The 72089-nt window shown below is 44.8% G+C and overlaps 1 protein-coding gene across 3 annotated transcripts; it reads left to right on the forward strand.

The window, feature by feature from the left end:
* The first annotated feature begins 8398 nt into the window (after positions 1 to 8398).
* Positions 8399 to 39659, forward strand: LOC136631580 (embryonic protein UVS.2-like). Of its 3 annotated transcripts, none has more exons than XM_066605861.1 (14): positions 8399 to 8492; positions 12701 to 12728; positions 14227 to 14271; positions 20606 to 20665; positions 23387 to 23521; positions 23611 to 23728; positions 24847 to 25025; positions 25490 to 25571; positions 25717 to 25844; positions 25986 to 26101; positions 32360 to 32585; positions 33954 to 34072; positions 35170 to 35377; positions 39483 to 39659. In XM_066605861.1, the coding sequence occupies exons 1-14, from the start codon at positions 8415 to 8417 to the stop codon at positions 39485 to 39487; spliced, it is 1527 nt and encodes a 508-aa protein (XP_066461958.1). In that variant the 5' UTR covers positions 8399 to 8414; the 3' UTR covers positions 39488 to 39659. The 3 variants fall into 3 exon arrangements, with proteins under 3 accessions (XP_066461958.1, XP_066461959.1, XP_066461957.1); XM_066605860.1 differs by lacking the exon at positions 8399 to 8492 and adding an exon at positions 9965 to 10049; XM_066605862.1 differs by lacking the exon at positions 14227 to 14271.
* The last annotated feature ends 32430 nt before the right edge of the window (positions 39660 to 72089 follow it).

Raw genomic sequence — 72089 nt, forward strand, 5'->3', positions numbered from 1 at the left:
AATTGGAAAGGAGGGACTACCATGAAGAGATTCAACCTCTTTTCTTTTATGACAAATTATAGGGCAGCATTTGCAGTTCTGTTTACCGCATTTATAAGTGCCTGAAGGTATTAAAGGGTGAATTTGTTTCATTGTCCTAGTTGGATTAAATTGTTTCGGACGGGAAGGAGCTAAGATGTTACCTAAAGTGCGGCTCCTTCTAAATAATATTTGAGGTTGAGAAGATAACTCTGATGATAATAGGGGGTCTAATTTTAAAATGTGCCAGTGTTGTTTGATGATATCCCTCAATTCTTTATGAAAAGAATTGTAACGAGTTATGAAATTGCAATCATATTTATGTAATGGAGTAATGTCCTTGGAACTATGTATTTTAGAATGGGATGGACTGATGCCCCTATCTCCTTGTTGGGCCTTATTTCTAGAATCTAAGATTAAAGGGGTTGTCCCGCGGCAGCAAGTGGGTCTATACACTTCTGTATGGCCATATTAATGCACTTTGTAATGTACATTGTGCATTAATTATGAGCCATACAGAAGTTATAAGAAGTTTTTCACTTACCTGCTCCGTTGCTAGCGTCCTCGTTTCCATGGAGCCGACTAATTTTCGCCGTCTAATGGCCAAATTAGCCACGCTTGCGCAGTCCGGGTCTTCTTCTTTCCTCAATGGGGCTCCGTGTAGCTCCGTGTAGCTCCGCCCCGTCACGTGCCGATTCCAGCCAATCAGGAGGCTGGAATCGGCAATGGACCGCACAGAAGCCCTGCGGTCCACCGAGGGTGAAGATCCCGGCGGCCATCTTCAGCAGGTAAGTAAGAAGTCACCGGAGCACGGGGATTCAGGTAAGCACTCTCCGGTGTTCTTTTTTAACCCCTGCATCGGGGTTGTCTCGCGCCGAACGGGGGGGGGGGGGGTTGAAAAAAAAAAAAAACCCGTTTCGGCGCGGGACAACCCCTTTAATGTCTCTGGGTAATGTTTATCCCTAAAACGTTGTGATAAGATGTCCGATTGTTTATTGTATAGTTCGATAGTGGAACAGTTCCGTCTGATCCGTTTGAATTGACCAAACGGAACGTTTAATTTCCACTGTTTCGCATGGTTGCTGTGGAAATCAAGAAAACTGTTAGCATCGACTGTTTTGAAATGGGTTTTTTTTTGGATAGTATCTGTCTCAATATATATATCGAGATCCAGCAAGGTAATTTGTGTTTGGCTATAAGAGCCTGTAAATTCAAGGTTCCAAGAATTTCAGTTTAATTGAGAAATGAAATTAATGACTTCTTCGATGGTCCCATCCCATATAAGGATGACGTCATCGATATATCTTTTATAGAAGTGAATATGGGGATCCGACAGTTGTTCTTCAAATGCCCCCATGTACAAGTTAGCGTAACATGGGGCACACTTCGTCCCCATAGCGGTCCCTCTTGTTTGTATGTAGAATTGGCTATTAAACTTGAAGTAGTTATTATGAAGAATAAAGTGGATACTGTCTAGAATGAATTCTTTTTGTCGTGTGGGAATTAAATCTTTGTCTAAAAAATGTTTAACCGCCTGCAAACCTTGAATATGGAGGATATTGGAGTATAGGGCACTAACATCTAAAGTGACCCAGATGTATGAATTTTTCCATGTTATATTCTCTAATAGTTGCAAAATATGTGTTGTATCCTTAAAGGGGTTGTCCCGAGGCAGCAAGTGGGTCTATACACTTCTGTATGGCCATAATAATGCACTTTGTAATGTACATTGTGCATTAATTATGAGCCATACAGAAGTTATAAAAAGTTTTATACTTACCTGCTCCGTTGCTAGCGTCCTCGTCTCCATGGTGCCGACTAATTTTCGCCCTCCGATGGCCAAATTAGCCGCGCTTGCGCAGTCCGGGTCTTCTGCTTTCTTCTATGGAGCCGCTCGTGCCAGAGAGCGGCTCCGTGTAGCTCCGCCCCGTCACGTGCCGATTCCAGCCAATCAGGAGGCTGGAATCGGCAGTGGACCGCACAGAAGAGCTGCGGTCCACGAAGGTAGAAGATCCCGGCGGCCATCTTCAGCGGTAAGTATTGAAGTCACCGGACCGCCGGGATTCAGGTAAGCGCTGTGCGGGTGGTTTTTTTAACCCCTGCATCGGGGTTGTCTCGCGCCGAACGGGGGGGGGGGTTTAAAAAAAAAAAAACCCGTTTCGGCGCGGGACATCTCCTTTAAGGTAGGCTGGCAGTTGTACTACCAGCCTTTGCAATTGTTTGACAAGTTGCTGGTAAGAGAATTGATCCCAGCTATAATTGGTCTGCCTGGTGGTTGGGTTATGGATTTATGTATTTTTGGCAAGAAATAAAAATAAGCTGTTTCTGGATGTTTGGGAAATAGGTACGCTTTTTCATTTTTAGAAATACATTTATCCTCATAGGCTTTATTGATTAATAGGGACAATTTATTTTGTAGATCGACAGAGGGATCATTCTGTAGGGGTTTATAATTCTCATTATTATTGGGAATCCGGGTGGCCTCTTCAAGATAATAGGATTTGTCCATGAGGACCACCCCCACCCCCCCCTCTTGTCGGCTTGTTTTATAACTACCTCTTTTTCATTTGTCAATTTCTTAATCAATTTGAGTTGGATGGTTGTCAAGTTACTCTTTTTCTTATTCTTAGCGGGGATAGTGCCTGAATTGTCAATCAGCTGTTTGAAACCTGTTAATACCTCATTGTAAAACATTGTAATGTTGGGTCCTTTTGATTCAATGGGATAAAATTTACTGGCTGGTTTTAAATCAGTATATAAAGGTTGGATCTCTATCAGATTGTCTTGGTTGGTCATTTGATGACTGGGGTTATCTTTATTTAGAAAAAAATGTCTTTTTAACGTGAGTTTTCATACGAACGAATTCAAGTCTACAAAAAGTTCAAATAAAGCAGGGCGATTAGATGGACTATATGACAAACCTCTAGAGAGGACATCCAGTTCACCCTGTGTGAGCGTGTGTTTAGAAAGGTTAAATACACCCATTTTTAATGCTTGGTCGTTGGAGACTGTAGTTTGTGCATCATTTTTATTGTTGCTTGTTTTGATAATTTTCCTATTTTTACGGCCGCCCCGTTTACCCCTTCTTCTGGTTCTATGGGGTTTGGGGGAGGTCTGTTTGGAGATTGATAAAACTTGGTAATCTTTTGGGCATTCGACCCATTGGTCATGGGAGTTTTGGATGGTAGCATTCTCCCTTTGGTGTTGGTTACAACGGAGCTCCGAGTGACCCTTATGTTTGAGGTGAGTCTCTCGGCTAAGGGAGACCGAGAGGTGTTCTCCTCTAAAAAAGGCTTAGATGTTGTATCAGATGACAATTTTTGAAGTGTGGGAATAGTCCCTTCAGTTGTTTTTTTTGGATTCTCTATTATGTCAGTTTCTTGAATTTTTAAATATCTGATCAGGTCTGTAGGGCTCCCTGAAATGTTAACTAGAGCAGGAGGGGTATTTAAAGAGGTATGGTAAGGGGTATTATGTATTTGAGAGACAGTAGATACATCTGAGCTGGTAATAATCGGATTGGGTTGAGTATCTAGAGGTGGAGAATCTTCACTCCGTACATTAGTAATTACGCCTATGGGTACACAGTCCTCTCTTTGTGCATTACCAGTCATATCCACAGTTGTAGCTGTTTGTGGAAGGGATTTACTGTTTATCTTATGTTTAGAATTAGTCGTATTTTTTCTAACTGTCATCTGTTTATGATGAGAGGTTTTATACAGGGATCGATTGTTAGGTCGGTCTCTGTAATTAGAAATATTATAAGTGCTGTACCTTCTATAGGGATTAGGATATTGTCTATATGGTGGGTAATCACAAGGGGGTAAATGTCTCCAATCTAATGACAGTAGTGGAGGTGGTGGATCATAGTGTCTAAAGGGAGGGTATGTACCATAACCGTTTCTTTGGGGATTTGGAAAATTAAAACTATTTTCCCAAGCGGTACCTTGATGATGTAGATTGTATTGGTACCTATTGGGATAAAAATTTGGTTTACGTTGAACAGAAAGTTTAGATGGTCTATGTTTGTCCCTCCTACTAGGGAATGGTGAATGTTGATCTTACAGCAGTGATACCGGATAGAACTGGTGTCCCTCCCCAGAAGGAAATTCGTTATCATGTGAGGCTCAGGGCAACAGTTACACTTACTAAGGCAAAGTGTTCGGGACCTGCAACAGCTAAACCCAATATCCCCCGTACCGCGAAACGAGGAAACCCAGGGCCATTATTCCAGGCTTTTCCTAGTAAGAAAACCCTGCGGGAAACAGCGGATGATAGTGAATCTGAAACCTCTGAACACCTGCGTCAAGTACAAATTCAAAATGAAGTCCATCTCCTCAACGATAAAGCTGATTCCCAAAGGGGCCTTCATGGCATCCATCGATCTGAAGGACGCTTATTTCCACGTACCGATCCACGAGGGGTCCCAAAAATACCTAAGGTTCGCAGTGGATATGGGCAAAGGAATAGAGCACCACCAATTCAGATGCCTGCCTTTCGGGATCTCCTCAGCACCCAGAATTTTTACCAAAATTATGGCAGAGGTAGCCGCCTACCTGAGGAAAAAGTTGGTCCTAATAATACCCTACCTGGACGATATTTTGATAATAGCAGAGTCCAGAAAACTACTAACAAAACACCTAGAGATAGTGCTAGAACTCCTCCAGTCTCTAGGATGGATCATAAACTGGGAAAAATCCAGCTTAGACCCCGACAGGAAGAAGACGTTTTTGGGCATAACGCTCAACTCAGAATTACAATGCTCCTGCCTGCCCGAGGAAAAAATACAAAAAATCTGAAGGCTGGTCAAATCCTTCCTACAGAGACGATCATACACAATTCGGGAAGCCATGTCTCTTCTGGGAAGCTTGACGTCATGCATTCCCAGAGTAGCATGGGCCCAGGCTCACACCAGAGCTCTGCAGGCCTCCGTCCTATCCACGTTGGACAAAAAGCAGTCCTCGCTAGGGACAAAAATGTATATCCCAAACACAGTGAAAACATCCCTGCGTTGGTGGACATCCCCAGCGAACCTGCAGAGAGGGGTTCATTGGCTACAAAACCCAGCCACGCACATCACAATGGACGCAAGCGCCTGGGGATGGGGAGCCCAGTTCTTTCAGGGCCCGTGGTCTCAAAGGATAAAAGAACAATCCTCCAACTACAGAGAGCTACAGGCCGTATGGCGGGTCCTACAGCAGTTAGGAAACTCGCTACGGAACCAGCATATAAAGATACTGTCGGACAATACCACCACGGTCGCCCATATTCGGCACCAGGGGGGCACAAGGTCTCCTGCCCTGCAAAACATTTTGCAGAAAATTTTCCACTGGGCAGAGGGCCAGATCCTTTCGATCACGGCAACACACTTAAAGGGGACGCTAAACCAAAAAGCGGACTTTCTCAGCAGGAGGCAAATAGACCCAGGAGAATGGTCTCTCTCCCTGGAAGCATTCAGAACCCTGACCAACCAGTGGGGGATCCCACAATTGGACCTGTTTGCAACCAGGGAGAACGCCAAAGTAAGCAATTTCTTCTCCCTCCGGCCAGGAGATCGTCCTACAGCAATAGACGCCCTAGGCCAGGACTGGGGAGAGGGGCTGGCGTATGTTTTTCCTCCGATACCGCTGATCCCCAGAGTCCTACAACATTTCAGAACCCAGTTATGCACACTGATCCTCGTGACCCCCTTCTGGCCCAAAAGAATTTGGTTCGGTCTTCTGACAATGTTGAGCGTCCAGGACCCAGTCACCTTTCCTACCCGGACACATCTGCTATCACAGGGGCCACTGAACCACCCGGGCTTAGACAAACTCCACTTAACAGCATGGCTCTTGAGGAATCCTCACTAAGGGGGAAGGGATTCTCAGAGAGAGTGGTAGAAACGTTAATGTCCAGCAGAAAAAAAGACGACCCACCTTATCTACCAGAAGGTTTGGAGAAGGTTTTCCTCATGGAGACAGGAAAGGGATTCTGGGGATTCTATCCCGGACATCCCTTTGATCTTAGAGTTCTTGCAGGAGGGCCTACAGATGGGCCTCTCTCCAAATACCCTGAAGGTCCAGGTCGCAGCCCTTAGCGCCATATGCGACACAAAGTTCGCGGACAATAGATGGGTCAACAGGTTCCTGACAGCAGCAGCTAGATTACGACCTAGACCCATAAACCTTGTTCCAGACTGGAACCTTAATTGGGCCCTAAGGGCCATGACAGCGGGACCATTCGAGCCGATCGAAGCACTACCGACAAAAATGCTTACGATCAAGACCGTTTTCCTAGTAGCCATCACGTCCGCAAGGCGGGTTAGCGAACTTCAGGCCTTGTCCATTCGCCACCCATTCCTAAAAATCTCGGACACCAAATTAGTATTTAAAATGGACCCTGCCTTCATGCCAAAAGTGGTATATCACATTTTCATAGGTCCCAAGACATAATAATTCCCTCATTCTTTAGTAAACCTAAAAACGAAGAAGAAAAAACCCTAAGCTGCCTGGACGTTAGGAGAGCAGTCCTAGGCTACATAGATGCGACAAGCCACTGGAGACGGGACGACAACCTGTTCGTCCAGTTCAGAGGCTCAAATAAAGGAAACAAAGTGGCAAAAAACTCCATAGCCAGTGGATCCGCCTGCCATTATAGAGTCCTATAAGGCCCTCGGGAAGGAAATCCTGTTAGCTCGTAAAGCCCATTCTACAAGGGCAGTAGCATCCTCACGGGCCGAACATAGCTCAGCTTCGGTCAAGCAGATATGCAAGGCCGCAGTCTGGAAAAAACCCCACACGTTCATTAAACACTATAGGGTAAAAGTGCAGCAGGACGAGGACATGGCCTTCGGCCGCAAAGTCCTCTTGGCAGCAATCCCACCCTAATAAACTTTAGTTGGTACATCTCAATTGGTGCTGTCGTGGAGACGACTGGGGAAAAAATAGATTATACCTACCCGATAATCGGGTTTCCAGGAGTCTCCACGACAGCACCCGTACCTCCCCCTCCCTAAGAACATAGAAAAGAAATTATAGAATATAATTCCCCCCCCCCCCCCCCCCCCCAAAAAAAAAAAAATCCCAGTTAGGGAAAGAATTTGATTTAAGCTCCTACCCTGGCAATTCGTTAGAATCCACTGAGGAAAGTGGGGAAGGGGGGGAGCTTTTAACCTCTCAGTATGTTCCTGTCCTATCAGGAGGAGGCAATCTCAATTGGTGCTGTCGTGGAGACTCCTGGAAACCCGATTATCGGGTAGGTATAATCTATTTTTTTGTGAAGCCATGATTCTTTTTCATCCCCCCCTTCCCTAGGTAATTGCCAATACCAATTGGAGACAAATCTCTATAGGCTAAGCTTATGGGCTGAAAGTAGTTGATGCGCTGAGTCTGAGGATGCAATTTTTTAAATTCATCTTCCCCTGCACCTCCTTGGTGTGACCGCTGAAAGTCTCTGCTGAATCTATTTAGTGGGGCTGCTAAGTAGTCTGCCCATTATAAAATTAGCATGGGTGGACTACTTAGCGCGTCGCTTATTGCATTGAGCGATGGTTTCTAGCGCTCACACTGGGGAAGGTGAGTATAAAACTTACATCTCTGAACTCAGTGGGTCAGCTACTGTCAGCCCATGAACTTAGCTTATGGGGCTCAAAATAGCTGACAGATTCTCTTCAAGTGAACAACTTAATTCAATACTGAAGCATTGCACTGTATTGTGAATGCGATCAGATTGTCAATTTCTCTACTGGTAATGATAAAAAAGGAAACATAAGATTACTAAAGTTTTTTTTTATTAATACATAAAAAAATATTAAAAGTAAAACAATATTTCTCCAGTCATTGCATTAGAAAATGGTATTGTTGTATCCGTAAATGTCTAATTTATTAAATTCTAAATCCTACATGGTGAACACTGTCTAAAAAAAATACCAGAATTGTGTTGTTTTGGTCACCGTAACTCAAAGAAAAGAAAGAAAAAAAAAAGTGGTCAAAAAGTCATATATTCTCCAACATGGAACAAATAGAAACTGCAGCCCCCCCCCCCCCCTCCCCCCCAAAGAAAAGACCAGGTCTAAAAATGTTTTTCTGCTATTTTTTTTTTTCAGGTTTGACACATATACACAAAATTTTCAATATGACACACCATAAAAACTGACCGTGGAACTTGCTGAACGAATTAGAGAACATCTCCGTGGCAGTCACCAGGCTGTTATATCTAAAGATAATTATACACCTTTAACAGGCATAAACCTGCTCTAGGCTCTTGTTTTCACCATTGTAAATATCATTAGTTTTGCTTCGTGATTGGCTAGATTTCTATCATTTGTGAGTATATAAGGCAGTCCTGACATGAAGGTTAACATTAATCTAGGTAAGGGACAAATCCTTCCGATTCAGTAGATATACCTCAACAACATGGGTGAGAAGATTTACCTCCTTCTGCTATTTGTAGCAGAACTTGTGACAAGTGTACCTCTATCTCCAGCATTGCAAGTAAGTTATCCTCTTGTGTCCATATTAGAAAATTATCTCATATGTTCTTCAACTTTTATTAAATTCCCATTTTCTTCTTTGTTCGTTTATTAAACAACATTGTAAATAGAATAGAATAATGTAAATTTTTTTGCCTATAACTCACAGATACACAGGCAGCAAGAAGAGTTTGCCCTTTATTGGCAATGACGAGACATTCAGGATACATGAAACAATATTAAAGCAAATTTTAACATTCTAATTAGAGATGAGCGAACCTACTAATTTCGAGTAATTACTCGATCGAGCACCGCGATTTTCGAGTACTTCCGTACTTGGGTGAAAACATTCGGGGGGCGCCGGGGGGCGGGGGGAGGCGTGGTGGAGCGGGGGGTAGCAGCAGGGAACAGGGGGGAGCCCTCTCTCTCTCCTTCTCCCCCCCACTCCCCGCTGCAACTCCCCACTCACCCACGGCGCCCCCCCCGAATATTTTCCCCCGAGTACGGAAGTACTCGAAAATCGCGGTGCTCGGGCGAAAAAGGGGCGTGGCCGAGTAGGTTCGCTCATCTCTAATTCTAATAACATAATTTTGATGCCGTTGAGATGTGTATATTTGAGTTGTGTTTTATTTCAGATTTAAAAAGGATCTCTAATTCTTTCCTTCACTTTAAGTGAGCAGAATTCCTGGGCTTCATAGCTTCTTTTATCATTGGAAAATCCCAACCATTAAATAACAAGAAAATAGTTTTTACAGTTTAGAGACACTTTTAGTGCTCACAGCCTTTTTGTGAGACAGATTAAAGCTAACTATAAACTTCAGAGAGCTGTCAGCCAGACTGTAGTTTTAATATTTGTAACATTTTATTTAACCATGCCATTGCATAGGTGTGCAAAGATGGCAGACACGGGGAACGTCGTTTCCATGACTTCCTGATGTTTTCAGGTGTTTCACACAACCTCGCCTCAGCGGAGCATTGGTCAGCTTGAAAAATGCTTGAGTCCTCCATTGACTTCAATGGAGTTCGTTACTCGAAACGAGCTCTCGAGCATTACGACAAGTTCGACTTAAGTAACGAGCACCCAAGCATTTAGGTACACGCTCATCTCTAGTAAAAATTAAAAAAAAGACTACAGTGGGAAAGATCATGTCTAAAAAATTTTTTTTGTTCATTTCTTTTTCAGATTTGACATACGTACACAAAATTATCAATATGACATAACATAAAAACTGACCATGGAAATAACTTGCTGAACAAATTGTAGAACATCTTTGTGGCAGTCACCAGGCTGTTATAGATAAAGATAATTATACACCTTTAACAAGCATACACCTGTTCCAGGCTCTTGTTTTCAGGGTTACATTTTATCATTAATTCTGCTATGCGATTGGCTAGATTTCTATCATTTGCGAGTATATAAGGCAGTCCTGACATGAAGGTTAGCATTAATCTAGGTAAGGGACAAATCCTTCCGATACAGCAGATGTACCCCAACAACATGGGTCAGATGATTTACCTCCTTCTCCTGCTATTTGTAGCAGAACTTGTGACAAGTGTACCTCTATCTCCAACATTGCAAGTAAATTAAAGGGGTTGTCTCGCGAAAGCAAGTGGGGTTCAGCACTTCTGTATGGCCATATTAATGCACTTTGTAATGTACATCGTGCATTAAATATGAGCCATACAGAAGTTATTCACTTACCTTCCCTGCGCTGGCGTCCCCGTCTCCATGGCTCCGTCTAACTTCAGCGTCTAATCGCCCGCTTGCGCAGAAGGGTCTTCTGCCTTTGGCTCGCTCTGGCATGAGTGGCGTTCTGGCTCCGCCCCCTTGCACGCGTCATCACATAGCTCCGCCCCATGTCATGTGCCGATTCCAGCCTCCTGATTGGCTGGAATCGGCACACGTGACGGGGCGGAGCTACGCGATGACGCGTGGAAGGGGGCGGAGCCAGAACGCCGCTCGTGCCAGAGCGAGCCGAAGGCAGAAGACCTTTCTGCGCAAGCGCGTCTAATCGGGCAATTAGACGCTGAAGTTAGACGGAGCCATGGAGACGGGGACGCCAGCGCAGGGAAGGTAAGTGAATAACTTCTGTATGGCTCATATTTAATGCACGATGTATATTACAAAGTGCATTAATATGGCCATACAGAAGTGCTTAACCCCACTTGCTTTCGCGAGACAACCCCTTTAACCTCTTGTGTCCATAATAGAAAATGATCTCATATGTTCGTCATGTTTGTAATAAATTTCCATTTCTTCAATAATGACTTATTTGTTGAATAAACAACATTGTAAAAACAATAGAATCATGTGAATTTGTTTGCCTACTATTGACAGATACATGGGCAGCATCTAGAGTTTGCCCTCAGTTGCCAATGTTGAGACATTCAGGATACTTGAAACAGGATGAAAGGAAATTTTAACATTCTTATAACGTAATTTTTCATGCAGTTAAGATGTGTATATTTGAGTTATGTGTTTTATTTGAGTTTTAGAAACTATCTCTAATTCTTTTCTTCGCCTCCAGGGAGCAGAATTCCTGGGTGTCACAGCTTCTTTGTATCTTTAAAAAATCCCAACCATTAAATAAAAAGAGAATAGAATTTACAGTTTAGAAACACTTTTAGTGCTCACACCCTGTATGGTGAGGCAGACTACAGTTGACTTTAATCTTCAGTTAGCTGTCAGCCAGAGTGCATTTTTAATACTTTTAACATTTTATTTATCCATGCCATTGCTTGATTACTAATATAATAACATCTATCATGATGTAATAAAAGTACCAAAAGGGTCGACACAGAGAACTTCATTAGGCCCTTGGCTGTCATGGAAACCTACCAGCACCCCACAATCCTATCCACCCTCTGTGTAATGCCTGAAATGCTGCATTTAATGTTAACAATGGCATTGGAGGGTTAGATGGCCAATATCTACATAGTGGTAGTGCTGTAAATGTATTGAAAATGGCACCAGGGGGTACTCTTATGGATGGCAGGGTGCCATAATGCTGCAGGGTACAAGCAGACAGTCATTCACTCAGACATGCTGCATAATAGAGAATTCTTTAAATTATCTGCGACCATAGTAGAGCATTACAGGATATACTGCATTAATTAGACCGAATGTTCAGCAATGAGTAGTAACTAAAGGCCCATTTACACGAGCAGATAATTGCTCAAAGATCGCTCAAGCAACAGCTTGAAAGACAGCTTTGAGCGATTATTTTGCTTACAAAATAATTGGCATTTAAGTAGTTTCTCAGCTACTTAAATGCCAATTATGTATGCTAATTAAGCCTTCACTGAGTGCATGCTAATTAGCTGTGCTCAGATCCTTTGTTCTTTATGGGGGAAACAATGCTATCAGAACCCCCCCCCCCCTTCCCCACCCCTGGAGAACGACTGATAAAACTGATTGCTAAAATCAAGCTCACTTGATTTTGATGAAGAGCGAAAAGAGCCCCGCACCCATTTACACGCACCGATTATCGCTAAAATGATCGCCGATGAGCGAAGTTTTAGCGGTAATCGTCCAGTGTAAATGGGCCTTAAGACTTGTCACCTGTGTACTCCTTTTCTCTCATGATAACAATATCAGCTATTGTCTACATTGCTCAAAAGAATATCTTCACTGTGAGTTCTGTTTTAAAACTTAAACTATGATCAGAGCTACAAGTCAGTTTAAAAAAGGTGAGCAACACTTCCCTTTATACTGCCTATCTATGTGTAGGCTCAGGCTCCGATTAGTGGAGCAGCAAAAACAGAAAGAAGTCTACTGAATATTGCTAAACTAATCAGCGCTGGCACTGCCGAGGACAAAGAGGGCATTGATCTTCTTCTCCATTTTTAGTCCATCCTTCAGCCTCATGCCCATGTCTTTGTGCTTTCAAACTGAGCTCTCTGTTCCCCTCCCCACACACAAAAAGGGGGCGGTAGGCGGTTTCGCATTAATATGCATCAGAAGGCAGTGGAAGGGGTTTGAAAAAACAGCACTTTTTTTTTTTCCTTGTCTGCTGTTGCAACCCCCTACAAGTTGCTTCCCCAAGCATTGAACATTTGGTACTTCCTGGCAAATATAAGGATTGCAATTCATCAAAATCCACTATTTAATTAGTATCAAAGAAATGTTGGTAGCTAAATTATTTTCCTACATGAACAATTTCTGCATAGATTTGTTTCTATGACACATTTATTCAATGTTGCTGATGATTATATTTATTTCTTCTACAGCTTTCTGTATCTGGCTTAAATGAATATGGTAAGATATCTCTGACTGTTATCTAGGCTATTCCTCCGTGTTCATACTTCTCTTTAGTCTCCCAATATCAGCCTCTGGTATACTGGATTTATAAACGCTTTAAAATAAAAACTTATAAGAGAAAAATATATTCTAAATGATTCATCATAATTAGAGATGAGCGAGCACACTCGAATAAGGCAGTTACTCGAGCGAGCGTCGCTCTTCTTAAGTAACTGCATTCTTGTCCGAGCAGCGAGCAGTCTCGGGGGGCAACGGGGGGTAGCGAGATCTCTCTCACTCTCCCACCCACCACCCACCGCTGACCCCCGCGCCCCCTCCCCCCGCAAGCCTCGGACAAGAATGCAGTTACTCGAAAAGAGCGACGCTTGCTCGAGTAACTGCCTTATCCGAGTGTGCTCACTCATCTCTAACCATAATCTTCTTTAACTTTTATTGATAAATGAGCAGTTTATCTGTAGTGATTTATTATTATGAAATTTTAAAAAAATAGCCAAAAGTAAGTTTAGATCGGAAAATAGGACATTTTCTTTCAAAATATAAGCAAATCTGTTGAATATGCCTTATTAAAATGTGAAGTAGATACATTTCCTTCTTACCTGTCTATTTAATAAGAGTTATTTATTAAAACCGGAGTACCATTTGAGATGTTTGTTAGTCTGCCAGCTAGTGGATTGAAGGCTGAGTTATTTAAGACCTCGCTACTAAATAAGCCAGGTGTCTTCTGGTGTTGTTCAATGACAATTGTCTAAGAAAAAAAAAGTTAAAAAAATTTAGTAAACCAACAACATTCATACTGAATGCTATTTCTATAATATTACTAATTAATGTAATTAGAGTAACATTAAGCCACATTCAAATAACAGATGTTATAGGACCACACTGAGTGTAGAAAGGAAAAAAGCTGTATAAAGATACAGATATGACTAAGCGATAGTGTTACTGTAGTGTTAAATTTCCATTAAATGTTTGTGGCCTTTGGAACACATTCAAGTAATTTGCTCACATAATTGCTGGTGCACAACAGTATCTACAGCTGTCAAAAGCTGAAAAACCACATGCTCCCATGGCACTCCCATGCATGGATCATGGAGCATGGCTCTAGTCAAAATTATCAAAATGAAGTTAATATAACCTTCATGATCTTAGTAAAGTTAATTGACATGAAGAGTTTTCAGGTCCATTAAATTAACACTGTGGCATCTAGCAGCAGAAATATTGCATCCAAAGTTTTTTTTTTATTGTGGAACATGGTTGGATTCTGTGAAAGTGCTAATTACAGCTGCCACATCGCTAATACTGTATTTATAGGACAGAGTAAATATTTCACCTACCGGTACCTCAAAATCCTATCACATCATACCATATTTCACATTCCCCAAAACGTTTTGCCACTAAACCTATGGATTTCAGAATTTATGTTCTTTCACAGAAGAAACATTAGGAAATCTGCAGTTATAGTTTTAATCATCAATATACTTTTTATTTACTTAAACAGAAAAGTCATTCGATGGGATCAAGAAAATTGCAAGGCCTGACTCAGGTAATATTAAATCACATTTAATGCAGGGGAACATATCAAATATACCTTTCAAAAATGCATTTTCTAACTTTTTTTTTTTGCTCTAAGTTAAAAAAGTAGGACTTGTTCATTTACATTGTTATGCAGTAGTAAAATTGCACAACCTTGTACTTTGCATAAAGTATAAGAGATTTTAAGGGTGGGCACTAAAGATGAGCGAACACCAAAATGTTCGGGTTCGCGTTATTCGAAACGAACTTCCCGCGATGTTCGGGTGTTCGTTTCGAATAACGAACCCCATTGAAGTCAATGGGCGACCGGAACATTTTTGTATTTCGCCGATGCTCGCTAAGGTTTTCATGTGTGAAAATCTTGGCAATTCAAGAAAATGATGGGAACGACACAGCAAGTTCTCCTCTGCCACAGCTGTAACAGCTGTGGCAGAGAAGAACGATGTTAGCCCATTGAATTCAATGGAGCCGTCAATACAGCCGACTCCACTGAATGCAATGGGCTGCCGGCGATCGCGGGATGAATTGTCGGAAAGGGGTTAACTATATAAGCCCTTTCCTGCAATTCATCCAGAAATGTGTAAAAATAAAAAATATATATATACTCACCTGGTGCCGACAGACGGAGTTCAGCGCGGCAGGCTGCAGTTCTCCTGAACTGCTCTGAACAGCTGTTAGTAGTATTCAGCAGCCGGGGATTTAAAATCCCCGCCTGCTGAATAAGATGTCTCTGAATGGTCACAGCCTGACCAATCAGAGGCCAGCCCTCACTCACACCCATTCATGAATTCATGAATGGGTGTGAGTGAGGGCTGGCCTCTGATTGGTCAGGCTGTGACCATTCAGAGGCATCTTATTCAGCAGGCGGGGATTTTAAATCCCCGGCTGCTGAATACTACTCACAGCTGTTCAGAGCAGTTCAGGAGAACTGCAGCCTGCCGCGCTGAACTCCGTCTGTCGGCACCAGGTGAGTATATATATATTTTTTATTTTTACACATTTCTGGATGAATTGCAGGAAAGGGCTTATATATTTAACCCCTTTCCGACAATTCATCCCGCGATCGCCGGCAGCCCATTGCATTCAGTGGAGTCGGCTGTATTGCCGGTTCCATTGAATTCAATGGGCAAACATCGTTCTTCTCTGTCACAGCTGTTACAGCTGTGGAAGAGAAGAAGGATTTGTCTTCTATATGTTCTCAATGGGGTTGGCGCTGCTGCCGCCGGCCCCATTGAGCGCATATAGACGAACATCCGAACATCGTGTGGTGTTCGTTACGAATAACGAACATCCCGAACACCCTAATATTCGCCCGAGCATCAAGCTCGGACGAGTACGTTCGCTCATCTCTAGTGGGCACCCTTAAAGTGTAACAACTTAGAAAATTATATTAATGGTTAACAACAGCTGAAAATAAGAAATAAGAGATAGAAAAGAGAAAGAGAGACTAGCAAAGCAAAAGCCTTGCAGTCGACAATTATGGGTCAACTGAGTTATTCATGGGTCCCAGATGTTAAGGCAATAAGCAGGCAGTACTGTGCACTATGGAAACTGGAGAATTTATGATGTACCAAGGCTCCCACAGGTCTCCAATTAAATGAGTTTGGAATATGGTGTATGTCAGGCTGTATGCACAGTACCAAAATTGTATAACACATTTTTGTAAATGACCTGGAGGAGGGAATTGAGGGGAGACTCATCAAATTTGCAGATGACACAAAGCTAGGAGGGATAGCTAATACAAGAGAAAAAAGAGAGAGGATTTAAAAAGATCTCAACAAGCTTGAACAGTGGACAGCGACTAACAGAATGATATTGAAATGCAAGGTCCTTCACTGGGTAAGAAAAATGAAAGAAAAAACACACTTGCAGAATGAAGGAATTGAGGTAAGCAACAGCACAGACTGAACATGAGTCAACAGTGTGATGCAGCAGCAAAAAAGGCAAACATAATTCTTGGATATATTAAGAGAAGCATAGAGTCTAGATCAAATGAAGTAACTATTCCCCTCTAGTCTTCTTTAGTCAGACCTCAACTGGAATACTGGGTCCAGTTCTAGAAACCACAATTTAAAAATGACATCAACAAACTGGAACAAGTTCAGAGAAGAGTTACCAAGATGGTGAATGGTCTGCAAATCATCTCCTATGAGGAACGGTTAAAGGATCTGGGAATGTTTAGCTTGCAAAAAGGAAGGCGGAGAGGAGACTTAATAGCTGTTTACAGATATCTGAAGGGTTTTCTGAGACACAGATTAGATATTAGAAAAAAGCTTTTTGCTAGTGAGAGTGATCAATGAGTGGAACAGATTGCCACAGAAAGTGGTAAGTTGTCCTTCAATTGAAGTTTTCAAACAGAGGCTTGACAGACACCTGTCTGGGATTATTTAGTGAATCCTGCATTGAACAGCGATTTGGACCCAATGACCCTGGAGGTCACTTACAACTGTACCATTCTATGATTGACATTGTAGGTCTAACAAATTGTCACACAACAGGTGTGGACCCAGTGTGCAACTGATCATTTTGACTGGGGACTTCTCCTGAGCCAGCACCTAAGGGTACCCTTTTTTTTCTATTTAACCCATTAATGTTGGATATAGTCTTTGCTACAAGGATACCTTGGCCATTACCACATGACTAGGCTCAGTGCCATGGCAAATGACTCAAACAGGTCAGAGACACCTTAGGGTGGTATCAGAGAGACAGGCATATACATAGTCAAGAGCACTGTATGAGGTTAGAGCAGGTGGGGTTCATGCATAAATGGAGAGACAGGAAGGGAAGTTCAGTTAGTAATCAGGCAAAATAAGGCCAAATAACTAGCTAATATCAGGACAAGAGAAAACTGGAAAGCCAATTGAACAGGACAAGTCAAAAACAGGAATCAAGCAGGCATCAATTACACACGGGATCAAGCAGAACCTATTGTTCAGTCACCCTCCAGTGGGGAGGGTGCCTTAAATACACCTAGGACTATTTGGATTGGTTGTGGATGAAAAAGTTGGGTGCGCACGCTGGCCCTTGAAGAGGTGGGTCGTACATGTGAAGGCAACCTATGGACAGGCCTGACAGCAGAAGCTAGAGTGCAGCATCTTTCACATAGTGGGGACAACAGATACTGTTGGCCACAGCCAGCAGATGAGGAGAGTGAAAAGAAACACCTCTGGCCGCAGCTGGTAGCCATCACAGTACCCCCCTCCCATAGTTCACTCTGCTCTTTGGTGTGAAAGTAAGAAGATGTTTCTTTATGAAAGATGGAGCATTTGATGGCTCACAGGACCTTTCTTCAAGACTGAAGCCCCTCTTATGCAGCAGGAACACCTGGAACAGGTTGTGGTAATGAAAAACAGCTGGTTTTTGGTGAGTGGACTTGTCCTTGGCACAGATCTACCATTTTGTGACAAACACATGAACATATTTCTTACCAATAATAATGTTAAATAATCCACTGGATCTTTTGTACCCCTGAATAATCAACTTCAGGCCAGAATCCATTTTTGCTCTCCATAGAAGTAAAAATCTCACCGGAAAGAATATCCCTAACTTTCATGGGATCACAGGAACAATACCCGTCAGAAGAATTAAAGGATTTGCAGAGAATATCCGCTATGACGTTCTAATTTGCAGGACGGAACTGCAGGAGGAAGTTGAAGGAGATGAAGAAGAGGGACCATTTTGCTTATCGAGGGTTCAGGTGCTGAGCAAATTGAAGATATACCAGACTCTTCTGATCAGTGTAAATGGTGCCTGTATATTTGACTCCCTTGCTAGATACCTCTATTCCTCAAGGGCATTTTTGGGGGTTGAGAAGTTCCAGATTTTCCAACTGAGTGATATCTCTCTGCAACTGAAAAAGGCTTAGAGAAGAAACACAGATCTAACCTCTACCTTGAGGCCCCTTTTGAAAAAAGATAACTTTTACTCCCATGGAAGTGGCATCAACTATGAGATAAAAAGGTTTGGTAACACCTGGAAGATATAGTACTGACACTGACAAAAAAAGGCCTGCTACAATTCCAGGAAAGCTGATTTGTCTAACGGAGACCAATTATTGTCATTCTTGGCTAAGGCGGAAATGGGTGCTGTGAGAGTCGAGAAATGCAAAATAAATTGTCCATAGTAGTTGGAAAGACCCAAAAAATACAGAATCACTCTCAGCTTGGAAATGAGATCAGTTGAGTACTGTGAGCAATTTATCTGGATCCATCTGAAAACCATGCTCAGAAATAATGTACTCTAGAAATGGTAGGCTGCATTTCTCAAATAGACATTTCTCCACCTCGGCATAAAGTCCATTTACTCTCAATTGTTGCATGACTATATGCATTTGTCTCCCATAAACAGTCAGATATTGAGAGAAATTCAGGATGTTGTCTAGATGTATAGTGCCATACAGACATACAACAAATCCTGAAAGATATTATGCTGGCATGTTACAGAGACTATAGTGCATGGTGAGATACGCGTAGGGGCCATCTCAAGTATTAAAGGCCTTAGGATAAGGGAGGAAATATTGTAATAATGGACAAACTTGATTATCAAATCATGACAGCGAGACTACTCGAAAATAAAGAAAACTACCGTATTTTGAGATATGATCCCACGGTTGATTATGTGAAAAAACACTATCACAATTGTGACATTTTATGCTTTAACTAAACTGCACAAAAGAGTGACCTTCAATCCCAGTTCGCCAATTGTTTCTGGCAATGATTATTTGACTTCCCATGCCAGCGTGTATGTTGATTCCATTCTTCACCCCTTTGTGGCAGCTCTTCCCTCCTATCTACACGGTACTAGGGATACGATCAGAAGGTTCCAAGACATTGTTATGAAAGAAGAAATGATTTTGATTACCATAAATCTGGAAAGTATTTACAGCAATATCAATCATGAATTGAGCCCAAGAGTTGTAGATTATTTTCTTTCAACTAGAGGTGTTCACTTTAGTGCACATAGTGAGTTTGTTTTGGAGTTAATTTAGTTCATTCTACATCACAATTATTTTCTTTTTGATAATGCTATCTTTCTTCACTTGGTTGGGAATAAAATGGGCACGGCTTGGGCACCTACATATGCAAATCTTTTTTATCAGGGTGGAGCAAATGTACTGTGGTCTTTATGGATGAATAGGAGGGCCCTTCTGATCATATTTAATCTTGGGGAGCTACATTGATTGTATTTTGGTCTTTTGGCAGGGGACAGGGCCTCTTTTGAAAGTATTGTTATTTAAAGGATGCAACAAAGCTATCAGTATGAAATTTACATATCAATATCATGAGTCGCATATTCAATTTCTTGATATCAATATCAGATTGGTTAGTGAAGGTAGAATCCAGATGGACATTTTCCATAAGGACACTGCTACTAACAGTCTTTTACACTGGCAAAGCTGGCATCTGCCAACATCAAGAAAAAGCATACCAACTGCTTAGTATTTGAGCGCGAGGAGAAATTGTTCAGACTTGTCCTCTTTCAAATCAGAGTGTGATACTCGTTATCAAAAACCTTGGGACTCAACTAGGTTTTGCCTTTGGGGCATTTATTTAAATGTCTATTTTTGGCATTCAATACTATTGAGTATTAAAACGCTGAGATGTGCTTTCTCTTTAGTTAGAGGAATGGGGATATATATATATATAATTTGCATAATTGATATCTCTAAATTGTTTTCACATAATCATATATCTGGCTGTTGGCCTTTATGCTGCTATGACTGTGAACCAGTAAGTAATAGAGAGGGGTATAATTAATTTAGTCACATTAAAAATGAGTGTGAATGCTCTGTGATATCACACTAGCTACTATTAACTCCTTAAGGACACAGCCCTTTTTTCAAATTTTAGCTTCTCCTCTCCATTGTCAAGATAGGCCACAACTAAATAGGCAGAAATATGGTAGCCCTGGGGGTTTTCATAAGGCTCCCAGCTGTCGTTACAACCAAATGACACCTTGCAATCTCATCATGGCTCTTGGAAGGCAGGGAAGAAAATTGAAAATAGAAAAAAAAAATCTCTGGTCTCGAGCAAGTTAAAGTGACCCTCCAATATGCTGCTCATTAATTAGAAGAAAAAAAACATGTACAATACTTACTGTGTGTCATAGAGGTGCCTTGGCAACCGCAATACCCATTATATATTTGCGCTTCTCCACACTGGGTCTGAAGATTGGGCATGTAAGTAACATTTTTGGGACACTTTAACCATAACAATTGATATTACCATTAGTAAATATACTTTAGTTGAGTGATACCATTATAACTGTGACATTATGAATTGTGGCACTGAAGATATTACCAGAAAAAGTTATGCACTATGTTATATACATCATCTTATTTATAGACATAAAGGAAGCAGAAGAACCCGAAGGAATCTTTAGCAAGATAATCAAGGCAAACAAAGGTAACAGCTTATTCATAGAGTTTACATTATGAACCTACTGTAGTTCTCAATTTACTTATTTAGGTGGTTGTCTGCTCACAGAAAAAAGAAGTTTCATTATTTCTATTGTCAAAACTGTAGCCACACACCCATAAGAGTTAATTTTACATTTGTGTTTGAACATCTCTCTGCCATTCGAGAGGTTATATCTGGTGCTTATTGTAAAAACATTACATTCTGTCTTCCATTCACACTTTCTGTGTAGTTGTGATCCTTCAGAACTAATGAGTTCAGATTATGGGCGAGGAACACAACTGGACATGGTGACCCTGTACTTGAAGAAATGGCTGTCCAGAGTGTTCCTCTAAGAGAGCAGGGCTAAGTGGAGAGTAACCCATGTGATCGGCAGATGGAACAACATGCTGTTGCAAGTAATTGCAAAGGCTTCCCTCGTGGTGCTTTTCCATGCATACAATGGATTCCATAGACCTTTTGCTGTTACCTTTGTGTTCTTTCTCATATCTTTCCTAATTGCTCCTTGTACTCTTGGAGTGATATTAACAGGATGACAACTCAGAGGTAAAGTTCAGAATTTTCTCTACTTGTAGAAAATTTGACAAACCATTGAATAATATGTGTCCGGGTATTTTGTGATGTTTTTGTGACTGTTTGCAATTTCATGTTTATCTATGACATATTGCTTTTAATGGATTTCTCAGTAACCAAGCTTCATATTCCTTTACTTTATGGGCAAAATACCTGTAATACCCAAACTTCCGATTTCTTCTCTTTAAGTGAAATACCTTTTGCCAATTAGCTTTTGGAGAAGGCATTAACACAAACGTTTGCTTACTTTTCCTACATCCACTGCTATTTAATGAGCTCAATTACACATATGAAGAGTACAACCATTTGTGTTAATAGTTTAGTTAGCTTGTTTGTGTGTTATTGGGGCTTAGATAACACTCAGACTACAAAGTTTAAATAATTAATGCAGAAATACAAAGTAATTCTAAAATGTTAATTTACTTTTTTATTTCAACTTCACAGTTGTGTAACTTTGACTCTCTTTGTAAATACATTGCTTTTTGCATTATTCATCTACTAATCCTTTGCTGTAGCCTGCATTATTGCCCATAGTAAGAACAATTTTGCTCATTAAGTTAAGAATATTGCCAGACGCACATTTTACAGGGTCAATGGGTTCCTATAATGCAGAGGAATTAATTTGTCCCCATATTATGTATATGTACCAATTACTGTACACTTCCTACTGTACACCAATGTCCACACCTCACAGACTTCAAATCTCTAAAGAAATTATGCTAACGATCAGCTTTGAATCCTGCAGATTTAAACAGCTATGAAGCATATTAAAGAGTGACTGTACTTTTAAGAAACTTTAGATATGTTATAGTGACAAGTCTAAAGTTTTGATTACTGGGGTATAGGTGCTAAGACCCCCACCAATAAAAGAAATAGTGTCAGAAGGGCTCCCCAGAGTGCCACATCCCTTCAGCTGAGATCGTTATTTGTCGGCTTTATATAGGCAAAAGAAGATAGTTGCATAAAAGTCTATGCATCTGTCTTCAGCTGTTGAGAAGAGCTTAAAAGGAATAGTTACAGATAAAGGGGCACAGCCACATCCTTTCAGCTATCTGTTGGAGTCTTGGCACTGATCCAAACTTTTAACATATAGCTATGATGCATCAAAAGTTTTTTCTAAAAGTGCAGTTACTCTACAAAGGCTGGCCTTCCAATGTGTACAGAGTCAAGGTAGAAAAAAAGAAATCCGCTATCTCCACATGCCACCAGGGAAGACGTCTTCATATAATCAATATTTTGTTCTAAAATGCTGTACAACGCGTCATGACGCCAGTAGTCTCATCAAAACATAACCGGTTAGATACGCCTATCACGTGACCAATACGTCAAGACGCTCCCGGAAATGAAGCGGACATGGAACGCTGCTGCTACTACATGTAAGTGTATCACTATAAAAAAGAGATCGATTTTATTGTAATATGTACTTGATAAAGTCGCCGTTCTTAGCGACGAAACGCTTTGTACAGCATTTTAGAATAAAATATTGATTATATGAAGACTTCTTCCCTGGTGACATGTGCAGATAGCGCGGGCGGATTTCTTTTTTCTACCTTGACTATTTATTGTGTGGCTCCAACTTGAAGGTTGGACACAGAAGCCGACAGTCTACTCTACACACCTAAGGACGCACCAGAATTTCTGTGAGATGGTATTGTGATCTTATAAGCCCACTTGGATTTGGAGGTATTAGTGGGGCCCCTATTAAGGGGTTTTCACTAAACAGCGGGTGAGTTCCATTTTCATTAATCCAGTTTCATTTTCATTTATTTGCTAATATTCCATATGCCTATAGAAGCGCCTCCCTGATGTATTATATTCCAATGTGTACAGGCATTTTTAATCACCATCATATTTTACATTCACTCTAAAAATATGGAAAAACATTACTCTAAAACACATAATGGAATAGGATGTAAAGCAGCACTTTATAAGTTGGTTGCTCCATTATAAAGTCTATATAATTGTTCATAAGTTGAAGTTAAAGTTCAACCATTGTCTCATATTTCTGTGTTGCCCATAACTGTGAAAGACTTCATAACATCACACTGTAGATTAGACATCTGCTTGACATGAATGTCTGTCATATAAGATCCATACAGATATAGCATTTATAATGGCTTAATCTTTTTACTGTAGGAAACACCATGCCTGTACGTGATGGCGACATCATGATAACACCTGGACGCAGTGCTATCAACTGTACAAAATGCTTGTGGCCCAAATCTGCAGATGGGACGGTCAATGTGCCCTACAATCTTTCATCTGATTACAGTGAGGTTTTCTTAAACATTTAATACCTCAGTTGGCCATGCTAATTGTCCAACAATGCATTCATCATATACATATTCTTTTACCTCCAGATGATTGGCAACACTATTTGTTCAAAATAGCTATGGCTGAATATGAATCACTTACCTGTATAAGGTTTGTGAATTGGACAGACCAAAAGGACTATATCAACATTGTCTCTGGACGAGGGTAGGTTCTATTATTCAGCCTTGATCAAGTTTGGTTGACAAAAGCTTATACTAGTTTATGCATTATGTTATAATCTTATTTAAAACCCTCTCACTTGACAAAGAGACACTGCACATATAAATACTGACCTAGATTTTGTCATTAGAAGAAAAAAACAATCAATACTTACTTATTCCTCCTCAAACAGCCTTATCACATCTGCTTCTGGCTCCTCCAGTTTCCTGGGTCACATCACCTCCATCCGGCCAGAGCCTCTTCTTCCTGTTTTGGAGATTCCATTACCTGCAGTTCACTTCCTGCAGGGCAGTGAATGCCGAAACATCGTCAGCCTGCGTTAGCGCGCATGTGCGATATCTCACCGCTAGTGTTTCATATAGTGTATGAAACACTAGCAGCAAGACATTGTGCAGGCACAGTCATGCTAAAGCAAGCTTCTGAGGATTCAGCATTCCCTGCTAGGCAGTGAATGCTACGTCACTAGTGACGTAGCATACATTGCCCAGCAGGAAGCAGAATGACGGCAATGTACATTTCGTCACAGGAAAAAGGGAATCCAGTTGGTTTGCGGTGACATGACCTTGGGGACTTGAAGAACCAGGAGAAGATCAGTGAGGTAAAGATCTGGTAAAAAGACTGCCTGGGGATGAATAGGTAAGTGTATAATTTTTTTTTGCTTATGACAGAACCCCTTTAATTATAATAAAATATGTGTGTCTTTTTAATCAAAAGGACCTCCTGTCCCAGAACAAAATTTTATTCTGGGACCAGAGGGGGCAGTTATTTTAATGTAATTTTTTTTGTACTGATGCTCCTCCGATCTGCTGGTTCAGGGCCCTGTTATCAGCCATCCAAGATGGTCCATGCAATCTTAATACTACCTAATCCCCATAGTGCATTAGTAATGTTAGACTACCAATGCACTAGACCTGCTCTTTGTTTGGGCAGCGCTGCTCATTTGATCACTTCAGCTAATTAGACAGGCGTGCACAGTGTGCATTAGATAGTTAAAAAATTATTATGACCATCTTGCACAGCTGAAAACATAACCTGGAACCAGCAGACTGGAGGAACCTTGACAGAAGTACCATTATAAAGCCTTATTTTGTTTATATATTCAGGTGTGCAGGATATGTGGGACGCGTTGGTGGAGGTCAGTCAGTTTCAGTAAGTACAGCTGGTTGCATAAATTTTGGAATTATACAACATGAGCTAAACCATGCCCTGGGGTTCTACCATGAACATATGAGGAGTGACCGTGATGACTATGTCAACATCATGTACCAGTATATATCACCAGGTAATGTATAATATATATATTTGAAGTTGTTGTCATTACAATAATCGGTCTAAGGTCTCTTTTACATGAGTACTGTGGGTGCACATGAGAGGTATGCACAGATTGCACTTCTATAGGAATCAATGGGTTCCTATAGAAGTGATCACATGAATGATTGTTAGTCACACTAACTGTGCACACCCAACAAAGATAGGCATGCAATTGCAGGTCGCATGTAAGCTCTGTGGTGAACGCAAAGATACGACCTGTCCTATCTTTGGTGCATGCTTTCCATAGACTCCTATGGGAGCTGGAAAGCATGCACGCTGCAACTCGGATCGTGTGAACGGGCAAGGTCAAGTAGCTTAAATTAACCCATTCACGCGATCTTTAGAGCAGTATAGCCACAATCTTTTTGCGCGGCTATACTGCGCGCAGACAGTGCTCGTGTGAAAGAAGCCTAATAAAGATGCCTTATCTTATAGGTGACACACCAAATTTTGATAAAATAGACACCAATAACCTAGGTCTGGAGTATGACTACGGATCAGTAATGCATTATGACAAGTAAGTTCATTGATTATTGACAACCATACTAATATGGTTACTAAAAACCCCAAACAATTATATAAATCTGTAATATTCTGTCCTATTTTTCTATCATAATCTCATGTTTCTACCTTGTTTTTGCCTTCTGTACTGTATCTGACAGGTGGTCATTCAGTAACACTTCAGGACAACCCACTATTGTACCCAAACCTGACCCAAATGTCGAAATTGGACAAAGATATGGAATGAGTGTTCTAGATGTTTCCAAGATCAACAAATTGTATCAATGTGGTAAGTTTTTGCAGGTGTATACTGAAGTATTCAAAAAGTTGTAGCTAAAAATTATCACATCTCTACAGCAGCCATAATGGACCAATAAGGATATTTTCCTTACATACACACATTCAATGTATACATTATTTTATCTTTTAGATGTCTGTTCTAATTTACTTTACAATAACAATGGAACTCTGACTTCAGCCAATTACCCATCAGCCTACTCCAATAATGCCAACTGTGTTTGGCTGATCAGAACACAATCAAATCAGGTAAAGTAATGAAGACGCAGAACTACTGATATAGAAACAAAGTGCTTTCTTTTTAACATTGAACCATTTTCTCTATCAAAATTCAATGTCTATTACACAGTGCTACAAAAAAGTATTTTTCCCTCACTCAATTTCTTCTATTTCAGCAAATTTGTCGAATGTAAATGCCTCAGATCATCCATCCAACTAATTTTAGTATATGATTAAGGCAACAAGAATAAACACAAAAAGCAGCTTTTAAATAATCATGCTATCCATTCAAGATAAAGATGTATGCAGAACCTATATCAGCCATATGAAAAAATATTTGCCCCTCAAGACCTAATTACTGGTTGTGCCACTCTTGGTAGTAACAGTTGCCATTAATTGTTTGTAATAACTTCTGATGAGTCTTTTGAACTGCTGTTGAGGAATTTTGGCCCACTTTTTTTGCACAATTTTTTGAATTTTGATACAAAATGGAAATTCTGGAAATACTGAAATCTAGGTGGAAAGTAGCCAATAGTAGCTTACCCACACAAGACACTATCCTGAAATCTCAGTTGCATTGTTCAGCCACCAATAGATCCAAATCCAAAACACAAGATTTCCTCCAGCACTCATATAAAGTTAAAAACAAAACTTTTAGTTTAGCCTCTTTAAAAATATCCTTGTATAAGCAGATGTAAAATAAGGATAATGCTTTTTACATGTTGCAAGCCTTACAGAGGAAGAGTCCATTTTGTTTTTAATTTCATATGAGTGCTGGAAGAAAGATAGTGTTTTGGAACAGCTAAGTAATGGCAGCCAGTACATTTTATTTGCCACTCTGGACCCTCTTCTTTATCATGTTCAGCCATCAGTCTGCTGCTGTATTTACATGCATCCCTTCCGCAGTAAACACAGCAGCAGACTGTTACCTACAATTTCCATCATTCAAAAAGTTGTTCTCCAGAACAGCTCTGTAGCTCCACCCAGAGCTCATAGGTCCTACAAGTGACTAGCATCAGCCTCCCACCCACTGAGAATGCCAGAGGAAGCCTACTTAAGCAGGCAGACAGGATCTTCCAGCACACTAAACTGCACATGAGCAATGTAGCACAATACTATTCCTTTCCTCCCATCCTGCACTGGTCATAGCAGTAAGTTGGAGGCTATAGACAGGGAGAAAGTAGCAAATGCAGACATGATATCAGAGAAAGTGGAGATATTTTTCTGGCGGACGGTCACATGACATGGATAGAAGATGAAGAAAATAGCTAGACCAAGTACAGTCGACTACACTGCAATTATTACAAAATGACTTTAGATGAGTGAGCACGCTCGGTTAAGGCAGTTACTCGAGCAAGCATTGCTCTTCGTCCGAGCAGGCTCGGGGGGAGGGGGAGGAGCGGAGGGGACTGGTGGGGAGAGTGAGAGAGATGTCTCTCTCTCTCCCCCCACTACTCCCGCCGCCCACCCGAGCCTGCTCAGACAAGAATGCAATTATTCATGAAGAGTGATGCTCACTCTAGTAACTGCCTTATCGAAGCATGCTCGCTCATCTCTAAAAATGACTTATTCTGCTAATATACATTAGATTTTAAAATGCTAGTTTGTGCCTGGAATACACCTTTAACCCCTTGAGTGGCGGGTTTCTTACTACCCTGTCAGACCCACCAGGGCAGGTTTTTTAAATGGGCCAATCATTTAATTTCAACTAATTTTCCAGTCGCGTTCCAAGAGCCATAGCTTTTTCATTTTTCCATTGACACAGCCATATGAGGACTTGTTTTTTGGGGGACAAGTTGTACTTTTTGATGGCATCATTTTTGGGAATATATAATGTATTGCATAACTTTTGTAAAAAAAAATTTGTAGGGAGATGGGGGATGAAAAAGAAATCCTGCCATTTATTTTTTCGATTTCATTTTTACGGCATTCAGTGTGCACAATAAATAATGTGATAATGTTATTCTCTGAGTCAGCAGTGTACGATTCCAGCGATATGAAGTTTATACAGTTTTTTTATGTTTGCTATTTTTGTACATTTAAAACATTTTTTTTTCTTAAAGGTTTGCTTTTGTGTCGCCACATTCCAAGAGCCGTGTTCATTTTATTTTTCCTTTGCCAGAGCTCTAGAAGGCCTTGTTTTTTGCAGGATAAACTCTAGTCTACAGTTATCAAATTTTGGGGAAAATTTTGATCGCTTTTTATTCCATTTTTTCTAGTGGCAATATTAACAAAATCTGTAATTCTGGCATGTTTTTTATTTTTCACTGCATTCTCTGAGCAGTATAAATGTATTAAAGTAATTATGCAGGCCAGTACGATTATGCCAATACCAAATTGTAATAGTTTTTCTTTTCTTTTTCATGACTTTTTCACACTTAAAAAAAAAAAAAAAAAAAGGAATACAAGTTTAAATCGCCTCCTTTTGCCATATGCATAATTAAAAAATCTAAATCATAAAAGAAAAATACATATTTGGTATCGCCGCATCTATAAATGTCCGATCTATCAAAGTAGTGCATTATTTACCCCGCATGGTGAACGTAGTCCGAAAAAAAAATAAAGAACGCCACAAATGCACTTTTTCAGTCACCCTGTCTCCCAGAAAAAATGCAATAAAAAGCGAACACAAAGTCGTATGTATTCCAAAATGGTACCAACGTTAACTACAGGACGTCCTGCAAAAAATGAGCCCTTGCTCAAGTATGTCTATGGAAAAATTAAAAAGTTATTGCGCACTGAAAATGCAGCAGAAAATAATAATAATTAATTAAAAAATTAAATGTCTGAAAAAAATACAAGTGCTACAGCAAAAAAAACTATACAAGTTTGGTATCGTAGTAATCGTACTGACCCATAGAATAAAGTTATCATGTCGTTTTTGTTGCAGTTTGTGCATCATAGAAACAAAACGCACTGAAAGTTGGTGGAATGTCATGTTTCTTTCATTTTACTCCACTTAGAATTTTGTAAAAGTTTTTCAGTACGCTATATAGTACTTTAAATAGCACCATTGAAAAACACAACTCTTTCCACAAAAAACAAGCCCTCATACAGCGACGTCAATGGATAAATAAAGGAGTTATGATTTTTTAAATGGGGGGAGGAAAAAAGAAATAGGGAAAAGAGAAAAAAAAGGGGCTGTGTCATTAAGGGGTTACATAATGCACTAACTTCCTTCTCTGGGTCATTACGATGCAGGGATACCACATGTGTAATTTTATTTTTAATTTTTTACAAAGTAACGGGAGACAAGTGTTTGTTTTTTATTTATTTTATTTTTTTAAATAATTTTATACTTTTTTTAAAAACTTTTTTTCTGTCCCTTTAGGGGACTTCCACAGAGACCCATCAGGACCCCCTGATCACATTCTGAGGGGGTCCAATAGTGACAGCCCTTTACATGCTGCAGTCACATAGACTGCAGCATGTAAAGGGTTAACACAGCAGAGATCGGAGGTTTTCTCTGATCTCTGCTGTAAGAGCTGGTACCTGGCTGTCCTCTGACAGCCAAGCACCAGCTCTCCCTGCCACAGAGACTATCGGCTTGCTTCTGACAAGCCGATGGTCTCTATGGCAACCTGTAAACAAAGCAGGACTTTAGAAGCAGGAGATTGCCAGCAAATCGGCAATATCTTCCTCCTTTTGTTTTTCAATGTCCTGCTTTCTTCTCTGTGGGTCTGTGCAGGCAGGGCACAATGCCACAGCTTGAGGCATTGTGCTCTGTAGCTCCCATAATGATACATAGCCCGGAAATCTTCCGGGCTATATCGCTATGAGCAGTGGAGTTCGTCTAGGAAAATTTTCGGGCGTGCCACTCAAGGGGTTAAGGTCTTGTCAAAGCATCTCAGTGGGATTCAAGTCAAGATTTGGACTCAGCCACTCCAAAACCATAATTTTGTTTCTTCTGAGCCTTTTAGAAGTGCACTTGCCTATGTGTTTTAAATCACTATCCTGCTGCATAACCCAACTGTGCTTAACTACAGCTGGCAAACTGAAAGACAGAGATTCTCCTTCATGATTTTGTATTGTAGAGCAGACTTCATGGTTCCACCAATTATGACAAGTTATACAGGTCCTGCAAAAGCAAAACAGCCCTAAGCCATCACACCACCACCATGTTTGATTGTTGGTATGGTGTTCCTTTTGTGGAATGTGGTTTTAGCCTTATATCAGATGTTACAGGATTCATGTCTTCCAAAAAGTTTCACCTTGGGCACATCAGTCAACAGAATGTTTTTTTCAAAAGTTTTGGGGATGTTTTAGATTTTGTGTGGCAAATTCAAGACAAGCTTTTATGTTCTTTTTGATCAGCAGCATTTTTCCTCCTTTCAACTCTCACCTGTGTCCTTCTTATTATTAAATGTCATGTGTGGTGTGACAGCTGCATCTGTCACAGATGTGGCAGATGTAGCAGCAGGAAATTCTTTTTACTAGCGAGGAAACTGGAAACATCTGCCGCATTTGGCAGATGTGTTCTTCATCCCCGCGGAGGACACGGCAGTGGCGGAGGGTACGGTTTTTGTTTTTTTTGGGGGGGGGGGGGGGTTTACACTAAAATTATTGTTTTTCAGGGAAGGGCTTATATGTAAATTCCTTCCATGAAAAACAATTTAGGGGTTCCGGCAACGAGCAACCGAGGATTTTGGTGTTCGCCCATCTCTAATAAGGAAGCTACTTTCCTTGTGAGGTATTATGGCACATTAAGCCCAGTAGTGGCTTAATGTGTGTTACCTTCTTTTGAGGCCTCAAAAGTGGCAGTGGAGGTGACGAGCCAGAGAGAATCAACCATAAAAAGAGATAGCTGTGCACTGAGTAACATCCAGGGTGATTGCAACATCTGGAAATAGGTAAAAATGAGCCTACATTGTTGGTGGGCCAAGTTTGTATGGAGTTCACAAAAGCCTAAAACAAGGGACTCTTGCAGTAGGTGGAGCTATATGCAATGCAGGTCTGGGCAAAAGGCCTTTATCAGAGATCCTCCTGTTACTAGAACCATTTAGTCAATACTATCATTGCATTATTGCACCATGAACATATATATATATATATGAAAAAGACGAAAGCCCTCACTGACTCACTGAGGCCTCAGTCACACAGGCGCATCGGCACCCGTACACCGGCACCGATGCGCCAGTGTGACTGACACTAGCAGACGGACGTACCTGAAGACGGCCGTCTCTCTGCAGCGCCGGGAGGAAGAACATGTGACCGGCTCCATTGCCGGTCATGTGTTCTATGATCAGCACTGGAGAGAGACGGCCGTCTTCAGGCACGGCCGTCTTCTAACTGTCAGTCACACGGGCGCATCGGCGCCGGTGTATGGGTGCCGTTGTGCCCGTGTGACTGAGGCCTGACTCTCCTCTAATTCTCCAACTTCCCGATGTCGTAGAAACATGAAATTTGGCACGAGCATTTATTATGTCATAAATAGGAAAAGCTAATGGGTCCCAACTCGATTATTCAGTTCTAAGCGCAAAAGAACTAGGGTCCAAATTTTACGTACGTAATCTAATTCTCTCAGCTACCGATGTCATAGAAACTTGAAATTTGGCACAAGCATAGATTATGTCATAAATAGGAAAAGCTAATGGGTCCCAACTCGATTATTCAATTCTAAGCACAAAAGAACTATCATCCAAATTTTATGTACAGTACATAATCTAATTCTCTCACTTTCCGATATCATAGAATCTTGAAATTTTGCATGAGCATTGATTGTGTCATAAATAGGAAAAGCTAATGGGTCCCAACTCAATTATTTAATTCTAAGTGCAAAAGAATTAGCGTCCAAATTTTATGTACGGAATCTAATTCTCTCACTTCCTGATGTCATAGAAATTTGAAATTTGGCACGAGCATTGATCATTAATAGGAAAAGTAAAGGGGTCCCAATTCTAAGCGCAAAAGAATTAGCGTCCAAATTTTACGTACGTAATCTAATTTTTCTCTCATGAAAACATTATCCTTGCCTCTGCCTTCTTTACTTCTGCACCATCTGTAAATGTTTCCTGCATCTATCTGTGTCTAAGGTTCTAAGTAAACAATCGCTATGATGTGTTTTATTGTCCAACTTAAATTATACTCCTATTTTATAAAGTTGGTGTTCAAAAATTATTTCTCCAATATTTCTGTTATTCACTCCTCACACAAAATAATAGATAACAGGTCATTGTAACCCATGTCTATTGAAGCTGCATAGTTCTATAATATGTTGTTTTATTACTAAACTCTGTGTGAGATTAATTCAACTGATTTAGCATCTATTTTTTTTTTCATTATTTTTAGGTTACTTTGAACTTTGTTGCCTTTGACATCCAGTCATCTCCAAATTGTATGTCTGACTATATCAGGATTTATGATGGTCCCACTAAGAATTATCCCCTGATTTTGGACAGAACCTGTGGGTCTGGGTTGGTACCTCCAATTATTGCATCCACTAGCCAATTACTGGTGGAGTTCTCCAGTGATAGCAGTGTCACTGGGGCTGGCTTCAAAGCTTCATACAGCACAGGTATAGTATGATATTCTAGTTCTATAACTTACTACATGGATATTCTTTAAGTTCAGTAGTTAAAGAGACTTTCAAGGGTTTAAAAGTAACAATATTAAAAGTTATAACCCCCACTGATCTATTGTTAATGAACTATCCTGAAGATAAGCCATCAGTAGTTTACAACTGAACAACTCCTTTAACCCCTTCTTGCTTCAGTGTGTAAGTTTGCGTCATGGCAGTGGGGGACTTCCCGCAACAGGGCGTAAACTTATGTCCTGGGGATAGATCTGAAGATATCTCGCACTATCCGGCAGCGGGAGCTGTCTGTCGTTGAAAGCCGGCTTTTTCTGCAACAGCGGGGGTGCATCTATGTAGATCGCGTCATGGGAAGGGTTCACAGAGGGAACACGCTTCCTCTGTGACGTTATCCGGCTCTCGCGATCTAATCACAATGCCTTATCATAGCGATCATCGGTGCTATGCTGTTAGTCCTCCACAGGGACACAAATGGTGTAAAAAAATAAATAAATAAAAATGTAAAAGAAGAAAAATGTAAAAACATTTTTTGTGCTTTTTCTCATATTCGCATAAAAAATTTAAATCCTACATATTTATTATTGTCGTGTCTGTAACAATGCGTTCAATAGGTTGCACGTGCTTTTTATTTTGCATGGCAAAATACTTAAAAGAAAAACGCTAAAAAACTGAAGCAAAATGCAAATTTTTAGCCTTTTGCCTTCCAAAAAACGCAATAAAAGTAATCAAAAAGCCGTATGAACCCCAAAATGGTACCAATAAAAACTGCAGGTCGTCCTGCAAAAAATAAGCTCTCCAGAGTTCTGCCCATGAAAAACTAAAAAAGTTATAGGACTTTGAATGCAGCAATTTAGCAAAGAAAAAAAGATTTCCAAAAAAGGGTTTTTATTGCAGAAAAGTGGAAAAACCTACAAAAAATTTTGATTTTTGGTATCGTTGTTATTGTACAAACCCGCAGAAAAAAATGTATTGTGTCATTTATGATGCATGATAAACGCTGTAAAAAAAATCTATGGCTGAATTTATGCGTTTTTTCTCCCTGTTATCATAAATAACATAATAAAAGTTTCACAATATAGTCTATGTACCCTAAAATGGCCCCAATAAAAACTACAGTTCGCCACAAAAAAAACAAGCCCTTATACGGTCGTCTCCACAGAAAAATAAAAAGTTATGGCTTTTGAAAAATGTAGATGAAAATCCCCCAAAAATCGTTGCGTCCCTATGTCCAAAATAGGCCATGTCATTAAGGGGTAAAGGAAGATGATGCACAACCAACATAAATGTAAAAATAAATTACCTTTGCATTTGACGAATTTTATTCACTACATTGAAATTTACTTCCTACAGTGAACTGTGGAGGAACTTACTACACTCTCGAAAGAAATGTAACTTCCCCAAATTACCCCAATAACTATGGCCCAAACATGTATTGTATCTTCACAGTAACAGCTCCGGTTGGAAAGAAGGTAAGAATTTATTTTTTTTAGTTTGTCTAAAGATCCCACAAAGAATTTTCAAAGTATCACTGCAGTTTCCGTTCTGGAAAGATACATCCTACAAACTTCTTATTTTGCCCATTTGCTCCTGAAATTGATCTACGGTAAGCTTCTACCGGTTGATAGCTTCTTTTTGGTTAAAACGTAAATGCAGCACACTATGAGAAATGTAAATTGAATAATTAAATTGCTGGATTAAAAGTTGTCTATGGGCACTTCTACACAAACGAATCTATTGTTCAATGTAAATGCAGGCACTGACTGAAGAACGAATGACAAATTTGTTCATTGTTCAGTTTATGCTGCATAAAAATTGAAAGACGAATTCTCCAGTGTAAACAGGCAGTTATGAAAGATTGTCAGTTTTCTGTGAATGGAGGTAGGCCTGCTGTAAGAATCCCTGACCAGCTCCGCCTCCATTTATTAGCCCTGATTGTTTCTGTGTAAATACACAGAGGCAATCTACACCCCTATCTATCTATCTATCTATCTATCTATCTATCTATCTATCTATCTATCTATCTATCTATCTATCTATCTATCATCTCTCTATTAGAAATGAGCGAGCACGCTCGGATAAGGCAGTTACTCGAGCGAGCATCGCTCTTCTCGAGTAACTGCATTCTCATCTGAAAAGGCTCGGGGGGTGGGGGGGGGAGTAAGTGTGGGGCAGCAGAGGGGAGAGAGATCTCTCTCTCACTCTCCCCTCTGCTCCTCCCCGTCGCCCCCCCCCCCCCGAGCCTGCTCGGACGAGAATGCAAGAATGCAGTTACTTGAAAAGAGCGATGCTCGTTCAAGTAACTGCCTTATTCGAGCGTGCTCGCTCATCTCTACTCTCTATGTATTGTAATTTGACCAGTACTCTATAACATTCTTTTGTTAGACAGTGCCAAATCAAAAACTGATGCATGAATTATCCACGTGATTCTCCAGAGCAAACACAATTTATTATCATATATGCTGTATACCTTATTAATTATGTACACAATACGTTCTAGAGTGATTCAAGATAATGTACCAAAATTGTGTTATAATAAAATTACCATGTATGATTTTAATCTCTACAGGTTTCCATGACCTTTGTTGAATTTCATCTGGAGTCATTTCCATACTGTGGTTGTGACAGTTTAAGAGTCACGGATGGTGTCAATCCACAAGGTCCATTTTGTGGTGAAAGCATCCCTAACTTTATCTCTGCTGGGAATTTCCTGCAGCTGACATTTATTAGTGATGGCAGCACTGATCTGAAAGGGTTCCTAGCGGAATATACCTTCAGTGAGTACTACAGTCTCATCTTCATATACTGTATTCCTCATATAGCGTATAGCACATACTTGCAGTCAGTAGCAGTGCAGTTACAAATTCAATAATAAAAATTATTTATCATCCAGAATACATTTTAACCCTTTCCAATCCACTGTCTGACCTCTGAAGACATTATGATTTAAAGGAGATGTCCCGCGCCGAAACGGGTTTTTTTTTTTTAAACCCCCCCCCCCCGTTCGGCGCGAGACAACCCCGATGCAGGGGTTAAAAAAACCACCCGCACAGCGCTTACCTGAATCCCGGCGGTCCGGCGTCTTCATACTCACCTGCTGAAGATGGCCGCCGGGATCCTCTGTCTTCATGGACCGCAGGGCTTCTGTGCGGTCCATTGCCGATTCCAGCCTCCTGATTGGCTGGAATCGGCACGTGACGGGGCGGAGCTACACGGAGCTACACGGAGCCCCATAGAGAAGAGGAGAAGACCCGGACTGCGCAAGCGCGGCTAATTTGGCCATCGGAGGGCGAAAATTAGTCGGCACCATGGAGACGAGGACGCCAGCAACGGAGCAGGTAAGTATAAAACGTTTGATAACTTCTGTATGGCTCATAATTAATGCACAATGTACATTACAAAGTGCATTATTATGGCCATACAGAAGTGTATAGACCCACTTGCTGCCTCGGGACATCTCCTTTAAGGCTTTACAGCTCCGATGTTGGAAGACGTCCGTTGGGGTTCTCTTACTGTATATTGCCAGCCTCTCTGCTGTCGGAGCCTATCCAACATGTCACGTCATGCAGTACTGACTTTAGCCAGCATATAGTGCCGTTGGGGTTCTCTTACTGTATATTGCCAGCCTCTCTGCTGTCGGAGCCTATCCAACATTTCACCTCATGTAGTAATGACTTTAGCCAGTATATAGTGCCGTTGTATAATGGCAGAAAAAAAGTAAGCCCCCTAGGAAAACCAGGATACAAATTGGATTGGAAAGGGTTAATATGTTACATAGAATACGCTTTCTTACATATGTACTAGTAGAAGTAATTAAAGGGATTGTTCACTTTAGATACTCTATTTTTGGTAAAAATGTCCCTTGACAATAAGCAAATCACAACATATCCCCCTCGTGGAATACATAGTAATCAGTTAAAATCTGTAAGGGAAACATGTTAATAAGTGTCCAATTTACTTTCAGCAACATCACAGGAGAAAAATATATCACATAGGGCTCAATTATATCAATTTATTGACTGGGTACTACAAGACAGACAAGTCATCCAAAATTGGAGATACAGTTCTCTAATGTTGATACTGATTAATCTGGTTAGGAGTTGCAGTAATTAATGAAGTGAAAATTGGCACTTTACTTTTATTTTACTTTGTATGTTTATTAGAAATTATATCTGGCAATGTGACTCTTGATTAGTTACATCAACAGGGGAACAGCTGTATGCAGAAGACAAGTGGGGACACTCCGCTTATCTTCTGCATCCTCCGCTCGCAGCGCTCGGCTGTATAACAGCCCAGCTCTCTGTGCAGAAAACATCTGGATGCAGAAGACAAGCGGGGACATCGCTTGTATAACAGCCAGGTGCTGGAGCGGGGGAACAGCTGTATGCAGAAGACAAGTGGGGACACTTCGCTTATCTTCTGCATCCTCCGCTCACAGCGCTCGGCTGTATAACAGCCCAGCTCTCTGTGCAGAAAACATCTGGATGCAGAAGACAAGCGGGGACATCGCTTGTATAACAGCCGGGTGCTGGAGCAGGGGAACAGCTGCATGCAGAAGACAAGCAGGGACGCCCCGCTTGTCTTCTGCAGCCTCCGCTGGCAGCGCAAGGTGATTGCTCATCCTGAGCGTTCATCTTGCGCTGTAAATGACACAATGATCGCTCAAAAGTCACTTGAGCGACATTCTTGAGCGATTATCGTTGTGTCTAAATCAGCCTTAACATGTGACTGTATTGTTGTAATTCCTGATTGATATATTTTGGAACATCATAAAACCAATAAATATTTTGTTAAACAAAATTAGAGATACATTTTGCAGTCCATGAAATGAGGATCATTCCCTCTTTTACAATATCTCAGAATTCTGTACTAGGGTAGATACAAATTTGTTTGCTAAATAGACTTCTTTAAAACAGGTGGTCCCTTTGCACAACCCTTTTTTGTTAGATTGCAATATTGATATGTTCATTTTATCTTTACCTGCTGTTTGGACTTCCAGCGATTAGCAGCCATCTATGAAGTTATACAGCTAAAAGTTCTTGAAAGGGCCACCAGTATGGAAATGAGGCATTGCACAGTTACTGTGGAATTCCGCAGGCTGTCATTATAATTCTCTGGGTCATCCAGACCGAGAGATGATCTATGTAGTTTTGTCTACTCTGGCTGATATACATGGTTCCTCGTGAGTCCTCAATCTTTTTTTTTAGATTTTTAGACTTATGAAAAATCTGTTATAAAATAAAATAGTTTACATGTTTTTGCATAATTGATTAGGACTTAATTGCACTTCCATTAAAAATAACAAGCATGCAAATAATTAGTCATATTTTTTGCAAAGAAATGAATTTACTAGAACTTCGTGGCATATACAATTCAAACCATAACAATATAATAATGTATCAAGATAAACATAAAGAAGTAATAACCCTACCCCCATAATGCATAAAGGGATACAGTGTCCAAGCTGCCCCTTAACTCAAGCTCCACCCTCTTCACTATGTTAACCGTTTAATGACTGTCCATATGTTTTTCGACTGTGTTTGCTAAGGGGCTTTGTTCTGGCATAAGAAGCCTGGCGCAGGTGCATGGCTGTCAAATTGCAGCCGGGCACTTGCTCTATTAGCAGGGATGGAAGAAACCTTAATTTCCCGCTATTTAACCCTTTCAATGCTGCAGTTAGTGCAACCATGGCATGTAAACGGCAAACAGAGGTAAGGGGCTCGCTTTGCCACCCATCAGACCCCTGCAATGGGATTGTGGGATCCCAATGAATTGCAATGGCACACAGAGGCTTGACTATAGCCTCCAGGTCGGGCAGCTATGGGGACCTATGAGGCTTAGGGCTCATTTAGATGAGCGTGTGCTACACTCTGCTACAGCAGCGTGTAAAACCATGCTGCTATAGCTACCAATAGGTTGCTATGGAAGTGCTCACACGGACCCTTTTTATAAGCGCAGATTCTATGCTTCTGAAAAAGAATGGACAGCGAGTGCCGACTCGCCTGTCAGTTCTGTTATGCGCCACTGTCCAGGCTCCTATGGGAGCAGGCAACCTACACCACTGATGTGTGAATGGGCTGCTCCGCATAGCTAGGGGCAGCCTGTTCACACGTAGACTTCTCTGCATGTCAGGAGTGCGGTTTACACATTGCTCAGCAACGTGTAAACCACACTCGTCTGAATTAGCCTCTAACTGTCCTCATAGGCTTTCTAATGCACTACTACACTGAAGTATAGTGGTGTATTAGAAGAATAAAAAAAAGGTGCAGATATTCAAGTCTCTTAGTGGGACAAAAATAAATGTATAAAATAAAGTGTGAGAAAAAATATGTATGTGTGTATATATGTATGTAAGAAAAAATAATAAAAATAAGTAGGTCAAAAACCTATCTTCCCCCCTTTTTTACTATGTAGAACAAAATCAAATTTCTGCTATCACTGCGTTCACAATAACCCAGAGAAAAAAGTTATGTGAAGTTTTTTTTTTTTCATGGTGTGCACTGTGCGAGTTAAAAAATGCACTAACACCATTGACCCTGGTCACATGTTCACCGTTATCCTATAGATAACAGCGATCATGTAAAAGTAAAAAAAAAAGTTTAAAAAGGTAAAGTTTCTCCACTCACTGATCCATATTGCAGTTGAAAATGTGAAAAAAATGACAATTTTTCAAAATTATCACAATTTTGGCGCTTTTAATAAATATACAAAAATTCTATTGGTCTTTTTTTAGCACCTAAATGAAGTACAATTTGTAGCAAAAAAAAAAAAACAATGTCAGAATTACTTGGATATGCCAAACTTTTACGGAGTTATTCTATGTTAAAATTACATATGTCAAATTTCGAAAATTTAGACATTTTTATTTGTTTCTCTCTACAGTATAACTGGAACTCAGCACAGTGGAATGCAATTTAATTCTATCAGATCATTCTGGAAATAACTCAAAATCATAACTGAAGATAAAGTAAATCTATGTGAAGTTCTTGACTTTCTTTTACTTGAGCAAATTATATTTAATCACAGTCTATATATTTAGAAATGATTTTCATTTTCTTCTCTGTCTCTTGTTTTGTTTGAAAAAGATCAAATAAAGTTTCTGTTGCAGCATCTGTAACTTCATGTTTCGCGTTCAATTATTTGAATGCATATATATGTACTAGAGATGAGCGAGCACCAAAATGCTCGGGTGCTCGTTACCCGGGACGAAATTTTCGCGATGCTCGAGGGTTCGTTTCGAGTAACGAACCCCATTGAAGTCAATGGGCGACTCGAGCATTTTTGTATATCGCCGATGCTCGCTAAGGTTTCCATTTGTGAAAATCTGGGCAATTCAAGATAGTGATGGGAACGACACAGCAACGGATAGGGCAGGCGAGGGGCTACATGTTGGGCTGCATCTCAAGTTCACAGGTCCCACTATTAAGCCACAATACCGGCAAGAGTGGGCCCCCCCCCCCCCTCCCAACAACTTTTACTTCTGAAAAGCCCTCATTAGCATGGCATACCTTAGCTAAGCACCACACTACCTCCAACAAAGCACAATCACTGCCTGCATGACACTCCGCTGCCACTTCTCCTGTGTTACATGCTGCCCAACCCCCCCCCACACGACAGTGTCCACAGCATACACCAAATTGTCCCTGCCCAGCCTTCAGCTGCCCTCATGCCACGCCACCCTCATGTCTATTTATAAGAGCGTCTGCCAGAGGAAAAGCAGGCACACACTGCAGAGGGTTGGCATGCCTAGGCAGCGACCCCCCCATAAAAGGGGCGGGCCGATAGTCCACAATGCTGTACAGAAGCAATGAGAAATCCAATCCTGTGCCACCTCCATCTGGAGCTGCACACGTGCGCATAGCAATGGGGAACCTATGTGCCACACACTATTCATTCTGTCAAGGTGTCTGCATGCCCCAGTCAGACCGCGTTTTTTTTATAAATAGTCACAGGCAGGTACAACTCCGCAATGGGAATTCCGTGTGCACCGACAGCATGGGTGGCTCCCTGGAACCCACCGGCGGTACATAAATGTATCCCATTGCAGTGCCCATCACAGATGAGGTAATGTCTGATTAAATGCAGGTGGGCTTCGGCCCACACTGCATGCCCCAGTCAGACTGGGGTTCTTTAGAAGTGGACACATGCAGTAACAACTCCGTGTGGACCGACAGCATGGGTGGGTGCCAGGAAGCCACCGGCGGTACATAAATATATGCCATTGCATTGCCCATCACAGCTGAGGTAATGTCATGTTTAATGCAGGTGGGCTTCGGCCCACACTGCATGCCCCAGTCAGACTGGGATTCTTTAGAAGTAGACACATGCAGTTACAACTCCCTGTGGACCCACAGCATGGGTGGCTCCCTGGAACCCACCGGCGGTACATAAATATATCCCATTGCAGTGCCCAGCACAGCTGATGTAACCTCAGCTTTAATGCAGGTGGGCAAAACATTAATTGGATTACACTGTAGGCGAGGGCCTCAAAAAATTGGTGTGCCAACAGTACTAATGTACGTCAGAAAAATTGCCCATGCCCAACCAAGAGGGCAGGTGAAACCCATTAATCACTTTGGTTAATGTGGCTTAATTTGTAACTAGGCCTGGAGGCAGCCCAGTTAAAATAAAAATTGGTTCAGGTGAAAGTTTCAACGCTTTAATGAGCATTGAAACGTATAAAAATTGTTTACAAAAATTATATGACTGAGCCTTGTGGGCCTAAGAAAAATTGCCCGTTCGGAGTGATTACGTCAGGTTTCAGGAGGAGGAGCAGGAGGAGGAGGATGAATATTATACACAGATTGATGAAGCTAAAAGGTCCACGTTTTTGATGGTGATAGAGAACAATGCTTCCATCCGCGGGTGCAGCCTACGTATTGTTTAGGTATCGCTGCTGTCCGCTGGTGGAGAAGAGACGTCTGGGGAAATCCAGGCTTTGTTCATCTTTATGAGTGTAAGCCTGTCGGCACTGTCGGTTGACAGGCGGGTACGCTTATCTGTGATGATTCCCCCAGCCGCACTAAACACCCTCTCTGACAAGACGCTAGCCACAGGACAAGCAAGCACCTCCAGGGCATACAGCGCGAGTTTAGGCCACGTGTCCAGCTTTGACACCCAGTAGTTGTAGGGGGCAGAGGCGTCACGGAGGACGGTCGTGCGATCGGCTACGTACTCCCTCACCATCCTTTTACAGTGCTCCCGCCTACTCAGCCTTGACTGGGGAGCGGTGACACAGTCTTGCTGGGGAGCCAGAAAGCTGTCAAAGGCCTTAGAGAGTGTTCCCCTGCCTGTGCTGTACATGCTGCCTGATCTCCGCGCCTCCCCTGCTACCTGGCCCTCGGAACTGCGTCTTCTGCCACTAGCGCTGTCGGATGGGAATTTTACCATCAGCTTGTCCGCCAGGGTCCTGTGGTATAGCATTACTCTCGAACCCCTTTCCTCTTCGGGTATGAGAGTGGAAAGGTTCTCCTTATAGCGTGGGTCGAGCAGTGTGTACACCCAGTAATCCATAGTGGCCAGAATGCGTGTAACGCAAGGGTCACGAGAAAGGCATCCTAACATGAAGTCAGCCATGTGTGCCAGGGTACCTGTACGCAACACATGGCTGTCCTCACTAGGAAGATCACTTTCAGGATCCTCCTCCTCCTCAGGCCATACACGCTGAAAGGATGACAGGCAAGCAGCATGGGTACCCTCAGCAGTGGGCCAAGCTGTCTCTTCCCCCTCCTCCTCATGCTCCTCCCCCTCCTCCTCCTCCTCCTCACCGCGCTGAGATATAGACATGAGGGTGCTCTGACTATCCAGCGACATACTGTCTTCCCCCGCCTCCGTTTCCGAGCGCAAAGCGTCTGCCTTTATGTTTGCAGGGAACTTCTCAAGAGGCATAGCAGAGGAATGGTGTCGCTAATGATTGCAGCATCGCCGCTCACCATCAGGGTAGACTCCTCAAAGTTTCCAAGGACCTGGCAGATGTCTGCCAACCAGGCCCACTCTTTTGTAAAGAATTGAGGAGGCTGACTCCCACTGTGCCGCCCATGTTGGAGTTGGTATTCCACTATAGCTCTACGCTGCTCATAGAGCCAGGCCAACATGTGGAGCTTAGAGTTCCACCGTGTGGGCACGTCGCACAGCAGTCGGTGCACTGGCAGATTAAACCGATGTTGCAGGGTGCGCAGGGTGGCAGCGTCCGTGTGGGACTTGCGGAAATGTGCCCAGAGCCGGCGCACCTTTCCGAGCAGGTCTGACAAGCGTGGGTAGCTTTTCAGAAAGCACTGATCCACGAAATTAAAGACGTGGGCCAGGCATGGCACCTGCGTGAGGCTGCCGAGCTGCAGAGCCGCCACCAGATTACGGCCGTTGTCACACATGACCATACACGGTTGGAGGCTCAGCAGCGCAAGCCAGCGGTCGGTCTGCTCTGTCAGACCCTGCAGCAGTTCGTGGGCCGTGTGCCTCTTCTCTCCTAAGCTGAGTAGTTTCAGCACGGCCGCTGACGCTTGCCCACCGCTGTGCTGCCACGAGGCGCGACACCGACTGCTGGCAACGTGCTGTTGCTGACACATCTTGATTGCGAGACAGAGGTTGCGTAGGAGGAGGAGGAGGAGGAGGGTGGTTGAGTGGAGGAAGCATACACCGCCGCAGATACCACCACCGAGCTGGGGCCCGCAATTCTGGGGGTGGTTAGGACATGAGCGGTCCCAGGCTCTGACTCTGTCCCAGCCTCCACTAAATTCACCCAATGTGCCGTCAGGGAGATATAGTGGCCCTGCCCGCCTGTGCTTGTCCACGTGTCCGTTGTTAAGTGGACCTTGCCAGTAACCGCGTTGGTGAGGGCGCGTACAATGTGGCGGGAGATGTGGTCGTGCAGGGCTGTGACGGCACATCGGGAAAAGTAGTGGCGACTGGGAACTGAGTAGCGCGGGTCCGCCGCCGCCATCATACCTTTGAAAGCCTCCATTTCCACAACCCTATACGGCAGCATCTCCAGGCTGATAAATTTGGCTATGTGCACGTTTAACGCTTGAGCGTGCGGGTGCGTGGCGGCGTACTTGCGCTCCAACACTTGCGCTAGCGACGGCTGGACGGTGCGCTGAGAGACATTGGTAGTTGGGGCCGAGCACAGCGGAGGTGAGGGTGTGGGTGCAGGCCAGGAGACGGTAGTGCCTGTGTCCTGAGAGGGGGGTTGGATCTCAGTGGCAGGTTCGGGCACAGGGGGAGATGCAGCGGTGCAAACCGGAGGCGGTGAACGGCCTTCGTCCCACCTTGTGGGGTGCTTGGCCATCATATGTCTGCGCATGCTGGTGGTGGTGAGGCTGGTGGTGGTGGCTCCCCGGCTGATCTTGGCGCGACAAAGGTTGCACACCACTGTTCGTCGGTCATCTGCACTCTCAGTGAAAAACTGCCAGACTTTTGAGCACCTCGGCCTCTGCAGGGTGGCATGGTGCGAGGGGGCGCTTTGGGAAACAGTTGGTGGATTATTCGGTCTGGCCCTGCCTCTACCCCTGGCCACCGCACTGCCTCTTCCAACCTGCCCTGCTGCTGCCCTTGCCTTCCCTCTGAAGACCTGTCCTCAGTAAGCGTAGCAAACCAGGTGGGGTCAGTCACCTCATCGTCCTGCTGCTCTTCCTCCGAATCCTCTGTGCGCTCCTCCCTCAGACTTACTCCAATTACTACTACCTGAGTGATAGACAACTGTGTCTAATCGTCATCGTCCTCCTCACCCACTGAAAGCTCTTGAGACAATTGCCGGAAGTCCCCAGCCTCATCCCCCGGACCCCGGGAACTTTCCAAAGGTTGGGCATCGGTCACGACAAACTCCTCCGGTGGGAGAGGAACCATTGCTGGCCATTCTGGGCAGGGGCCCGGAAACAGTTCCTGGGAGTCTGCCTGCTCCTCAGAATGTGTCATTGTAATGGAGTGAGGAGGCTGGGAGGAAGGAGGAGCAGCAGTCAGAGGATTCAGAGTTGCAGCAGTGGACGGCGCAGAATTCTGGGTGGTCGATAGATTGCTGGATGCACTTTCTGCCATCCACGATAGGACCTGCTCACACTGCTCATTTTCTAATAAAGGTCTACCGTGTGGACCCATTAATTGTGAGATGAATGTGGGGACGCCAGAAACGTGCCTCTCTCCTAATCCCGCAGCAGTCGGCTGCGATACACCTGGATCCGGAGCTCGGCCTGTGCCCACACCCTGACTTGGGCCTCCGCGTCCTCGCCCGCGTCCACGTCCTCTAGGCCTACTCCTACCCTTCAGCATGGTGTATTACCAGTAGTGCAGAAACAGAACGCTGTAATTAAATGTGCCGCTTATTGGCCTGTGGTTGGAGGCTGACTTCCCTTACGGAACGCACAGCAGAGCCAGGAAACAATTTTGCGCACGCCTGTAGTGAGACGTAGGTGCGTATGACTGAGCTAGTGGAATTCACAGCGCAGAAGCAGTCAAGTGGCCAAAGGCCAGTAGTAGGCCTTAAGTATTTTGCTTCTATTTTTTTAAATGCTGAGCTGATACAGCAGACAGATACTGTAGGCAGCGTATAATATTATGTATACTGTTTCCCTCTGGCGGGATGACAGCGCTGATGTAACAGAAACAGCAGATCCAGGAAACAATTTTGCGCAAGCCTGCTGTAATGCTTAGCTGCGTATTAATTACGACTACTACCCCCAGCAGATAGATACTGTAGGCAGCGTATAATATTATGTATACTCTTTCCCTCTGGCGGGATGACGGCGATCAATTTTTTGGAAAAAGCCCACTGCCTATATAGCCTGAATATCTCTTTCCCTGCCTCACCAGTACTGGCCCTATACTCTGTACAATGACTGCAGACTGCGGACGCAATGCTCTGCACGGCCGATATACAAAAAAATAAAATGTGCAACACTGCTAAAAGCAGCCTCAACAGTACAGCACACGGTCAGATGTGGCCCTAAGAAGGACATTTGGGGTTCTTGAAGCCTAAAATAACTCCTAACGCTCTCCCTATAGCAGCAGCACTTTCCCTGAGCTATGTCAGAATGCATCTGTGGCGAGCCGCGGGAGGGGCCGATTTATATACTCGGGTGACACCTGATCTCGCCAGCCACTCACTGCAGGGGGGTGGTATAGGGCTTGAACGTCGCAGGGGGAAGTTGTAATGCCTTCCCTGTCTTTCTATTGGCCAGAAAAGCGCGCTAACGTCTCAGAGATGAAAGTGAAAGTAACTCGAACATCGCGTGGTACTCGTCTCGAGTAACGAGCATCTCGAACATGCTAATACTCGAACGAGTGTCAAGCTCAGACGAGTACGTTCGCTCATCTCTAATATGTACGTAATCATGTGAATGAGTGAAAATATCAAGGCATGTGATAATGCATACTATGTTAATGCCTAATAAGTAGGGATGAGCGAGCATACTCGTCCGAGCTCGATACTTGTTCGAGTATTAGGGTGTTGGAGATGCTCGTTACTCGAGACGAGCACCACGCGATGTTCGAGTTACTTTCACTTTCATCTCTAAGAAATTTGCGCGCTTTTCTGGCCAATAGAAAGACATGGAAGGCATTACAACTTCCTCCTGTGACATTCCAGCCTTATACCACCCCTCTGCAGTGAGTGGCTGGGGAGATCAGATGACATCCGAGTATTTAAATCTGCCCCGCCCGCGGCTCGCCACATATGCATGCTGACATAGATTAGGGACAGTGATGCTGATGCTGCTGCTGCTATAGGGAGAGGGTTAGGTGTTATTTTAGTCTTCAAGAACCCCAACGGTCCTTCTTAGGGCCACATCTGACCGTGTGCAGTACTGTTGAGGCTGCTTTTAGCAGTGTTGCACAATTATTTTTTTTTTGTATATCGGGCGTGCAGACCATAGCGACCTCAGTCTGCAGTCATTTTACTCAGTATAGGGGCAGTACTGGTGAGGCAGGGAAAGAGGTATACTGGCTATATAGGCAGTGGGCTTTTTCCCAAAAACTTCCAAAAAATACAATATTAGGCCCAACAGTCACTGCCTTCAGTTTACTGCATCTCTGCTGGGGGTAGTAGTTGTTGAATTAATACCCAGCCTTGCGCATAATTGTTGCCTGCCTCTGCAGTGCGTTACATACGCGAAGTCAGCCTCCAACAGGGCAATCGAAATACAGTGCATATCACAGGCAGTGGGCTTTTTCCCAAAAAGTTCCAAAAAATACAATATTAGGCCAACCTGTCACTGCCTTCAGTTTACAGCGTCTCTGCTGTGGGTAGTAGTTGTTGAATTAATACCCAGCCTTGCGCATAATTGTTGCCTGCCTCTGCAGTGCGTTACGTACGCGAAGTCAGCCTCCAACCACAGGCCAATAAGCAGTACATTACAGCGTTCTGTTTCTGCTAATCTCGTAATACTCACGCTGTATGCCCTGGAGGTGCTTGCTTGTCCTGCGGCTAGCGTCTTGTCAGAGAGGGTGTTTAGTGCGGCTGGGAGAATCATCACGGATAAGCGTACCCGCCTGTCAACTGACAGTGTCGACAGGCTTACACTCATAGAGATGAACAAAGACTGGATTTCCCCAGACTTCTCTTCTCCACCAGCGGACAGCAGCGGCACCTAAACAATACGTAGGCTGCACCCGCGGATGGAAGCATCGTTCTCTATCACCATAAAAAACGGGGACCTTTTAGCTTCATCAATCTGTGTATTATATTCATCCTCCTCCTCCTGCTCCTCCTCCTGAAACCTCACGTAATCATGCCGAACGGGCAATTTTTCTTAGGCCCACAAAGCTCAGTCATATCACTTTTGTAAACAATGTTTATACGTTTCAATTCTCATTAAAGCGTTGAAACTTGCACCTGAACCAATTTTTATTTTAACTGGGCTGCCTCCAGGCCTAGTTACAAATTAAGCCACATTAACCAAAGCGATTAATGGGTTTCACCTGCCCTCTTGGTTGGGCATGGGCAATTTTTCTGACGTACATTAGTACTGTTGGTACACCAATTTTTTTGGGCCCTCGCCTACAGTGTAATCCTAGTAATTTATGGGCTTCGCCGGCACTCATGCTACAGCAAGGTGTGTGAGGTTGGCCCACACTTTTGCTACATAAATGTAACTGGGGCCTTGTCTATACTGCAACTACTGAAATGTGAAAGAGACTGTTATCTCCCTAAACTGCTGCAACGAGAATGTTACTGTTGCCTGTCTTGACTGCTACTACTACTGAAATGTAACTAATACTGTGCTCCCCCTATACTGCTGCTTCGGAATTGTTACTGGGGCCTGTCTTGACTGCTACTACTACTGAAATGGAACTAATACTGTGCTCCCCCTATACTGCTGCTTCGGAATTGTTACTGGGGACTGTCTGGACTGCTACTACTACTGAAATGAAACTAATACTGTGCTCCCCCTATACTGCTGCTAGTGATATGTTACTGGGGCCTGTCCCTAATGCTACCGCTGAAATGTTACTAATTCTGGGCCCTGCCTATACCGCTGCTAATGCTATGTCACTGGGGTGTGGAAACGGAGGCTTCCCAAAGACATGATGGTGGCGAGGTTATTTCCCACCAACGCGGTTACTGTTAAGGTGCATATAACCACGGACACGTGGAGAGGACACATAGTGCCTCCAAAACATCCCCCTCCTCCTCCAACAATGAAAACATTCTTGCACAAAAACCTTTGCATTGGTCCGTCTAGTGGCAGTCCAAGAATTTCACCTTTACCAACACAACAAGAGAGCCCCCCCACCATCCCCCCGCCACAGCCCACTTAATCCTGGCCACCTTCCGAAAACCAACTAAATAAAACCGCGCTGCTAGGTCCGCAGTTGCCACCACATTCCCACCAACGCGGTTACTGTTAAGGTACATATTACCACTCTGACTGGGGCATGCACTGTGGGCCGAAGCACACCTGTATTGTATGTGACGTTAGCTCTGCTGTACTGGGCACTGCAATGGGATACATTTATGTACCGCCGATGGGTTCCAGGGAGCCACCCATGCTGTGGGTCCACAGGGACTTCACATTAGGGATTTGTACCTGCCAGTGTCTATGTATTAAAAACCCCGGTCAGACTGGGGCATGCCGTGTGGGCCGAAGCCCATCTGCATTTAATCGGACGTTACCTCAGCTGTGCTGGGCAATGCAATGGGATATATTTATGTACCGCCGGTGGCTTCCTGGGACCCACCTATGCTGTCGGTCCACACGGAGTTGTAACTGCATCTGTCTACTTATAAAGAACCCCAGTCTGACTGGGGCATGCAGTGTGGGCCAAAGCCCACCTGCATTAAACCTGACGTTACCTCAGCTGTGCTGGGCACTGCAATGGGATTTGTTTATGTACCGCCGGTGGGTTCCAGGGAGCCACCCATGCTGTCGGTGCACACGGAATTCCCATTGCAGAGTTGTACCTGCCTGTGACTATTTATAAAAAAAACGCGGTCTGACTGGGGCATGCAGTGTGGGCCAAAGCCCACCTGTATTTAATCTGACGTTAGCTCTACTATCCGGGGCACTGCATTGATACAAACTACAGGAGCAATACAGCGCTAATGAGACGTGCACAGCTACGCTAGCATTGGAGTCCAATGTAGGCCCGCGATTGCTGAGGGTTTGTGCAGAGGCCTATGTCCTGGGTGCAGTGAAAGTCCGCTTCCTGCCTAGGATTGCTGAAGCTGTGTGCCGAGGCCTATGTCGTGGCCGCGGTGCAAGTCAGCCATGTTTGGCCGGTCAGATCAATTTTTGGTTCATGTCTTGGGTTTCCTAGGACCCACCTATGCTGTTGGTGCAAACTTAGCTCCCATCGCGGTGTTTGACCTGTCTGGCACAAAGACACTGACTGAATTGGGTAGGGGGCAGAGCGCAGACGGCTTTCCCCTTGCAGTGTGGATTGAGCTATGCGACACCTTGACAGAATGAATAGTGTGTGGCACATGGGTTCCCCATTGCTATGCCCACGTGTGCAGCTCCTGATGGAGGTGGCACAGGATTGGATTTCTCATTGCTTCTGTACAGCATTGTGGGCTATCACCCCGCCCCTTTTAAAGAGGGTCGCTGCCTGGCCCTGCCAACCCTCTGCAGTGCGTGCCTGCGGTTCCTCCTCATGGCAGACGCACTTATAAATAGACATAGACATGAGGGTGGTGTGGCTATGAGGCCAGCGTGTGGCATGAGGGCAGCTGAAGGCTGCGCAGGGACACTTTGGTGTGCACTGTGGACACTGGGTCGTGCGGGGAGGGGGGGGGGGGGTTGGGCAGCATGCAACCCAGGAGAAGTGGCAGCGGAGAGTCATGCAGGCAGTGATTGTGCTTTGTTGGAGGTAGTGTGGTGCTTAGCTGAGGTATGCCTTGCTAATGAGGGTTTTTCAGAAGTAAAAATTGTTGGGAGGGGGGGGGCACTCTTGCCGCTATTGTGGCTGAATAGTGGGACCTGAGAACTTGAGATGTAGCCCCCCGCCTGCCCAATCCGTTGCTGTGTCGTTCCCATCGCTTTCTTGAATTTCCCAGATTTTCACAAATGAAAACCTTAGCAAGCATCGGCGATATACAAAAATGCTCGAGTCGCCCATTGACTTCAATGGGGTTCGTTACTCGAAACGAACCCTCGAGCATCGCGAAAAGTTCGACTCAAGTAACGAGCACCCGAGCATTTTGGTGCTCGCTCATCTCTACTAATAAGCATTAGTAAAAAGGTATTAGTAATTAGTAGTGGTTTTTGTCACCACTGCTCTGGGTTGCATAGGCACACTGTGAGCACGGACAATGCTAGTGACATCACCTCTCAAAGAAGATTTCCAAGTTATTGATTTTATATAATTTTGGGCTTCACATGCCAAAAACTATATAAAATCAATATACTCACCGTGGTGCTGGACTGCCGCTTTGGGTTCCTACTAGAGATGAGCGAGCACCAAAATGCTTGGGTGCTCGTTACTCGGGACGAAATTATCGCGATGCTCGAGGGTTCGTTTCGAGTAACGGACCCCATTGAAGTCAATGGGCGACCCGAGCATTTTTGTATTTCGCCGATGCTCGCTAAGGTTTTCATGTGTGAAAATCTGGGCAATTCAAGAAAGTGATGGGAACGACACAGCAACGGATAGGGCAGGCGAGGGGCTACATGTTGGGCTGCATCTCAAGTTCACAGGTCCCACTATTAAGCCACAATACCAGCAAGAGTGGGCCCCCCCCCTCCCAACAACTTTTACTTCTGAAAAGCCCTCATTAGCATGGCATACCTTAGCTAAGCACCACACTACCTCCAACAAAGCACAATCACTGCCTGCATGACACTCCGCTGCCACTTCTCCTGTGTTACATGCTGCCCAACCCCCCCCCCCCCCCGCACGACAGTGTCCACAGCATACACCAAATTGTCCCTGCCCAGCCTTCAGCTGCCCTCATGCCACGCCACCCTCATGTCTATTTATAAGTGCGTCTGCCAGAGGAAAAGCAGGCACACACTGCAGAGGGTTGGCATGCCTAGGCAGCGACCCCCCCATAAAAGGGGCGGGCCGATAGTCCACAATGCTGTACAGAAGCAATGAGAAATCCAATCCTGTGCCACCTCCATCTGGAGCTGCACACGTGCGCATAGCAATGGGGAACCTATGTGCCACACACTATTCATTCTGTCAAGGTGTCTGCATGCCCCAGTCAGACCGCGGTTTTTTATAAATAGTCACAGCCAGGTACAACTCCGCAATGGGAATTCCGTGTGCACCCACAGCATGGGTGACTCCCTGGAACCCACCGGCGGTACATAAAAATATCCCATTGCATTGCCCATCACAGCTGAGGTAATATCGTGCTTAATACAGGTGGGCTTCGGCCCACACTGCATGCCCCAGTCTGACTGGGGTTCTTTACAAGTGGACAGATGTAGTAACAACTCCCTGTGGACCCACAGCATGGGTGGGTGCCAGGAAGCCACCGGCGGTACATAAATATATCCCATTGCATTGCCCAACACAGCTGAGGTAATGTCGTGCTTAATGCAGGTGGGCTTCGGCCCACACTGCATGCCCCAGTCAGACTGGGGTTCTTTACAAGTGGACCGATGTAGGTTAAACTCCTTGTGCACCTACAGCATGGGTGGCTCCCTGGAACCCACCGGTGGTACATAAATATATCCCATTGCAGTGCCCTACTCAGCAGCGCTAACGTCAGATACAATACAGGTGGGCTTCGGCCCACACTGCATGCCCCAGTCAGACTGGTAATATGTACCTTAACAGTAACCTCGTTGGTGGTAATGTGGTGGCAACTGCGGACCTAGTAGCGTGGTTTTATGTAGTTGGTTTTCGGAATGTGGCCATGATTAAGTGGGCCGTGGCGGGGGGATGGTGGTGGTGCTTTCTTGTTGTGTCGTTAAAGGTGAAATTCTTGGACTGCCACCAGACAGACCAATGCAAAGGTATTTGCCAAGAATGTTTTCATTGTTGGAGGAGGAGGGGGATGTTTTGGAGGCACTATGTGTCCTCTCCACGTGTCCGTGGTTATATGCACCTTAACAGTAACAGCGTTGGTGGGAAATGGCCTTGCCGCCATCATGTCTTTGTGAAGCCTCTGTTTCCACACCCCAGTGACATACCATTAGCTGCGGTATAGGCAGAGCCCAGAATTATTAACATTTCAGCGGTAGCATTAGGGACAGGCCCCACTAACATATCACTAGCAGCAGTATAGGGGGAGCGCAGTCTTAGTTCCATTTCAGTTATAGTAGCACTCAAGACAGGCCCCAGTAACATTCCCACTGCAGCAGTTTAGGGAGATAACAGTCTCTTTCACATTTCAGTAGCAGCAGTATAGACAAGGCCCCAGTTACATTTATGTAGCAAAAGTGTAGGCCAACCCCACACACCTTTCTGTACCATGAGTGCAGGCGAAGAACATAGAAATTACAATGATTACACTGTAGGTGAGGGCCCCAAAAAATTGGTGTACCAACAGTACTAATGTACCTCAGAAAAAAATTGGCCATGCCCAACCAAGATGGCAGGTGAAACCCATTAATCGCTTTGGTTAATGTGGCTTAAGTGGTAACTAGGCCTGTAGGCAGCCCAGTTTAACGAAAAATTGGTTCAAGTTAAAGTTTCATCGCTTGTAAGAGCATTGAAACGTATAAAAATTGTTTCGAAAAATTATATGAGTGAGCCTTGTGGCCCTAAGAAAAATTGCCCGTTCGGCGTGATTACGTGAGGTTTCAGGAGGAGGAGCAGGAGGAGGAGGAGGAGGAGGAATATTATACACAGATTGATGAAGCAGAAATGTCCCCGTTTTGGATGGTGATAGAGAACGATGCTTCCATCCGCGGGTGCAGCCTACGTATTGCTTAGGTATCGCTGCTGTCCGCTGGTGGAGAAGAGAAGTCTGGGGAAATCCAGGCTTTGTTCATCTTGATGAGTGTAAGCCTGTCGGCACTGTCGGTTGACAGGCGTGTACGCTTATCTGTGATGATTCCCCCAGCCGCACTAAACACCCTCTCTGACAAGACGCTAGCCGCAGGACAAGCAAGCACCTCCAGGGCATACAGCGCGAGTTCAGGCCACGTGTCCAGCTTCGACACCCAGTAGTTGTAGGTGGCACAGGCGTCACGGAGGACGGTCGTGCGATCGGCTACGTACTCCCTCACCATCCTTTTGCAGTGCTCCCACTGACTCAACCTTGACTGGGGAGCGGTGACACAGTCTTGGTGGGGAGCCATAAAGCTGTCCAGGGCCTTAAACAGTGTTGAACTGCCTGTGCTGAACATGCTGCCGCACCTCCCCTGCTACCTGGCCCTCGGAACTGCGCCTTCTGCCACTAGCGCTGTTGGATGGGAATTTTACCATCAGCTTGTCCGCCAGGGTCCTGTGGTATAGCAACACTCTCGTACCCCTTTCCTCTTCGGGAATGAGAGTGGAAAGGTTCTCCTTATACCATGGGTCGAGCAGTGTGTACACCCAGTAATCCGTAGTGGCCAGAATGCGTGCAACGCGAGGGTCACGAGAAAGGCATCCTAACATGAAGTCAGCCATGTGTGGCAGGGTACCTGTATGCAACACATGGCTGTCTTCACTAGGAAGATCACTTTCAGGATCCTCCTCCTCCTCCTCCTCCGCCTCCTCCTCCTCAGGCCATACACGCTGAAAGGATGACAGGCAAGCAGCCGGTGTACCGTCAGCAGTGGGCCAAGCTGTCTCTTCCCCCTCCTCCTCATCCTCCTCATGCTCCTCCTCCTCCTCCTCAACGCGCTGAGATATAGACAGGAGGGTGCTCTGACTATCCAGCGACATACTGTCTTCCCCCGGCTCTGTTTCCGAGCGCAAAGCGTCTGCCTTTATGCTTTGCAGGGAACTTCTCAAGAGGCATAGCAGAGGAATGGTGACGCTAATGATTGCAGCATCGCCGCTCACCACCTGGGTAGACTCCTCAAACTTTCCAAGGACCTGGCAGATGTCTGCCAACCAGGCCCACTCTTCTGAAAATAATTGAGGAGGCTGACTCCCACTGCGCCGCCCATGTTGGAGTTGGTATTCCACTATAGCTCTACGCTGCTCATAGAGCCTAGCCAACATGTGGAGCGTAGAGTTCCACCGTGTGGGCACGTCGCACAGCAGTCGGTGCACTGGCAGATTAAACCGATGTTGCAGGGTCCGCAGGGTGGCCGCGTCCGTGTGGGACTTGCGGAAATGTGCGCAGAGCCGGCGCACCTTTCCGAGCAGCTCTGACAAGCGTGGGTAGCTTTTCAGAAAGCGCTGAACCACGAAATTAAAGACGTGGGCCAGGCATGGCACGTGCGTGAGGCTGCCGAGCTGCAGAGCCGCCACCAGGTTACGGCCGTTGTCACACACGACCATGCCCGGTTGGAGGCTCAGCGGCGCAAGCCAATGGTCGGTCTGCTCTGTTAGACCCCGCAGCAGTTCGTGGGCCGTGTGCCTCTTAGCTCCTAAGCTGAGTAGTTTCAGCACGGCCTGCTGACGCTTGCCCACCGCTGTGCTGCCACGCCGCGCGACACCGACTGCTGGCGACGTCCTGCTGCTGCTGACACATCTAGATTGCGAGACAGAGGTTGAGGAGGAGGAGGAGGGTGCTTTAGGGGAGGAAGCATACACCGCCGAACATACCACCACCGAGCTGGGGCCCGCAATTCTGGGGGTGGGTAGGACGTGAGCGGTCCCAGGCTCTGACTCTGTCCCAGCCTCCACTAAATTCACCCAATGTGCCGTCAGGGAGATGTAGTGGCCCTGCCCGCCTGTGCTTGTCCACGTGTCTGTTGTTAAGTGGACCTTGGCAGTAACCGCGTTGGTGAGGGCACGTACAATGTTGCGGGAGACGTGGTCGTGCAGGGCTGGGATGGCACATCGGGAAAAGTAGTGGCGACTGGGAACGGAGTAGCGCGGGGCCGCCGCCGCCATCATACTTTTGAAGGACTCCGTTTCCACAACCCTATACGGCAGCATCTCAAGGCTGATAAATTTGGCTATGTGGACGGTTAACGCTTGAGCGTGCGGGTGCGTGGCGGCGTACTTGCGCTTGCGCTCAAACACTTGCGCTAGCGACGGCTGGACGGTGCGAGACATTGGTGGATGCGGCCGAGCACAGCGGAGGTGAGGGTGTGGGTGCAGGCCAGGAGACGGTAGTGCCTGCGTCCTGAGAGGGGGGTTGGATCTCAGTGGCAGGTTGGGGCACAGGGGGAGAGGCAGCGGTGCAAACCGGAGGCAGTGAACGGCCTTCGTCCCACCTTGTGGGGTGCTTGGCCATCATATGTCTGCGCATGCTGGTGGTGGTGAGGCTGTTGGTGGTGGCTCCCCGGCTGATCTTGGCGCGACAAAGGTTGCACACCACTGTTCGTCGGTCGTCAGGCGTCTCTGTGAAAAACTGCCAGACCTTTGAGCACCTCGGCCTCTGCAGGGTGGCATGGCGCGAGGGTGCGCTTTGGGAAACAGTTGGTGGATTATTCGGTCTGGCCCTGCCTCTACCCCTGGACACCGCACTGCCTCTTGCAACCTGCTCTGCTGCTGCCCTTGCCTCCCCCTCTGAAGAGCTGTCCTGAGTAGGCATTGCACACCAGGTGGGGTCAGTCACCTCATCGTCCTGCTGCTCTTCCTCCGAATCCTCTGTGCGCTCCTCCCTCGGACTTACTGCCCTTACTCCTACCTCACCGATAGACAACTGTGTCTCATCGTCATCGTCCTCCTCACCCACTGAAAGGTCTTGAGACAGTTGCCGGAAGTCCCCAGCCTTATCCCCCGGACCCCGGGAACTTTCCAATGGTTGGGCATCAGTGACGATAAACTCCTCTGGTGGGAGAGGAACCACTGCTGCCCAATCTGAGCAGGGGCCCGAGAACAGTTCCTGGGAGTCTTCCCGCTCCTAAGCATGTGTCATTGTAGTGGAGTGAGGAGGCTGGGAGGAAGGAGGAGCAGCAGCCAGAGGATTCGGATTTGCAGCACTGGACGGCACAGAACTGTGGGTGGATGATAGCTTGCTCGAAGCACTTTCTGCCATCCACGACAGGACCTGCTCACACTGCTCATTTTCTAATAAAGGTCTCCAGCGTGGACCCATTAATTGTGCGATGAATGTGGGGACGCCAGAAACGTGCCTCTCTCCTAATCGCGCAGCAGTCGGCTGCGATACACCTGGATCAGGAGCTCGGCCTGTGCCCACACCCTCACTTGGGCCTACGCGTCCTCGGCCGCGTCCACGTCCTCTAGGCCTACCCCTACCCCTCAGCATGCTGTATTACCAGTGATTTCCCAGCCAGGAAATAAATTGGTGCAAGCCTGCAGGCCAAATAGAATTTTTGCCCTTTTTTTTAAAGGAAAGGCCCACTGACTATATTCAATCAATAATAAATGTGTTCTGTGGCCCTGCTGTGTGTCACAGAACTGCAGTGCTATTAACTGCAGCAGAGCGGTGATTTCCCAGCCAGGAAATAAATTGGCGCAAGCCTGCAGGCCAAATAGAATTTTTGCCCTTTTTTTTAAAGGAAAGGCCCACTGACTATATATTCAATCAAGTAACAAATGTGTTCTGTGGCCCTGCTGTGTGTCACAGAAGTGCAGTGTTATTAACTGCAGCAGAGCAGTGATTTCCCAGCCAGGAAATAAATTGGCGCAAGCCTGCAGGCCAACTAGAATTTTTGCCCTTTTTTTAAAGGAAAGGCCCACTGACTATATTCAATCAATAATAAATGTGTTCTGTGGCCCTGCTGTGTGTCACAGAAGTGCAGTGTTATTAACTGCAGCAGAGCGGTGATTTCCCAGCCAGGAAATAAATTGGCGCAAGCCTGCAGACCAAATAGAATTTTTGCCCTTTTTTTTAAAGGAAAGGCCCACTGACTATATTCAATCAAGTAACAAATGTGTTCTGTGGCCCTGCTGTGTGTCACAGAACTGCAGTGCTATTAACTGCAGCAGAGCGGTGATTTCCCAGCCAGGAAATAAATTGGCGCAAGCCTGCTGTTAAACTTAGCTGGCTGCGTATGATTTTTTTGACGTTCTCCACCCACCACACACGTACCCAGAACGCTGAGGACTGTCAGAGGCAGGCCAAATAGAATTTTTCCCCCTTTTTTAAAAAAGGAAAGGCCCACTGACTATATTCAATCAAGTAACAAATGTGTTGTGTGGCCCTGCTGTGTGTCACAGAAGTGCAGTGTTATTAACTGCAGCAGAGCGGTGATTTCCCAGCCAGGAAATAAATTGGCGCAAGCCTGCAGGCCAAATAGAATTGTTGCCCTTTTTTTTTAAAGGAAAGGCCCACTGACTATATTCAATCAAGTAACAAATGTGTTCTGTGGCCCTGCTGTGTGTCACAGAACTGCAGTGCTATTAACTGCAGCAGAGCGGTGATTTCGCAGCCAGGAAATAAATTGGCGCAAGCCTGCAGGCCAAATAGAATGTTTGCCCTTTTTTTTTAAGGAAAGGCCCACTGACTATATTCAATCAATAATATATGTCTTCTGGCCTTCCTACACAATTCTGTCCCTGTAGTATTACTGCAGGGCGCAATGCTCTGCACGGCCGATTTGGAAAAAAAAAAAAATGTGCACCACTGCAAAAGGCAGCCTCCACAATACTGCACACGGTTAAATGTGGCCCTAAGAAGGACCGTTGGGGTTCTTGAAGCCTACACTAACTCCTAACACTCTCCCTGCCTAACCACCACTTCTGTCCCTGTAGTATTACTGCAGGGCGCAATGCTCTGCACGGCCGATATAGCAAAAAAAAAAAAAAAGTGCACCACTGCAAAAGGCAGCCTCCACAGTACTGCACACTGTTAGATGTGGCCCTAAGAAGGACCGTTCGGGTTCTTGAAGCCTACACTAACTCCTAACGGTCTCCCTACAGCAGCTCCAACACTATAGCGCTGTCCCTCAGCTATCTCACAACACATCTGAGGCGAGCCGCGGGAGGGGCCGATTTTTATACTCGGGTGACATCTGATCTCCCAGCCACTCACAGCAGGGGGGTGGTATAGGGCTTGAACAACGCAGGGGGAAGTTGTAATGCCTTCCCTGTCTTTCAATTGGCCAGAAAAGCGCGCTAACGTCTCAGAGATGAAAGTGAAAGTAACCCGAACATCGCGTGGTACTCGTTACGAGTAACGAGCATCCCGAACACCCTAATATTCGCCCGAGCATCAAGCTCGGACGAGTACGTTCGCTCATCTCTAGTTCCTACACCATCACATTTGACAGGTGATGTCACGCGGCTTAGTGACGTCTCATAAACCTGTCATGTGCACTTCCAATGTAGAAGCCCTGAGTCAGGTTTATGGGACTTTAATGATGTTATCCCTGCTGGGCTCCTATTGGCTGCAACAGTCACATGAGTAAAAACCCCACATGACCACTGCAGCCTGAAGCAATAGCATGCAATTGGAGGTGAGTACTATTGTTTTTTTTTATAGCCAATGTGTTCCACCATTGAGAGGTAACCAAGTGGCTCAAGAGTTGGTTTACGGAGAAGGCATTTGGGTTCCTAAATAACTGCTCTGACTTTGCTGTTGGCTACAAATTCTACCAAAGGAATCTCAATGTGAGGATACAACTGTGTTGAGGTAGAAGATGGCTAGACAATTAGAGGAGTGTTTAAACTAGGGACTTGGCGGGAGGGCAACCAGAGAGATAGAGGGGAGTGTAAAAAGTGATCTGGAACTAAGTAATGGAAAGGGGAGTGAAGTGGTGGGAGAGGTTAGTCAGTTAGAACTGGCACAACAGTCAACAGGGATGCACTTAAAAAAACATCAAAACTTTCTAAACTGTATGTTGACTAATGCTAGAAATTTGACCAATATGGTTGATGAATTGGAAGTAATTATGCCTTATGAAAAATAAGGGATACCTGATGAGATGAAAGCTGTGACTGGGCAGTTAACTTACAGGGTTATAAATTGTTTAAAAGTGATTAAAAAAAAACAGGAAGGGGGAGAGAATTGCCTTTTTGTAAAGTTCTGATTAAAGCCCACACTAGATAAAGATACATGTGAAGGATGTGAACAAGTGAACCCTCTACAGGTAAAAGTACATGGAGGGAAAAATAATCATAGAATTATTGGAGGGTTTTTCTATAGGCCACTAAATACCACAGAAGCCACCAAAAATCTATTACTAAGGCAAATATACGAAGAGTCAAATTACAATTAGGTAATTTATTATGGGAGACTTTAACTAAACGGAGATAAAGGGGTAAACCAAAACCTGAGAATCTCATAAAGGAAAGGAGTTTCTCTTAATAACTAAAGATAATTACCTTCCCAACTTGAGCAGGACACAAAAAGAGGGGCGGCGATTTTGAGTAGAGACAATAAATGGAGAAGTTTTAAAAGCATTTAAAATACTTACTCTGAGCAGTTCATGCCATAAAGGAATAAAAGGGTTAGAAAGAGGAAAAAATCAATGTGGCTCAATAAAGATGTAAAGGGGGAAATAAACAACAAAACTAAAGCATTTAAACTACTAAAATAAGCAATTGAAAAACTGTAAGGAAGGGGGTGTGGCCAGCAGAAAATGGCGGCGGAAGCATATTTTTTCCTTTACAGCACTTAAGGCAGAAAGCGGACAGCCGTGAAATTACCTTTTAGGATGGTAGGAGGTAAAAAGAACCCATTAAAGCTAACAAGGTTCTTTCCTGCTAGCAAGGAAATCCAAGATGGTGCTGGCAAGTAGAGACTGAGCGTGAAAACCTCCGCTGGTAAAATCCCTGCACAGCGCTTACAAGCGATGGGGGGAATCCTCACTTCTGAAGGATTCTCTGCTTGTGCTAGCATCTTCAGCTAGCAGTCTTTTGTCCCCAGCAGCAGTTTCAGAGTGGGCAGTGGACACTGCTAAGGAAGAGCAGTCTGAAAAGGAGATGATTGGTCTGTCTGCATTAACCCCTTACTAGCTTCCTACTCTATACTCCATACAGAATTAGAGTGAAACACCTAATGCTATGACGCCAATGAAGAATATATATAGTACCAATCCATCTGATGCACCAATGACTGAAACAACAATGCACTGCTTACTTGCAGACCTCAAATTCCCCATCCAAAAGTATTTCCAACAATATTTTTTATCCCTTCAAACAGAAATTACATCCATTAGTGATCATACATCACATATTAAGAATAAAATGGCGTAAGTAACGCAGCTCGTAACGAGCTGACTGATGTTGTTAAGTCAATAGAGGATGAATTAGAAACCATAAAATTAGAACTCGCTGATATGGAGGATAGATACAGGGGGAGCAACATTAGGCATATGTGCAATCCAGAGGTTGTCAAGAACCAACAGCTAAGGACTTCCAAAAAATGTGTATTTTTTCTACAACTTTTCCCTAATTGTCCAAAAGATAATCTATATATATAAAGACGAAAGGCCTCACTGACTCACTCACTGACTGACTGACTCCCTCACTGACTCGCCACTAATTCTCCAACTTCCTGATGTCGTAGAAACATGAAATTTGGCACAAGCGTAGATTATGTCATAAATAGGAAAAGGTAATGGGTCCCAACTCAATTATTCAATCCTAAGCGCAAAAGAATTAGAGTCCAAATTTTATGTACGGAATCTAATTCTCTCACTTCCCGATACAACAAATAATTACACAAATTTTTACCGCACAAATGTGAAATTTGCCATGACCATTCTTTGCATACTAAACATTGGAAATTTAAAGGGTTGTGACTTGATTATTCAATCCTATGCATAAAAGTAAGTGACCCCCTATGTCATGCCTTTGGCAGTCTTTGTTCAGTAAAATTGTCTGTACTGTATAAGGTATATGGTATTGCTTTATTTCTGGTATTACTAGATAGACTTTCTTTTAGGGCTCCATCTAGTGGGCATTTATATACTGAGCCTCAGTCTATTTTGTCCTCTGAGGGATGCTGTATGTTTTACCCATGACCTCAGTGACATCATCAGCTCAGGCCACAGTAGCCATTTTCTGGCACATTCCCTCCATGTCTGGACTGCTCTAGAGACCCTCTGGAAACCTTTATTATCCAGGCTCACAGCGGCATCGTCGGTATGTCAGAACTCCTACCTGAAGTCATACCCTTAACATCCTGTGCATATTATGTTTCCAGTTCCATGATTATACCACTTCTATAGATTCTAGTCTTATGTGTGTTATTCAGATAGCATAGCATGTGTCCTAGTGTATGCGCTTATCATCTCTCATGGCTATAGTACATGCTTCCTGTCTTTTCACATGTATGTAATGTATTCTATGTCCTGCTATGTTAGTGTACATTGCTAAGTGCAGTATTTTCTTTGTTTTACAGTTTTACCTCTACCTTGCAATAAAGTTGAAAGCGGACATTGCTCCAGTACAAAGTACGGACATTGCTCGGGCCTCAGTACAACCTAAGCTTGAACCAACAAATGTTTGGAGTACCACGGTCGCCACCAATGAGAAGGAACCTGTAGACTGTGACTATTATTATAGCAGCGTGTCAAAGAATCGCGGTAACTCACTAGGACCTCCACAAAGCAACTCACCTTCAGATCTACCACACAGAGATCAAGGTATGACAGACCTCGTCAAATTCTTTGCACGACGTGAGCTAATAACTAAAGGACTCACAAAGTTTAATGACAGACCTGAAGGCTATAGAGCATGGCGTTCGTCATTCAGAAATATGACTAAAGATCTCGACCTGTCTGTAAGTGAAGAAGTTGACCTCCTAGTCAAATGGTTAGGCAACGAGTCAGCAGAACATGCAAAGCGAATTAGAGACATCAACATTAACTATCCAAGCAGAGGCCTAAAAATGATATGGGAAAGGCTGGAGGAGTGTTATGGCTCACCAGAAGTGGTAGAAAACGGACTCTTCAAAAGGATTCAGGATTTTCCTAAGATTCCCAATAAAGGATTTCAGAAGCTGAGAGAATTAAGTGATCTGCTGATGGAACTCAAAGTTGCTAAAGGTGAGGGAGACTTGCAAGGTCTTGCATTTTTAGACACAGCACGTGGTGTCAACCCCATTGTACAGAAATTACCTTACAGTCTACAAGAAAAGTAGATTACTCAAGGCTCCAAGTACAAACAACAGCACAACGTCTCATTCCCTCCATTCTCCTTTTTTGTGGATTTCATACGCCAACAAAGACTAGGAACGACCCAAGTTTTGACTTCTCAACATTTGAAACCGCTTACACCAGAACTAACAAACCTGCTTCACTTCTTAACCCGAAAGCTACACCTGTTCCAGTACACAAAACCAGCATATCTGCTGTGCATCCCTCAACAAGAGACCCTTGCAAAGACTGCCCTCTACATAAGAAGCCTCACCCATTGCAGAAATGTAGAGGATTCAGGAAAAAACCTCTTAAGGACCGGAAAGCCTTTTTCTCAAGGAAAACCAAATTTGCTACAAGTGTTGTGCCTCAACATCTCATCAAGCGAAAGACTGTACAGCAAACATCGAGTGTTCAGAATGTGATAGTAAGGAGCATACCACGGCCTTACATCCCGAGCCAGCCCCATGGACTCTCACGCCTTCAGACCAGGCCACAGAGTATGGCGGGGAGGAGAAAGTCACAGTACTTCCTGAAGTGTCACCCCAGTGTACCCAAGTCTGCGGGGAGGGCCTCAGAGGTAAATCCTGCTCTAAGATTTGTCTTGTTAAAGTTTATCCAATTGGACACAAAGAAATGGCTGTAAGGTTTTATACTATTCTTGACGATCAAAGCAACAGGTCCCTTGCCAGCTCTACTTTCTTTGACATCTTCAACATTGAAGGACATAGCTCTCCATATTCACTCAAGACTTGCACAGGCGTGACTGAAGAAGCCAGAAGAACTACTGGTTTTCAAATCGAATCCATAGATGGTGAAACATCCCTACCTCTACCTCTAGTGATAGAATGTAATCAAATTTCAAACAAAAGAGAGGAGATTCCTACACCTGAAGCAGCATTACCACATAAGCACTTGAAGACCATGGCCCATCTCATCCCTGCTTTAGATCCTAAGGCTCAAATAGTGCTTCTGCTTGGAAGGGACATCATAAGAGTCCACTAGGTCAGAAAACAGGTAAATGGACCACACAATTCTCCATTTGCACAGAAACTAGACCTAGGATGGTTCATTGTAGGTGACGTCTGCCTAGGAAATGTCCACAAACCATCCACGGTAAATTCCTATTGCAATAATACACTGAAAATGGACGTCCATCCTTTTTCCAGCCTTGTCCTAACAGGTTCCTGATAAGAGACAAACCTAACAGTATTTCATACTCTGACTCTACGGAAATCGGGACCCATTTCTGTGACGAAGACAGAGACCACTTAGGATGCACAGTGTTCCAGAGGACAAAAGACGACCACAAAATCGCCCCCTCTATTGAAGACGAAGCCTTCTTGAACATAATGGAACAACGCTTTTTCAAAGATGAAACAAACAATTGGGTGGCACCACTTCCTTTCAAGACTCAGAGACGCCATCTCCCCAACAACAGAGATCAAGCACTGAAGCGCTTTTTCTCACTCAGACGCAACCTTCTAAGAAGACCAGATATGAGTGAACATTTCTTCACATTCATGGGGAAGATATTTGGAAACGGTCATGCAGAAGTTGCTCAACCTCTAAGAGAAAAGGAGGAACACTGGTACCTGCCAATCTTTGGTGTCTACCACCCTAAGAAGCCAGGACAGATCCGGGTAGTATTTGACTCCAGTTCACAGTGTGAAGGAGTCTCCCTCAATGATGTTCTCATGACCGGACCAGACCTCAATAACACACTATTAGGAGTGCTCATTAGGTTCCGTAAAGGATTAATTTCCATTGTTGCCGACATACAGCAGATGTTTCATTGTTTTCTAGTGAAAGAAGAACATAGGAACTTCTTGAGATTCTTCTGGTTTAAAGACAACGACCAAACCAAAGACATAATGGAATACCGAATGAAAGTACATGTTTTTGGCAACAGCCCATCTCCTGCAGTCGCCATCTATGGACTCAAAAGGTCTGCCCGAGAAGGTGAAGAAGAATATGGACAAGATGTCAGGCAGTTTGTAGAAAGAGACTTTTATGTGGACGATGGCCTGAAATCACTTCAATCACCAGATGCAGCAATCGACCTATTCAAAAGAGCCCAAAGTATGCTTGCTTGTTCAAACCTCAAACTCCATAAGATAGCTTCAAACAGCAAGGTTGTCATGAAAGCCTTTCCCACTCAAGATCACGCCAATGACCTGAAGGATCTAGACTTGGCAACGGCCACAATACCCTTGAAGCGCAGCCTAGGACTCAACTGGGACCTCAACAACAACACCTTTACCTTTCAGGTGGATCAAAAGCCAAAACCATTCACACGACGCGGTGTCCTTTCTACAATCAACAGCATCTACGACCCGCTTGGGTTTGCAGCTCCCGTGACCATTCAAGGTAAGATGCTGCTCAGAGACTTAACTGCAGATACATGCAATTGGGACTCCCCACTTTCCCCAGAGAAGGAGACATTGTGGGTAAAGTGGAGAGACTCCCTGGTAGCGTTATCTGACCTTCACGTTCCTAGGCCATATGCACACGTGCCTATTGCAGAGGTCAAGTCTAAAAAGCTGTGTGTATTTTGTGATGCCTCAGTGAAAGCAATTGCTGCAGTTGCCTACCTCAAAAGGATTGACATTAAGGGCCAGACACATATTGGGTTTGTGATGGGAAAGGCAAAACTGGCACCATCTCCTGAGCCTACCATACCAAGGCTGGAGCTTTGTGCTGCCGTTCTGGCAGTAGAACTAGCTGAACTCATTGTGACAGAAATAGATATGACACTTGATGACACAGAATTTCATACAGACAGCAAAGTAGTGCTGGGCTACATTTACAATGAGTCTAGGAGATTCTATGTGTATGTGCATAACAGAGTCTACAGGATTAGAAAGTCATCAAAACCTACTCAGTGGCACTATGTACCGACTGATCACAACCCAGCAAATCATGCTACAAGAGCTGTACCAGCACCACTCCTTAAAGACACCACATGGCTCACAGGGCCAACTTTCTTTTATAAACCAGTACTGGACACTCACAAGAAAGGCACCTACGAACTGCTAGCCCCAAATTCCCATACAGAGGTTTGCCCTCAAGTTTCCACGCTCATTACGACACTTTCTAGCAAACAGCTGGGATCTAAACGTTTTAACAGGTTCTCAACTTGGAAGTCACTAAACCACACTGTAAGTTGCTTAATTCATATAGCCAGATCCTTCAGAGCCACGCCAGCAAGATCAAGTCATTGCAGAGGTTGGCACCGCTGTCCAAAGGGCTATACAGTGGATGAACTTACACAGGCCAAGGATGTTATCAATTGTGTGCAACAAGAGATTTACGCAAGAGAACTAGAATCACTCCAAAATCAAAAGAATGTGCCTAAAGATAGTTCCCTCAGGAAACTTGACCCATATATAGATGCTAATGGTCCGTCACCACGCGGCGCACTAGAGGAGGCGAAGCAAACAGCAAACGCTGGGCTGTCCTATTCACTTGTATGAGTATCAGGGCAGTGCATATAGAAGTAATTGAGTCTTTGGACACATCCAGCTTCATAAATGCATTAAGACTAGAGATGAGCGAGCACCAAAATGCCCGGGTGCTCGTTACTCGAGACAAATTTTTTGCGATGCTCAAGGGTTCGTTTCCAGTAACGAACCCCATTGAAGTCAATGGGCGACTCGAGCACTTTTGTATATCGCCGATGCTCGCTAAGGTTTTCATTTGTGAAAATCGGGGCAATTCAAGAAAGTGATGGGAACGACACAGAAACGGATAGGGCAGGCGAGGGGCTACATGTTGGGCTGCATCTCAAGTTCCCAGGTCCCACTATTAAGCCACAATAGCAGCAAGAGTGCCCCCCCAACAACTTTTACATCTGAAAAGCGCTCATTAGCAATGCATACCTTAGCTAAGCACCACACTACCTCCAACAAAGCACAATCACTGCCTGCATGACACTCCGCTGCCACTTCTCCTGGGTTACATGCTGCCAAATCCCCCCCCCCCCCACGACCCAGTGTCCACAGCGCACACCAAACTGTCCCTGCCCAGCCTTCAGCTGCCCTCATGCCACGCCACCCTCATGTCTATTTATAAGTGCGTCTGCCACAGGAAAAGCAGGCACACACTGCAGAGGGTTGGCACGGCTAGGCAGCGACCCTCTTTAAAAGGGGCGGGACGATAGCCCACAATGCTGTACAGAAGCAATGAGAAATCGAATCCTGTGCCACCTCCATCTAGAGCTGCACACGTGGGCATAGCAATGGGGAACCTATGTGCCACACACTATTCATTCTGTCAAGGTGTCTGCATGCCCCAGTCAGACCGCGTTTTTTTATATATAGTCACAGGCAGGTACAACTCCGCAATGGGAATTCCGTGTGCACCTACAGCATGGGTGGCTCCCTGGAACCCACCGGCGGTACATAAAAATATCCCATTGCATTGCCCATCACAGCTGAGGTAGTATTGTCATGTTTAATGCAGGTGGGCTTCGGCCCACACTGCATGCCCCAGTCAGACTGGGGTTCTTTAGAAGTGGAAACAGATGCATTTACAACTCCCTGTGGACCCACAGCATGGGTGGGTGCCAGGAAGCCACCGGCGGTACATAAATATATCCCATTGCATTGGCCAACACAGCTGAGGTAGTAATGTCATGTTTAATGCAGGTGGGCTTCGGCCCACACTGCATGCTCCAGTCAGACTGGGGTTCTTTAGAAGTGGAAACAGATGCATTTACAACTCCCTGTGGACTCACAGCATGGGTGGCTCCCTGGAACCCACCGGCGGTACATAACAATATCCCATTGCATTGCCCATCTGATGTTATGTCAGCTGTAATGCAGGTGGGCCAAAAATTTATTGGATTACACTGTAGGCGAGGGCCCACAAAAATTGGTGTACCAAAAGTACTAATGTACCTGAGAAAAATTGCCCATGCCCAACCGAGAGGGCAGGTGAAACCCATTAGTGGCTTTGGTTAATGTGGCTTAATTGGTAACTAGGCCTGGAGGCAGCCCAGTTAAAATAAAAATTGGTTGAGGGGAAAGTTTCAACGCTTTAATGAGCATTGAAACGTATAAAAATTGTTTACAAAAATTATATGACTGAGCCTTGTGGGCCTACGAAAAATTGCACGTTCGGCGTGATTACGTGAGCTTTCAGGAGGAGGAGCAGGAGGAGGAGGATGAATATTATACACAGATTGATGAAGCAAAAAGGTCCCCGTTTTGGATGGTGATAGAGAACGATGCTTCCATCCGCGGGTGCAGCCTACGTATTGCTTAGGTATCGCTGCTGTCCGCTGGTGGAGAAGAGAAGTCTGGTGAAATCCAGGCTTTGTTCATCTTGATGAGTGTAAGCCTGTCGGCACTGTCGGTTGACAGGTGGGTACGCTTATCCGTGATGATTCCCCCAGCCACACTAAGCACACTCTCTGACAAGACGCTAGCCGCAGGACAAGCAAGCACCTCCAGGGCATACAGCGCGAGTTCAGGCCACGTGTCCAGCTTCAACACCCAGTAGTTGTAGGGGGCTGCAATCGGCTACGTACTCCCTCACCATCCTTTTACAGTGCTCCCGCCAACTCAGCCTTGACTGGGGAGCGGGAGCACAGTCTTGCTGGGGAGCCATAAAGCTGTCAAAGGCCTTAGAGAGTGTTCCCCTGCCTGCGCTGTACATGCTGCCTGATCTCTGCGCCTCCCCTGCTACCTGGGCCGCGGAAATGCGCCTTCTGCCACTAGGGCTGTCGGATGGGAAGTTTACCATCAGTTTGTCCACCAGCGCCTTGTGGTATAGCATCATTCTCGAACCCCTTTCCTCTTCGGGAATGAGATTGCAAAGGCTCTCCTTATACTGTGGATCGAGCAGTGTGTACACCCAGTAATCCGTAGTGGCCAGAATGCGTGTAACACGAGGGTCACGAGAAAGGCATCCTAACATGAAGTCAGCCATGTGTGCCAGGGTACCTGTACGCAACACATGGCTGTCCTCACTCGGAAGATCACTTTTTAGGATCCTCCTCCTCCTCCTCTGGCCATACACGCTGAAAGGATGACAGGCAAGCTGCATCTGTACCCTCAGCAGTGGGCCAAGCTGTCTCTTCCCCCTCCTCCTCATGCTCCTCCCCCTCCTCCTCCTCCTCCTCCTCCTCCTCCTCCTCCTCTGGCCATACACGCTGAAAGGATGACAGGCAAGCAGCATCTGTCCCCTCAGCAGTGGGCCAAGATGTCTCTTCCCCCTCCTCCTCATGCTCCTCCCCCTCCTCCTCAACGCGCTGAGATATAGACATGAGGTTGCTCTGACTATCCAGCGACATACTGTCTTTCCCCGCCTCTGTTTCTGATTCCAAAGCGTCTGCCTTTATGCTTTGCAGGGAACTTCTCAAGAGGCATAGCAGAGGAATGGTGACGCTAATGATTGCAGCATCCCCGCTCACCATCTGGGTAGACTCCTCAAATTTTCCAAGGACCTGGCAGATGGCTGCCAACCAGGCCCACTCTTCTGTAAATAATTGAGGAGGCTGACTCCCACTGCGCCGCGCAAGTTGGAGTTGGTATTCCACTATAGCTCTACGCTGCTCATAGAGTCTGGCCAACATGTGGAGCGTAGAGTTCCACTGTGTGGGCACGTCGCACAGCAGTCGGTGCACTGGCAGATTAAACCGATGTTGCAGGGTCCGCAGGGTGGCAGCGTGCGTGTGGGATTTGCGGAAATGTGCGCAGAGCTGGCGCACCTTTCCGAGCAGGTATGACAAGTGGGGGTAGCTTTTCAGAAAGCGCTGAACCACCAAATTAAAGACATGGGCCAGGCATGGCACGTGCGTGAGGCTGCCGAGCTGCAGAGCCGCCACCAGCTTACGGCCGTTGTCACACACGACCATGCCCGGTTGGAGGCTCAGCGGCGCAAGCCAGCGGTCGGTCTGCTCTGTCAGACCCTGCAGCAGTTTGTGGGCCGTGTGGCTCTTCTCTCCTAAGCTGAGTAGTTTCAGCACGGCCTGCTGACGCTTGCCCACCGCTGTGCTGCCACGCCGCGTGACACCGACTGCTGGCGACGTGCTGCTGCTGACACATCTTGATTGCGAGACAGAGGTTGCGTAGGAGGAGGAGGAGGAGGAGGGTGGTTTAGTGGAGGAAGCATACACCGCCGCAGATACCACCACCGAGCTGAGGCACGCAATTCGGGGGGTGGGTAGGACGTGAGCGGTCCCAGGCTCTGGCTCTGTCCCAGCCACCACTAAATTCACCCAATGTGCCGTCAGGGAGATATAGTGGCCCTGCCCGCCTGTGCTTGTCCACGTGTCTGTTGTTAAGTGGACCTTGGCAGTAACCGCGTTGGTGAGGGCGCGTACAATGTTGCGGGAGACGTGGTCGTGCAGGCCTGGGACGGCACATCGGGAAAAGTAGTGGCGACTGGGAACCGAGTAGCGCGGGGCCGCTGCCGCCATCATGCTTTTGAAAGCCTCCGTTTCCACAAGTCTATACGGCAGCATCTCTAGGCTGATCAATTTTGCAATGTGCACGTTTAACGCTTGAGCGTGCGGGTGCGTGGCGTCGTACTTGCGCTTGCGCTCAAACTGTGGCGCTAGCGACGTCTGGACGCTACGCTGAGAGACATTGCTGGATGGGGCGGAGGACAGCGGAGGTGAGGGTGTGGGTGCAGGCCAGGAGACGGTACTGCCTGTGTCCTCAGAGGGGGGTTGGATCTCAGTGGCAGGTTGGGGCACAGGGGGAGAGGCAGTGGTGCAAACCGGAGGCGGTGAACGGGCATCGTCCCACCTTGTGGGGTGCTTGGCCATCCTATGCCTGCGCATGCTGGTGGTGGTGCCTCCCCAGCTGATCTTGGCGCGACAAGGGTTGCACACCACTGTTCGTCGGTCGTCAGGCGTCTCTGTGAAAAACTGCCACACCGTAGAGCACCTTGACCTCTGCAGGGTGGCATGGCGCGAGGGGGCGCTTTGGGAACCAGTTGGTGGATTATTCGGTCTTGCCCTGCCTCTACCCCTGGCCACCGCACTGGCTCGGCCTGTGCCCACACCCTGACTTGGGCCTCCGCGTCCTCGCCCGCGTCCACGTCCTATAGGCCTACCCCTACCCCTCAGCATGGTGTATTAGCAGTAGTGCAGAAACAGAACGCTGTAATTAAATGTGCCGCTTATTGGAGGTTGGAGGCTGACTTCGTTTACGGAACCCCAGGAAATAATTTGGCGCTTGCCTGCTGTAACACTTAGCTGGCTGCGTATTTATTTGGAGAACTACGACCCCCAGCAGACACGGACCCAGAACACTGAGCACAGTGACAGGCAGGTCAAATAGATTTTTTTCCAATATTTTTTTCAAAAGGACCACTACGTATATTCAGTCTATAATATATGTCTTCTGGCCCTGCCTACACAATTCTGTCCCTGATGTGTGTGTCACGGAACTGCAGTGTTGCACTGTTATTAACTGCAACAGACCGGTGATTTCAGAGCCAGGAAATAATTTGGCGCAAGCCTGCTGTAACACTTAGCTGGCTGCGTATTTATTTGGAGAACTACTACCCACAGCAGACACAGACCCAGAACACTGAGCACAGTGACAGGCAGGCCAAATAGATTTTTTTCCAATATTTTTTTCAAAAGGACCACTGCGTATATATAATCTATAATATATGTCTTCTGGCCCTAGCTACACAATTCTCTCCCTGGAGTATTACTGCAGGGCGCAATGCTCTGCACGGCCGATATACCAAAAAAAACAAAATGTGCAACACTGCTAAAAGCAGCCTCCACACTACAGCACACGGTTAGATGTGGCCCTAAGAAGGACCGTTGGGGTTCTTGAAGCCTACACTAACTCCTAACACTCTCCCTATAGCAGCTCCGGCACCAACAGCACTGTCCCTCAGCTATCTCACAACGCATCTGAGGCGAGCCGCGGGAGGGGCCGATTTTTATACTCGGGTGACACCTGATCTCCCCAGCCACTCACTGCAGGGGGGTGGTATAGGGCTTGAACGTCGCAGGGGGAAGTTGTAATGCCTTCCCTGTCTTTCAATTGGCCAGAAAAGCGCGCTAACGTCTCAGAGATGAAAGTGAAAGTAACCCGAACATCGCGTGGTACTCGTTACGAGTAACGAGCATCCCGAACACGCTAATACTCGAACGAGTATCAAGCTCGGACGAGTACGTTCGCTCATCTCTAATTAAGACGCTTCATTTCTATTAGAGCTCCAGTCAAGCAAATCCGTTCTGATAGAGGTACCAATTTCATTGGAGTGTGTAAAGAGTTGAATATTCCCTCAAACATTGACAGTGACCATGTAGGAAGATATCTTGCGGACCAAGGTTGCACATGGTCATTTAACCCTCCACATTCTTCTCACATGGGCGGCTCATGGGAGCGTATGATCGGCATAGCACGTAGGATCCTTGATTCAATATACCTCCATGAGACCCTCACAACTCTTATGGCTGAAGTAGTAGCCATCATAAATGCGAGACCATTAATGCCAATATCCAGAGATCCAGATGACCCTCCTTTGCTTACCCCTTCTACTCTACTCATGCAAAAGTTCAATGCAATTACAGCTCCTGTGGGTGAGTTTGATTCTAAAGACTTGTACAAGTGTCAATGGAGATGGGTACAAAGCTTGGCAAATGTGTTTTGGGAAAAGTGGAGGAAACAATACATCTCAACTTTACAGACTAGGAATAAGTGGCATTCCAGTAAACCCAACATGGAAGTTGGCAATGTTGTTCTTGTCAAGGACTCTCAATCAAAAAGAAACGAATGGCCTATGGGACTCATAACCAAGGTTTTTCCTAGTGAAGACGGGAAAGTCAGAAAGGTGGAAGTCAAATTGTGCAAACAAAATGAGCCTAAACTCTTCTTCAGACCTGTTACTGAACTAATTCTATTACTCACAACGAAGAGGTCTTAATGTGGTAACCTTGGGTTACCAGACGGGGAGTGTCATGCCTTTGGCAATCTCTGTTCAGTAAAATTGTCTGTACTGTATAAGGTATATGGCATTGCTTTATTTCTGG

The sequence above is a fragment of the Eleutherodactylus coqui genome, chromosome 6, assembly GCF_035609145.1.
Source record: "Eleutherodactylus coqui strain aEleCoq1 chromosome 6, aEleCoq1.hap1, whole genome shotgun sequence".
Taxonomy (NCBI): Eukaryota; Metazoa; Chordata; class Amphibia; order Anura; family Eleutherodactylidae; genus Eleutherodactylus; species Eleutherodactylus coqui.

Bases quoted from the DNA above. Each gene is read 5' to 3' on its own strand.
- LOC136631580 (XM_066605860.1), top strand. From the start codon at position 9,969: ATGGGTCAGATGATTTACCTCCTTCTCCTGCTATTTGTAGCAGAACTT. The intron at 25,845-25,985 runs GTAAGTTTTTGC...TTTATCTTTTAG, and splicing joins CAACAAATTGTATCAATGTG to ATGTCTGTTCTAATTTACTT. The intron at 34,073-35,169 runs GTAAGAATTTAT...TAATCTCTACAG, and splicing joins CAGCTCCGGTTGGAAAGAAG to GTTTCCATGACCTTTGTTGA.